This window comes from Gossypium hirsutum, chromosome A13 (genome assembly GCF_007990345.1).
Source record: "Gossypium hirsutum isolate 1008001.06 chromosome A13, Gossypium_hirsutum_v2.1, whole genome shotgun sequence".
NCBI lineage: Eukaryota > Viridiplantae > Streptophyta > Magnoliopsida > Malvales > Malvaceae > Gossypium > Gossypium hirsutum.
In genome coordinates, this window is record NC_053436.1 from 32,089,171 (window position 1) to 32,161,259 (window position 72,089).

The 72,089-nt window shown below is 32.1% G+C and overlaps 3 protein-coding genes and 1 long non-coding RNA gene across 6 annotated transcripts; 3 read left to right on the plus strand and 1 right to left on the minus strand.

Moving 5' to 3' along the window:
- The first annotated feature begins 11,106 nt into the window (after window positions 1-11,106).
- LOC107893663 (beta-glucosidase 40) lies at window positions 11,107-15,975 on the plus strand. The gene is made up of 13 exons (XM_016818716.2): window positions 11,107-11,561; window positions 13,038-13,104; window positions 13,246-13,304; window positions 13,425-13,500; window positions 13,631-13,702; window positions 13,847-13,934; window positions 14,020-14,275; window positions 14,386-14,501; window positions 14,677-14,900; window positions 15,018-15,049; window positions 15,209-15,311; window positions 15,413-15,521; window positions 15,639-15,975. The coding sequence occupies exons 1-13, from the start codon at window positions 11,424-11,426 to the stop codon at window positions 15,811-15,813; spliced, it is 1,515 nt and encodes a 504-aa protein (XP_016674205.1). The 5' UTR covers window positions 11,107-11,423; the 3' UTR covers window positions 15,814-15,975.
- A 70-nt stretch (window positions 15,976-16,045) lies between these two features.
- On the minus strand, window positions 16,046-16,953 carry LOC107893664 (expansin-A8). The gene is made up of 2 exons (XM_016818718.2): window positions 16,727-16,953; window positions 16,046-16,656 (listed from the first exon to the last, which is right to left on the minus strand). The coding sequence occupies exons 1-2, from the start codon at window positions 16,878-16,880 to the stop codon at window positions 16,046-16,048; spliced, it is 765 nt and encodes a 254-aa protein (XP_016674207.1). The 5' UTR covers window positions 16,881-16,953.
- Window positions 16,954-41,745: 24,792 nt separating this feature from the next.
- LOC121212719 (uncharacterized) lies at window positions 41,746-42,624 on the plus strand. Its single transcript, XR_005908044.1, has 2 exons — window positions 41,746-42,103; window positions 42,192-42,624. It is a non-coding gene; the product is annotated as an uncharacterized lncRNA (long non-coding RNA).
- A 23,057-nt stretch (window positions 42,625-65,681) lies between these two features.
- LOC107893665 (UDP-glucose 6-dehydrogenase 5) lies at window positions 65,682-67,843 on the plus strand. Of its 3 annotated transcripts, none has more exons than XM_016818719.2 (2): window positions 65,682-65,782; window positions 66,181-67,843. In XM_016818719.2, exons 1-2 carry the CDS (start codon window positions 65,705-65,707, stop codon window positions 67,642-67,644), a joined length of 1,542 nt encoding a protein of 513 aa, XP_016674208.1. In that variant the 5' UTR covers window positions 65,682-65,704; the 3' UTR covers window positions 67,645-67,843. The 3 variants fall into 3 exon arrangements, with proteins under 3 accessions (XP_016674208.1, XP_016674209.1, XP_040941100.1); XM_016818720.2 differs by lacking the exon at window positions 65,682-65,782 and adding an exon at window positions 65,789-65,924; XM_041085166.1 differs by lacking the exon at window positions 65,682-65,782 and adding an exon at window positions 65,950-66,095.
- The last annotated feature ends 4,246 nt before the right edge of the window (window positions 67,844-72,089 follow it).

Consider the following 72,089-nt stretch of genomic DNA (forward strand, 5'->3'; position numbering starts at 1 on the left):
ATGCTAGAATGTCCTCTATAATAATTTGTTACGTCACAACACAAAATTAGATAATCTCTTCTATCAATAACTCAATAATGTTTTTTTTTTGTTTTTTTTATGTGTATAGATTTTTAGAGCTTTGCATATATAACACAACGATGAGGTTTATTATCAGAAGCTTACTTCCATCGTTAATATTTTATTTATGATAAACAAATTCATCAATTCTTTTAGTTAAAGACAGAACTCAAAGTAGCATCAATCCAATTAAGCGTAGCTTAATATCTTTCATTAAAAACATAATTCAAATGAAGCAAAGCTTTTGTAAGTAGCATTAATGATGCTTTAAAGACAAAGAAGCATAATGTTTATTAAAAAAAAATTAAAGACAATTGAGCGTTATATGCAAACCATATTTAAGAAAGAAAACCTTATACATAACCCTTATTCCAATTATCAAATACTAATTAAAAAAAATAGTATCGGTATAAGTCCTCTTGTATCAGTATAACTCTTAGGGTTTCATTTGGTATCGGTAAAATCTATCAAAGTATTGATAGAAGTGTAGGGGATGGTAAACTTTGGCTACTGACTTGAATTGTTTCGGTAGAAGTCCTAAAGGTATCAGTAGCACTTTGGTTGTATCAGTAGATAGGACCAAGGTATCGATAAAAGTCCCAAGCCAAAACTACCTTGCTTACTGGACTGCATTCTACTGATAGAAGTCTGGATTGTATCGGTAGAACCCAGAGTTCTACTGGTAGAATTCTGTAGCTTTTTCAAGGTCTTTTCATCATGAGTTCTACCGATACTTGTCCATCTAAGTATCGGTAGAAGTCTTTCAGACTTCAAAAACTTGTTAAAAATGAAGTTAATTCAAGACTTTTTTAAAATTTTATTTTGTCTAACACTTTGAAAATAATTTTAAGGACTTATAAACAATTTTTGCAAATTTAAGTTGGGGATTTTTAATATACTTTGTGTTATATCAAAATACTTGAAAAACCAAAGCTAACAATCTCCCCGACCCCTTTTTGATACAACAAAAATATTTTTAAAAAAATTGCTAACTCAGTATTTTCAAAATAAAGCTCCCTTTTTGAAAAAAAAATTTAGATGCCATTCCATTTAAATTTTCAACTTAAAAAATTTGGCTTTAAAAAAAGATTTAGTTGAAAATTATATTATGTAAATTTTGTAATTTTCTCCATTTTTTTGTAATATCAAAAAGAATACATGCTTGAAAAACTAAGGGAGTAAGTGCACAATACTTGAACATTTGGAGACATAAGAATAAGAAATAGAAACAAAAGAAAAATGAAGCATGTAAATAAGTAGATAGAATAAAAAAGAAAAGAAAAGAAAAAGACATGAAAAAGGTACAAAAATAAATAGATAACATATGTAAAATCATATAATACCATGTTTAAACAAATATCTACGAGAAAATAAAGTAAAAACATGCTTGAAGACAATCAAAAGGTGGAAAATACGTTTACTAACATACTCAAATTTTGATCTATGATTTAAAATACTATCTAACTTAATTATATCACATATTAACAATATTTCAAGCATGCGAGAATAAAGAGAAATAAAGAATTTACAAGTTTAAAAGTATAATCAAGTAATGTACACAAAGCATGCATAAAACAACACAAGTGTCCAAGAATGTAAAAAAGGATTATACAAGAAGCTTATGAAGGCATGTTCATTAGTCCTAACTCTCCTCTAATTGTCCAAAATCTCTCTTTATCTAAAGGCTTTGTAAAAATATCGGCTAGTAGATGCAAAGTATCTACAAACTCTAGAACTATGTCACCTCTTTGTACATGATCTCTAATGAAATGGTGTCTTATCTCTATATGCTTTGTTCTAGAGTGTTGGATAGGATTTTTGGCTAAGCAAATAGCAGTAATGTCATCACACCTTATAGGAATGTGATCCATATCAATACCATAGTCAACTAATTGTTGCTTCATCCAAAGAATTTGAGCACAACTACATATGACAACATATTCCTCTTCGGTTGTGGACAAAGATATATTATTTTGTTTCTTAGAGAACCAAGAAACAAGCATGTTTCCTAAGAATTAACATGTTCTATAAGTTCTTTTTCTATCTAACTAGCATCCTCCAAATTCCACATCGGAGTAAGCATGTAAACTAAATGATGAATCTTTAGGATACCAAAGTCCTAGATTTGGAGTGTCCTTAAGGTACCTAAAGATTCTCTTAATTTCTTGTAAATGTGACTCTTTAGGGGATGATTGAAATCTAGAGCATAAACAAACACTAAACATTATATCTGATCTATTTGTGGTAAGATAAAACAATGACCCTATCATAAATCTATAAAGTTTAGTGTCAATACATTGACCTCATTAATCTTTATCAAGCTTTATTGAAGTGCTCATTATTGTTGATTTAGGCTTCAAGTCCTCCATTTTAAACTTCTTGAGCATTTCCTTGATGTATTTGACTTGATTAATGAATATGCCATTTTTAGTTAGCTTGATTTGGTGCCCTAAAAAGAAGTTGAGCTCACCCATCATGCTCATCTCAAATTCACATTGCATAATCTTAGAAAATTCTTGACAAAGAAGTTTATTAGTAGCACCAAATATAATATCATCAACATAAATTTGTACTACTAAAATGTCTTTGTCTTTAGTTTTTATGAACAAGGTGATGTCTACTTTGCCTCTTCTAAAACCATTTTCAATTAAAAATTTGGAAAGCCTTTCATACCAAGCTTTAAGAGCTTGCTTCAAACCATATAGAGCTTTGGACAATTTGAAAACATGATTTTGAAAATTCGGATTTTCAAAACCAAGAGGTTGTTCAACATAAATTTCTTCATTTATGAAACCATTTAAAATTGCACTTTTGACATCCATTTGAAAAAGTTTGAAATTGTTTAAACATGCAAAACCTAATAACGTCCTAATGGATTCTAACCTGGCTACCAGTGCATAAGTTTCATCATAGTCTATTCCTTCCTCTTGGCTATATCCTTTTGCAACTAATCCAACCTTGTTTCTAACAATGTTACCATTTTCTTCAAGTTTATTTCTAAAGACCCATTTAGTTCTTATAGCTGGATGATCACTAGGTCTATCAATTAATTTCCATACTTAATTTCTTTCAAATTGATTTAATTTTTTTTTTGCATACCCATTATTCAAAACTCATCATTTAAAGCATCATTAATGTTTTTAGGTTCTATACAAGAAATGGAAACAACATAATTACAAGTATTTCTAATTGAAGATCTAGTAATTACCACTTTAGATGGATCACCAATGATGTGTCCATCCTTAACATATGAAAGCTCTCTTGGGTGGCCAGATTCTCTTTCAACATGATTTGGTTCTTAGAGTTCATCAATTTTGAGTTCTTGAACCAACTTACTTACGCTTTGATCTTCATATGATGCTTGATTTTGGTTAACTTGATATATTTCTACATCATCAAAATTAATAGATTCCTTTCTAGAAAAATAGTTAGATTCATAAAAAATAACATGTATAAATTCTTCTACAATAAAGGTTCTCTTGTTAAAAGTTCTATAAGCTTTAGAATTTGTGGAATATCCAAGAAAAATAACTTCATCACTTTTGGCATCAAATTTTCCTAAATTTTCTTTTCCATTATTCAAACAAAACCTTTGCAACCAAAAGGATGAAAGTGACTTATGTTAGGTTTTCTTCCTTTAAAGAGTTCATAAAGAGTTTTTCTTCAAAATAGGCCTAACCATAGCTCTATTTATAATATATCAAGAAGTGTTTATGGCTTCCAACCAAAAATATCTTAGAAAATTATTTTCACATAACATGGTTCTAGCCATTTCCTCTAAGGTCCTATTTTTCCTCTCAACAACTCCATTTTGTTGAGGGGTTCTAAGTGCTGAAAAATTGTGACTAATACCATGTTCATTGCAAAAATTATCAAAGCCAAGGTTTTCAAATTCTTTTCCATGATCACTTCTTACATTTGAAATTGAATATCTCATTTGCTTTTGAATAATTTTACAAAAAGTAATAAAATTTTCTAAATCTCCATCTTTTGAAAACAAAAAGAAAATCCATGTATATCTAGAATAGTCATAAACAATAACAAATCCATATTATTTACCTCCTAAGCTCATAGTTCTAGTAGGTCCAAAAAGGTCAATATGAATAAGTTGGACTACTCTAGATGTAGAAACTATATTTTTAGATTTAAAAAATATTCTCCTATGTTTACCTTTAGCACATGTATCACATACTTTATCAAATTCAATAGGAAAGTTAGGCATGCCAACAACAAGTTCATTTTTAATAAGCTTTGAAATAATACTCATGCTTGCATGTCCTAATCTTCTATGCCATAGCTAACATACATTTTCATTACGAGTCATAAAGAAAATATTAGAGGAAGATATGTCATCAAGATTCACCATAAAAATATTAGCTACCCTATGTCTTATAAAAAAGAATCCTATTATTTACAATATCTACAACTTTGCATCCATTAAACTCAAATATTACTTTGAATCTCTTGTCACAAATTCGACTAATGCTAAGGAGGTTATGCTTAAGACCATTGACATAAATCACAATTTTAATGAGAGTGGAAGAATTTATACCTATAGAACCAATGCCTTCAATAAACCCATTGGAGTTATCACCAAATGTGGGTTCTCCTCCATTCTTGGGCATTAGTTCCATGAAATGGATTTTTTCACCAGTCATGTGTCTAGAGCATCCACTACCAAGGTACCATGAGTTCTTCTTAGAGTTGCTTGCCTTGAAGTAATGCTCTTCCTCTTACAAACATAAAGTTAAACTCTGGATTTTGGTACCCAAAATTTCTTCGGTTCATTAGCATTAGTCTTAACAATTTTTATCCCCTCAGGAATCCGCTTCTTTAAAGTAGCATCATTTTGAGATGTTTTTAATTCTTTTAGAACCTACACACTCTTAGTAAGTTTTCTCTTAGATGTGAGCTTCCTTAAAGAACATACTTGTCTATTATGCCCCTTTTTATGATAATATGTGTATGAGAGTGAAGCATCATAAATATAGCTTGGTTTTTCAAAAAAATATTTAAATTTTCTTTCTCTTTGTAAATTTACAAAACCTAAGCCACTCTTGCAAAGAAGGCTATTTGAGATCCAAGCATATCATTTGGTTTTTGTTTCCCTATGTGAAACATAGAAAGGAATTATGCAAGTTCTTATTCTTTAAAATCAAATCATCAATTTAAACTTGCATATCATTAATTTCTTTTCTATTTCCTCTTTAGCTATGATTAGACACTTATTTTCCTCATTTAGTTTTCAAATCATTTTCTTATATTTGGAGTTCATAGTCTCAAAATCTATACCTAATTCATCAAAGGCATCTTGTAATTCTTCAAATGTATATTCATTTAATTCACTAAAACTTAGGATTATCTTTGGTTCTTTAATAGCTATAAGACATAGGTTGACAACTTCATTGTCCTCATCACTATTAGATGAATCGCTATTGCTCCAAGTTGCCATAATGGCTTTCTTCTATGCCCTTTTCTTCTTCAATTGTGGGTAATCAAATTTAATGTGACCAAACTTTTTGCACTTATAATAAACGATGTCCTTTTCCTTCTTGTTTGGTTCATCATTGATGATGTCTCTTCTTGGGAATCTTTTGGCTTTGTTGAACTTCATGAATTTTTTGAATTTCTTTACAAACATAGTCATCTCCTCCTCATCATCATTATTACTAGAGTTTTCATCATTCTCACAAGTTGTTGATTTGAAGGCAACTCCCATTTTCTTTGGAGCTTCTTTGATTTTTTTTTACGTTATGGTTGATCTTCATTTTATATGTCAACAAGGAACCGATAAGCTCATCAAGGGAGAGTGAATTAAGATTTTTTAATTCTTCTATTGTCGTCACTTTAGCTTCCCAAGACGTTGGGAGACTATTCAAATCTTCTTCACCATCTCCTTGTTGGGATAAATCTTCCCAAGGGCTTTGAGACCATTGATGATGTGGGCGAAGCGATCGAACATCTAATTGATTCCTTCTTCTAGTTTTGCCTTAAACAACTCATAATCAATGGTGAGAAGGCTTATCTTGGAATCCTTAACTCTACTTGTCCCTTCATAGGTAACTTCAAGCTTGCCCCATATTTCTTTTGCATTGTTACACAAGAAAACTCTATTATACTCATTTGGACCAAGAGCACAAAATTGAGTATGCATAGCTTTTGCATTTAATTGTACCTTTTTGATATCATTATCATCTTATTCACTCTCTTCATTTGGGACAATAACATTTTTAACCCTATTTATTGGAAGGGATGACCTATTTGTAATTATCCTCTAAACTTCATAATCATTAACTTGGATGAATAGCTTTATTCTTGTTCTCCAATATGAGTAGTTGGTGCCATTGAATAAAGAAGGCTTCAAGGTGGAATGCCCTTCTCCAATGTCATGAAGCAAATTTCTTGACTTATGGTTTCCATCTTGATATCTCGAGGATCTTCTCTCTTGGTGGTAAAACTGTCTCTAGAGTTCTAGCTTTGATACCAATTATTAAGATCGAAATACACCAAGAGAGGGGTAAATTTTTGTTCTCCAATATGAGTAGTTGGTGTCATTGAATAAATGAGGCCTCATGATGGAATTTTGCTCCAATGCAATGAAACGAATTTCTTGAATTATGGCTTACATCTTGATATCTTGAATATCTTCTCTCTTGGTGGTAAAATCGTCTCTAGAGTTCTAGCTCCAATACCAATTGTTAAGATTAAAATACACCAAGAGGTGGCGAATTGGTGTGTTAAAATGTTTTCAAGAAAGGGAAAAAATAAAACGACTTATGTATTTATAGTGGTTCTGCCTCAATTGCCTACATTCACTACCTTAGCTTTTCTCAAATAAGGATTTCCAAAATCCAATAGATTTAAACCTTTAAGGACAATATTCAACTTTACAAATCCCTATCTTTTCAATGGTAAGATAAAACCACTTCCCCTTAAGGTTTTCTACCCAAAACCTTAAGTAACACTTCACAAATGAGAGAAAAATAATGATGAATAAGATGATACCTCTAAAAGGTAGATAATCAATAACTAATCACTCTCACACAAAGTTACAACACTTGAAAGAATGATAGTAAACTTAACCCACAAGTGTGTACAAGAAATATTTTGTAAAAGATTGAGAAAGGCTGAAAAATTGAGTTCTTGGAAGTTATGCACTTGTTTCTTGTCTTTGTTTACTTCAATGGGGAGCCTTGACCTTGTATTTAAGTCTTCTAACAACCTTGTGGACATTTGTAGCTGTTATAAACAAAATGGAGTCATTGCAGCGATAAAAATTAGCATTAAATATAGTCTACAGCTTCATTGTACCGGTAAAAGGAAACTTGTATCGGTAGAAGTCTTTCCAAAATATGATCGTGGGGCTCGTTCATCAGTATAAGTCCTCTTGTATCGGTATAGCTCTGAGGGTTTTATTTGGTATCGGTAGAATCCATCAAAGTTGATACGGGGTTACGCGCGGACCAAGATCGAGTTGCCAAGTCACGAGAAACTCCTACGAAAACCCTAAACAATTAAATCTGAAACGAAACAGAAAAATTAAAAGATTAGAACTTTGAATTTCCAGATCTGAAATAAAATCCCCAAATCAGCAAAGAATCAAATTGAGAATAGAAATAAGTGTTAGGGTTCTTGAAACCCTCAAGGAGATTGTGATTCTGCCCAATTGAACACCAAGATAGTTTTTCCCAAATTTCGACAATCTAATTTCACCCAAAAAGAGTATGGAAAAACCCTAGAAATTGGGGATTTTTGGGCTGATTCCTTAAGATAGAAAAAGGCTGAAAACACAATAAGAACAGAAAATAGATTAGATAATGATTCAGCACAAGTAGAAATAAAGAAAGAATTGACAGTAAGAAATTGAAAGATAAGTCCTAAGAAGCCTTGAAATCTCGAAAGATCTCACAACTCCCTTCAAACGGCTCTAATCTCCCCTCCAAAGAATATCAATGGCAAGAAGAAGGTTGAAGATGGCTCCCACAATCAAAAAGATTGTTAAAACAACTTCTAAAGAAAACTCAAGAGAAAATCCTTGAAGAACTCAAAGAAAATTCTGCTCTCAACAAATCTGAAATTTTAATAATAATGATAAGTGTTTAACAAGGTGGACAGCCATGCCTTTAAATAGGCCTTATAACTAGTCCTAATCTAATTAGAAAACTAAAATAAAAAAAAACTCCTAATCATTTTAATATGGAAATTCGGTCAAAGGTCATTTTATCTAGGACTCTTGGACTGAATATTGACATAAAAATTTAAACTAAGTAAATAAATAAATAAATAAATAAAAATAAAAATAAAACTTTACAACTTGGGCCACTTTGACAATTTGGCCTGATTTTCAACTAAGTATGGATGGATTTCTTGATTGGGCTGGGAATTTGCTTATTGGGCCTCGCCTTCAAGAATTTGGGCTTTTGTGACTCGTATCAAAAGTATCGATAGAAGTGTAAGGGATGCTGAACTTTGGCTATTAACTTGAATTGTTTTGGTAGAAGTCCTAAAGGTATTAGTAGCATTTTGGTTGTATCGGTAGATCAGACCAGGGTATCGATAGAAATCCCAGGCCAAAATTACCTTGCTTATTGGAGTGCATTTTACCGATAGAATCCTCAGTTGTATCAATAGAACTCCCAGTTTTACTGATAGAATTCTGTAACTTTTTCAAGGTCTTTTCATCTTGAGTTTTACCGATACTTGTCCACCTAAATATTGGTAGAAGTCCTTCAAACTTCAAAATCTTGTTATATCAAAAGACTTATTAACAATTTTTTCAAATTTAAGTAGGGGATTTTTAATATACTTTTTGTTATATCAAAATACTTGTAAAACTAGAGCTAACAACCATTTTACAAATTAAAAAGAATAAAATAAAATCGAAGAGAATATGATTCAGAGAAAAATTTAGAACGAAATTATTGAGAGAATTGAAATTTGAGAGAATAGGTTTGAATGGAAAAGAATGAAGTTTAGAAGGGTTTATATAGGAAAAAATATGGTTGTTGGGGGATGTAGCCATTGGAATTGTGACGACGGCGGGGAGGGGGGGGGAGGGGGAAAACACATCCAATAGGGCATGTTTTCATTGACCTATTCTCATAAATATAAAAAAAGCTTGAATAATTAATAAATGATAAAAAGGGCATATAGATAAATTAGTCCTAAATATGCTTTGGTATGATAAAAAATATCGTGATAATACTTCAACTTATTTTATAATAATAATTTTTTATTTATTTTTTAACTAAGTTGATGTTTGATCCAAAAGGTGAGTATTTGGTACAGTGACAATGTACTTGAACTCCAAAAATAATGTTATAAATTTATCATGTGTTTCATATTTTTTTATATATTTCTTTTTTTTTAAATATTTTTACTATATTTTATATGCATTTATCATCAATTCGATCTTTCTGGTGAAATTTTTAAATTCTACCAAATATTATCCATAATCCAAAAGTCAAATATAAATCGAATAAAAAAGTCAAAGACATGTTTTTTTCCTTTTGAAGTACAAAGACAAGGTTTTTTTTTTGGGTTGAAACGATGTTAAAAACATGTTAACTAAGCATCTTTTATATATATTTTTTTATTTAACGATAAGGTTCCAGGCATATCTAGCAAAGAATATGTGAAATCATTAAAATAAATAGTGGGTAACATCCATATGGTCTGTTGTTACTTTGCATGTTTTACGATTTAGTCCTTTTGTTAATTCTAGTTAATTAATTTAAATACTCTCAATTTCATGGCCTGTTGTACTATGTTATCTAGTGAGTAGTTCTTTAAACTCTTAACTTTCATGTTTGTAGTTAGAATTTGCTCAATCATTGACTCCTGTGGGTTCGATCCTTAGAGTACTCCTGTACCCCGTTGTACAAATTATATTACAACTAAATTGTCATACTTGCAGACACCACATGTAATTATTTGGATTTGATTGTTGTTTTAGTATTGATTCTCGCCCACCTGTGGCAGTCGAAGCGGTGACACATACAAGAATCTCGCATCTCGCATGTTTCCATGAATGTCAACTGGTGCACTCACACTTAGATTGTGTATGTATGTCTCCAAAATCCGATCTTTGACCTGAGTATATAAACATAAAAATAAAATAAAATTAATAATGTTAACAACATAATAATTTAACAATATTTTCTTACTATTTATAAATGGACGTTGGAGATGTGCTTGTTATCCAAATGAATAAGTTGATTTGCCATTTTACAAATTAAAAAGGAATAAAATAAAATGGAAGAGAATAGGATTGAGAGAAAGATTTAGAACGAAATTATTGAAAGAATAGGTTTGAATGGAAAAGAATGAAGTTTAGAAAGGTTTATATAAGAAAAAAATATGGTTGTTGGGTGATGTAGCCGTTAGAATTGTGAGCATTGGGAGATGTTACCGTTGCTAGAAAACACATCTTATAGGGCATGTTTTCACTGACCTATTCTTATAAATATAAAAAAAAAAAGACCTAAACTCATAATTAAAAAAAATGCATATATATAAATTAGTCCTAAACGAATGCATTGGTTTGATAAAAAAAATCTTAATAATACTTTAACTTATTCTATAAAAATAATAATTTTTACTTATTTTTTAACTAAGTTGACGTGTAATCCAAAAGATAAATATTTGGTATAATGACAATGTACTTAAATATAAAAAATAATATTATAAATTTATTATGTGTTTCATTTTTTTTATATATTTTTACTATATTTTATATATACTTATCATCAACTCAATATTTCTCGTAAAGTTTTTAAATTCTACTAAATATTATCCATAATCCAAATGTGAAATATAATTTGAATAAAAAAGTCGAAAGACATGTTTTTATTGGGTTTTTTTTTAAAAAAAAATTAAATTTAAAGATAAGGTTGCAGGCATATCTATCGAAAATGATGTAAAATCATTAAAATTAAAAGTGGGGGGACATGCATATATGGTCTGCCAAACTAGAAAAACCAAACAAACACCCAATTGCACGTATTTATAGACAAAACCAAAACTAAAGCAAAAACTGCCAAAAAAAAGAAACGAAAGTATAACCCTCTAAAAAAACTTGCCCACTAATCCCATTCGAACAAATAAAGTGTGAACTTTAAGACTTCGAACTTTGGCTCATTAGCTGCGTCCCGCCCACCACCACCACCATTACCATTACCATCATCTTCATTTTTCCATTTCTTGCTCTCTTTTTTACTTAACAACCCCTTTTCTTATTTTCTGTTCACATTTCCTTTTATCACTTATCTTTCCTTTATAAATAATCATTAACCCAAACCCAAATCTTTCTCCATATCTCTCTCTCTCTCATATCAATTTTCTGTAATAGTTGAATTAAAGGCATGGTGCTAAAGGGCATTGCTTTGCCCATTATTACATTGATACTAGCTTTGGGAATCCAGGCTGGGTTTTCTCAGAATATTAGCAAAGCCAGTTTTCCAAAGGGCTTCATTTTTGGGACTGCCTCTTCTGCTTTCCAGGTTGGTTTTTTTTTTCAGTTTTTTTTTACAGTAAACTATCCATGGAAGTTTCAGTCTTTCAATTTCTTTTCTTTTGTATATTATTATCATCTTTTTATTTTTTTTTTGGAATAAATAACAGCCTTCGATAATAAGGAATTGAAAATGATGAAACTTGAACATTAAACTTTGATGAAGATTCGATTTTTTTATTAATATTTTATATATTAAATGGAAAAAAGGTTTGTGAGGTTGATAATGGTTACTCGTGAATACTAAATTGAAGGATGAGACTGAAAGGATTTAACAGAGATCAGAATTACAATTTTTTTCATTTACCAGCTCCATCCCTGCATCCTTCTATGTTTATAATATTATTACTAGGCCCATGAATTTGTTATCAATTAATTAATAATATTATTATATAATTAGAAGGATAAAATTAAATTTCACATTTCATTCTAATCTAATAGACAGTTTTTAGTTTTTTTAAGAAACCACCTTTTTTTTATTACTATTGTTTTGGTCTACTTTATTTAATTTTGGATTCTAGCCATTCATTTTTTTTCTTTTTATTTAATTTAAATTTCCCTCAATATTTCTCTCTCTCTCTCTCTCTTGTCTTCTTTATAAATTATAATTAACTGTAGTGCAAACCCGAAAGAGAATGGCGTAGAAAAGACTTTTTAAAATTTTATAATGGAAGTATAATGACTTCGCCCTCTCACTTGATAGAAAAAGACATTTTAATCATTTATTTAAAATATATATAAAAATTCGGAAATTTCAAAATATATATAAATTATTAAAAGAGCATAAATTTTATTTAACAATAAAACTTATAATAATATTCTATACCATACATTTGAATATCACGCCAACAAAAAAATAAATTAAAATAATGGTTTTTTGCAAAGTTGGTCAAATTTATGTCAAATATATTTGTTTCTGACTCTCTCTCTTTTTTTTTTATATTTTATTTTGATATTTATATTTAGTACATATTTGAAATAGATATGAAATTATATGTATTTTTAAATATATGAATAAAATTAAGTGTAGACATATATGGAAAATATTCATATCCTAAACAGATACTGATTTAAATAATATAATTTAAAATTGCACTTTTTTCCCTAAAAAGTCAATCTCAAATAAGAAGAAGCTGGAAAAAGAAATTAAATACGTGGAGGTGGCAAATTCATGTGTCACTTTTAAAGTCATAATAAAGTCATGATTTTGAGTAAATTCTTTTCTTACATATAAGGAAAAAAAAATAGCAGCAAATCATTATCATTCTTTTGTAATTATAAACTTTAATGGAAAATGACAAACCAAATAGGAGAATTTTCCAGGAAAAGAGAAGACAAAACGACAAAGTATTTGCTGTTCTAAATTAATTTATGTCTCAACACGACAGTTTGTCATCCAAATCAAGGTTCTTCTGTTGTTCGTATGAAATGTCTTTACTTAGTGTTGAAAATATTTTTTTTCCAGTATGAAGGAGCAGTGAAGGAGGATGGAAGGGGACCAACTATTTGGGACACATTCTCGCATGCTTTTGGTAATGTCTTTTCTTAGTGTAATTTGCCATGCCATGATTCTTGTACAATTCAGTGTACGTACTTATGTATGTATGTATGTAAACAAGCATGTATTTATGTATATAGGATCATTAAGCATTTCACCTTATGTTATGTTACAGGGAAGATACTTGATGGTAGCAATGCGGATGTTGCTGTGGATCAGTACCACCGTTATCCTGTAAGTGATGATCTTCGTAACTGATCATATTCCGATATTCGTTTTCTTCATTGGATACTCCTTTTTCCGTGTTCCTAAAATACGAATGGCACAAGATTAATTTTGTTGTCTGGAAAACAGGAAGATATACAACTCATGAAAGACATGGGGATGGATGCTTATAGGTTTTCAATAGCTTGGTCTCGGATATTCCCTAGTAAGTTCTACATTGCTGACACCATCATTTACGATCATCATTTCTTCAAGCAAAATTTGTCTCCTCAATTTCACTTGTTTAATAAAATGAAAATGTGAGAAATATTTCTAACATTTTTGGCTTGAAACAGATGGTACGGGCGAAATAAACCAGGCCGGTGTTGATCATTACAACAATTTCATTAATGCTTTGCTCGCGGCAGGTATTCGGAGTTCTGGTTTACCATCACATGGTTCAACTGTAGATCAAAATGTTGTTTAAACATGAACTGCAGTGCATGATATCTATAGCTGCATTTCGTTATCATATATAGAGACAATTTGAAAAATGCATGTTTCATATGCAGGAATCCAACCATATGTGACCCTTTACCACTGGGATCTTCCTCAAGCATTGAAGGACAAATACAATGGATGGCTCGATCCTCAAATTATGTAAAATACAATTCTCATTGTCATATTGTTATCTAAATGGTTATGGAGTAGTGATGAATATCGTTGTGACTTTGTTCATTTGCAGAAAGGACTTTGCGATGTATGCTGAGACATGCTTCAAGTTATTTGGTGACAGGGTGAAATACTGGATTACTTTTAATGAACCTGATACATTTACGGTACAAGGTTATGATGTAGGTCTTCAAGCTCCGGGACGCTGCTCCATAGTTCTTCATCTGTTCTGCAAGGCCGGAAACTCTGGAACCGAGCCTTACATAGTTGCCCATAATGTTCTCCTTTCTCATGCAAGTGCTGTGGATATTTACAGGAAAAAGTACAAGGTAAAATTCAGGATACTATTGGATTACTTTTGTCAAAATCGGAAAGAAACTAGGCAGAGTTGATAAAATTTGGACTTTAGATTTGGTTCACATAAGACTGTGCTATGCAGGCAAAGCAACATGGATCTGTTGGGGTGTCGTTTAATGTTATTTGGTTTGAACCAGAGACTAATTCAACTGAAGACACTGAAGCAGCTCAAAGAGCCCAAGATTTTCAGCTTGGCTGGTAACTCAAGTCCGCAATCATCTTGAATTTCTTTCATCCTTTCACATAGAATTAGAACTGGGGTTCGATTTTGTTACACTCGTAAAATGAACTGATTGTGTATGCTGTCATACTATCTTCTCATAGCAATCAAGTTATCTTTTCCCAGGGTGATGCAATGCTTTGATTTCTGCAGGTTTTTGGACCCATTGATGTTCGGAGATTATCCAAGTTCGATGATAACCCGAGTAGGAAGCCGGTTGCCGAGGTTTACTAAAGCTGAGTCTGCTCTTCTTAAGGGATCTTTGGATTTTGTTGGCATTAATCACTACACTACCTTTTATGCAAGAGAAAACAAAACTAATCTGATTGGTAGTATACTAAATGACACTGTTTCGGACTCCGGTGCCTTTACATTACGTAAGTAAACATCTTCTTTGTAATCTTGTTTCTAGTTCGTCCTTAAGGATTAATCGTTTATTGTGTTGATACACTAGTGACTAACCGAGGATGCTCCTTTGTTCTAAATGCATGCAGCTTTCAAGCATGGGAAACCCATAGGAGACAAGGTACTGAAGCCGATCTCTGTCCATTGTTCCATTTTCCAGTTAGTGTAATCGTGCACATGCTAAGTAGATAGATAACCGGATGACGTATTTGCCAATCATTGTTCTTATTGTTCAACTTTCATGCCTAATTAACCATTTTTTTACTTGGTCAAATTGCAGGCAAATTCTATATGGTTATACATAGTACCCCGTGGTATGAGAAGCCTAATGAATTACGTCAAGGAAAAATACGGAAACCCTCCGGTCATTGTTACAGAAAATGGTTAAAGTTCTTCCATATCTGCTAAGCTATAGCAAGTTCCACTCTTGGATTGCCTTTAAAGAAGATCTAAACATTTCATTGTTGGTTTATTGTTATTACAGGTATGGATGACCCGAATAGCCAATTCATATCCATTAAAAATGCTCTCAAGGATGAGAAAAGAATCAAATACCTCAATGACTACTTAACTAACCTGCTCACTGCTATCAAGTATATAACATTACCTTATCACACATCTATGTTCTAGCGTTACATACATAAATATATATATGCTGTGATCATGTCATAAGGTGTAATGAATACCAAACTTTTGATGAATAATTGCAGGGAAGATGGTTGCAATGTTAAAGGGTACTTCGTGTGGTCGCTACTCGACAACTGGGAGTGGGGAGCCGGGTACTCCTCGAGATTCGGTCTATATTTCATCGACTATAAAGACAATCTCAAGAGATACCCCAAGGACTCTGTCAAATGGTTCAAGAACTTCCTAGGGTCTGCTTAAGAATGGTGTAAATGAATTGCAGATGTCGGTCTCTGAGACTGTTGCAAATTGCAACACTTAGAACAGTTGCATGGTAGTTATTCTTTAATAAAGAACATATTGATTGTTGTCAAAGATGTTATAAGAAAACCGAAAGATGAATCGGAGTGTTTAGGAAGGCTAGATTATATTCTTCATGGTTATTCTTTCTATTACACTTGTTAATGAACATGCAATTTTAATTGCTTTAACTTTAAAACTGTTTGCCTTCATAAACACCACCGAATTTCCAATCAGCCGGCGCAACATCATCAGACTGCACCATCTTACCGTCACTCGTAGTCACTTGAAAAGACAAGCTTTGGCCGATAAGATTAGCTGAAGTTTGCCAATTCTGGCCCCAATTCCGCGACATTTGAATCCAACTCGTACTCGAACCCTTGATCTTAAGGTCTACAACGTCACCAGCTCCTGCCACATTGTACACTAATATCAGTATCCAGTACTGGTTTCCGTTGATTTTGAACTTAACACCACCGGATTTTACACAAGGAACACGTCTATACAGGACAGGAACAATGCCAGCTCTATAAACAGCAATCTTGCGAAACATCGGTTGGGATAGATCAAAGTGTTGCAATGGTGGATTGCACCAGTTTCCTTCAGGTTTACTGTAGTTCGGAGGGCAAAAGTTCGTAGCAGTTACAATGATGGTGTCGTTTAGACACCATTGTACCGAGTCATAGCACCGGATTTCGAAACAGGCTCCACAGGTCAGACCGTTATTGAAGAGAGCTGTACTTAAGGCAGTCGTTTCAAGGCCATAACCTTGTTTTATAAGATCACCATAACCGCAAGCTCCCACTGTCAGACAATTCAAGAAATCAGAATACATGCATACATACATACATAAAAAAAATGGCTTGAAACTTACTCATTGTTTCAGTCCCATTCATGTCACCATAAAAAGTTGCATGGGCTGCATTCCAATATGCAGGTGGAGATTGGGAACCTGTGAGCCTAAAGATCAAACATAAACTCAAGAGCTTAACCATAAAAAAGAACCCCCAAGTCCTATTTTCAGCCATGTTATGTACCTCTCCAACTTTGTATTAGTGATATTTTGGCTAACAAAAGATGAAACGAAGTGCTAAATATGAGAGTAAAATAGAGGAAGGAAAGGGAATCTGAAGCTTTTGGTAAAAATAAATGATAATAATAACTACAACAATAAAAGTTATAAAAGTGTAAGCCATGCAAGTGCTTAAATCAGCATCTAATTAATTTTTAACTAGTATGAGTTAATGATTATTAAGGTTTTGGATTTGGTTTATGATTAATGTTGAAATGTCAAGAAATTAATTTTATATATTAGAAATTTTCTGGAATAGGTGAAAACTCTGTATTTAAAATATAGATGTTAGTTTAAAAATAATATTTAATAAATAATAAAATGTATGGTTTGAAATTAATTAATAATAATTCTTACTAAATGTACTATAATTGTTTATCATGATGTTATCATCAATCCGAGTTAAGTTCAAGTTAATTTGTGACATCAACTCAATCAACAACATTATCTATATGAGAAATCCTATTACATGCGTATTACATGTGGAAAATACAGATTTAGAACATAGATATGTATTTAAAAATAACATACAATAAATAATGAAATGTAAAGTTTGAAATTAATAATAATAGCAACACATATGCAATAGGTACGAAATTAAAATAAAAAATAGTTTAACTTGTGAGTAAAAGAAAATTGAAATAGATAACATATCACATTAAGAAGATTAAATGCTCCTCAATAACAATCATGGTATTGTTATTTTTCTTTTGCACGTCAAAAAGAGATCAAATTACTGAAACAAAAATTCAGTATTAAAATTTTGTTTTTAAAAATTAAATATCGAGTTGACTTGTGACACCATACATATCTATACTAGAAATCCTATTATACGCGTATATGTGTGGAAACCACATATTTGGAATATAGAGGTGCATTTGAAAATAACATACAATAAATAATAAAATGGATGAGTTGAAAATAATTAATAATAACACATGAAATATGTACGGTAATAAAAATATAAAAAAATAAATTAAATTGTGATCAAAACAAAATTTAAACTCATAAATGTAGTAGATTAAGAATACTAAATGAGCACAATTGTTTATCACGGATTGTCATTAATATTAAGTTGGTATCGAGTTAACTTGTGACACCAACTCAATCAACAATATTATTAATAAATACTATTAATTGAAGTAATAAATTGTGATTTTTTATATTTTTTTGTAAAAAATGTTAAAAAAGTTATCTACGATAGAGTTCACGATGCATGCTAATTTCTCAAGTTTCAATAGTGGTGTTAGTCGAGCAACTAAGAAGGTTCGTACAAGATCAGATCTGTCACTGGAATCGAAAGATTTGACAATGGATGGGAATGGGAAAAAGATTCAAGGCTCTGAATTACCCAAGGCGACGTACAAATTTACGCTAATGGGAGCCTTATCGAATCCTTCGCAAAATATGTTTGTGGAAGAAGACTTTCCATTTATAGATGGTAACATTACGGAAGTGATAGAGGGAGTCCCGTTGATAACATTTTCAGATCGTGTCCAAAAGTATATTGAGCATAAGATGGCTAAAACAATTATAGTAAAACTGTTAGGGAAGAAGATTAGATTTAATGCCTTATTGAATAAGGTTTCTCACTTGTGGAACCTAAAGAGTCCGATACAGTTGATGGATCTAGAGAATGACTTCTTCTTGGTTCGTTTCTATGATGAGGACGACTATAATAAGGTGCTGGTTGGGGGGAAGTGGGTAATCTTTGGTAGTTACCTATCCGTTCGACCATGGTCATCAAAATTTTCAACATCCTAGAATGAGATCGCCTTTCAGGTAGTGTGGATCCATCTATCAGGTTTGCCAGATGGGTTTTATTCGAGTTATCTGCTTAAAGAACAGTTGGGATGGTGGTGAAACTTGACATCCATACAGGCTATGCTCGTCGGGGACGATTTGCACGGCTTATAATTTGTGTCAATTTGAGGAAGCCTTTGGTGTCGAAGGTGAGGATTAATGAGCAGTTGCAACACGTGGAGTATGAGTCTCTACTAGATGTTTCTTTCAGGTGTGGGCACTATGACCATAGAGCAAATCTATGAACGGAGGTTGAGACATTATTGCTAGATGGAGAAACAGTAATGGTCAAATCTGTTCCTGAGAAATCTGGGATCTAACAGTAGGTGGAGGAATAACCCTTTGGTCCCTAGATGTTGGTGGAGCGGCGACAGAAAATAAAGGGTTGTTTTTTCGGAGCGGCTAGGAAGGGTAATTTCAATGATGGTTATGGTAGTTCTCGGTTTGCAACTCTTGGAGGAGATGAGGTCGATATTCACAGAATGATTAAGGGAAAGAAAGATGGTATGACATCTGTAAGGGATAAGGGCAAGAGTTTCGAAGTGATTAATAGGGTGAAACTGTTGAACATTTGGGAAAGGAGATGAACCAAGAGACGATGATAGGAGGAATTGGGAATTTGGAGGTTAACAAACCTAAAGGATTTTCTAAGGATTTTAATTTGAAAGGGAAATGAGCTATGATTTGATCTGGGCTGAAAAAATATTTTAAGGTTTTGAAGCCTACTAATGGGAAATTAAGTCTTAAGGCCACAAAAGATCATATGGCTTTTGATAATAGCCTTAAGATGAGACCAAATATAGATGTGTATCGAATATTAGACATGTTGGGAATGGACAACATAGTAAACCATTGGATATTGTTACGAGTAGGTATCCAAATGACACTGTGGATTTGAAGACGACAATGAAGGGCTTGGTTCGTGGTCTTGAACAGGTTTCCAATGGTGCTTATATGAAGGACGATGACCCGAGTGGGGAAGAAGTTATCGATGTTGATAATGATTATAGTGATAAGGTTAGTTGCTAAAATAGTTTATCGTTTCTGGGTTTTGTCTTTTATATTTATTTATTTATGGTCACAAAGATATTTTGTTGGAATTTTCAAGGGGTCGGGCATCCCAAGTTCCATAATAATGTGAATGAGTACATGAAGGATTTTTCTCTTTAGTTGATCTGTTTATTTGAAACCCAAGTTAATGGTGCTAAGGCAAACGGTATTATTAAAAAAATTGGTTATCCTAATTTCTTTCGGGTTGAGGCTAATGGATTTGCTAGTGGAATTTGGCTATGCTGGAATGAGGATATTTTAGTGGATATCTTGGAAATTTATTGTTAGATGATTCATTTGAGGATTTACAGTAAGTAAGATTCTAATAGCTTTATTTGTTCAACTGTTTATGGTAGTCCTCAGTCAGCAGCTAGAATGAAGTTATAAAAGTTGTTAGATTCTTTGGCAAATTCTTTAGTTGGTTTTTAGATTCTAGTTGGAGATTTTAATTCGATTATTGATAGCTCAAATAAGGCAGGTGGTGCTTCTGTTCTAAGAATTTGGTGCTAATGGTTTTGCGATTTTTGTTTAGAAATGAATTGCGAGACTTGGGAGCTAGTGGAGCCCAATTTACTTGGTGTCGAGGGGACTTATCTTAAATATTGGATAGACCTATTTTTAATTCATGTTGGGATTCCCTTGCACCTAACTATTTTGTTAGGGACCTTCATAGACTGAAATCGGATCATTGGCCAATTTTAAGTATGCTCTATCCAAAAGTGAGCAAGGGTGAAATACCATTTCGTTGTCTTGCGAATTGGATGCTTTATGTAGATTTTAGATACCTAGTTAGTGATAACTGGAACAATGAGATGACGGTTAATGAAAATTTGGAACATGTCCTGGATGTTGTTTAGAAGTGCAATAAACGTGTTTATGGTAACACTTTTGTGCGTAAAAAGAGGTTGATTTTAGAGTTGAAAAGGGCACAAAGAGTGTTGAAATGGCGAAATTCTCCAAAACTTTTCTCTCATGAACTTGAGTTTTAATGGGAAATAGAATAAGTGTTAAAACTTAAAGAGTTATTGTGGTTTCAAAAATCTAAAATAGTTTGGCTCAAGAATGGTGATAGGAATATGAGTTATTTTCATAGTCGTACATTGACTAGGCAGAAAAGAAATAAGGTAGAGCGTTTTATCATTAAGAGCGGTGATTGGTACTTTAATGATGAGGAGTTGAAGCAACATGTTGTAAATTTTTTCAAAAAGCTGTATATTTCCATGACGTGGTAAAATTTTTTTATTGCAGTCCGATGATAGGGGGAGTTTACTCTTAATGGTTTTTGACAATAAGGTTCGCAGGTGGTCTTTGGTATAGCTCCACTAAAAATGCTCGAGGTGGATAGTTTTCAGGCGAAGTTTTTTCAATCTCAATGGGATATTGTTGGGCCTTCGGAATGTTCTCTAGTCAAGCAGACGTTGGGGTCAGCTATTAGATCTTAATCTAAACAAAACCTTACCAGTACTACTGCTTAAGGTCTAAAGTCTGGGAAAAGATTCATTAGTTTAGATCGATAAGTTTATGTTTTACAAGATTATTACAAAGACTATAGTTAATAGGCTGAGACCACTGATGGTTAAGCTAACTTGTCAGAACAAAGTAAGTTTTATCTCAGGCAGGAATACCACTGATAATATAGTTGTGGCATAAAAAGTTGTGCATTCTTTGAAGAGTTTTAAAGGTATTAGATATAGGATGGTGCTAAAGATCAATTTAGAGAATGTTTACGATAGAATCAGATGATATTTTCTAAAGGACACATTAACTAAATTTGGGTTTCATCTACATTTAGTTAACATGATTTTAGACTGTGTCTCATCATCGACTCTTCAGGTTCTTTGGAATGGTGTTGTTACAGAATCATTTTAGCCTACGTGGGGAATTAGGTAGAGAGATTCTCTATCCCTTATGATTTTGTATTGTGTATGAAGAGATTAGAGCATCTTATTGGAGAGGTGGTTGAACAAGCTTTTGGAAGCCATTGCTTTTTTCATAGAGAGGTCTAGCATTATCTTACTTGTTCCTTGCTAATGACTTAAGGCTATTTTTTGAAGCTAGTAGCGGTAAAGTGAATATTGTGAATGGCATTTTAAACACTTTCTATCATTTTTTTGGTAAAAAAGTGAATAAAGGTAAATCACAGGTGTTTTTCTTTTCTCGTAATACACTAGATAACTTTGCAGATACTATTTGTATTGAGATGGGTTTTAACTAGGTGGAGGATCTTAGTATCTATCTTGGGTTACTGTTGTTGCACAATAGAGTTACAATGAGTACTTTTGATTTCGTTGTGAGCAACGTACGAAAAAAATTACAAAGCGAGGAAATTGTTCCTAGCTGGTTATATAACTCTAGCAAGGTTAATCTTTTAGCTATTCCAAATTATTTTATGTGTACGACATATCCCTTTTTCTATGTGTAAGGAGATTGAGAAGATTGCCCGTAACTTCATTTGAGGAGCTAGTTCAGGGTCAAGGAAACTTACATTGTTATCTTGGGGTAAGTGTTGTCATCTGCTGGATTCTGGAAGACTGGGTCTAGGAAATTTCGAATATCATATCAAAGTTTTCTTGTTAAAGCTTTACTTTCAATTGCTTTCAAATACAAATTCCTTGTAGGTTAGAGTGAGAAGGAGTAAATACAATGTACAGGGCTTACTTCCACGCTCTATTTCCAAGAGTAAATGTTCTTTCATTTGGAAGTCTTTAATGAAGTTCTTGCTAGAAGTCATTGCTAATTTCTACTGGTCTATTAGAGATGGTTGTTTAACGAACTTTTAGAATGATGTGTGGCTTAAACAAGTAGGTTCTCTCCGTGACTTCTATATAAATACTGGGTAATCGAATGACACTTTGTAAGTTTGTGACATGGTATCTGAGAATGGAAGTTAGGACATGATTCGTCTTAGTGATGTTATACCGAGACATATTATTTTGCAGATTTCAGTCACAATGCCTCCGTCACCTGAAGCAGGTTAGGATTACATAGCTTGGAAGTAGATGAAGAGAGATGTATTTTCTTCTACTGAAACTTATAGGAAGTTGGTTCATATTGAAGACATTATTTCTCCTGTTGTTTGGAGTTTAATTTGGAAAGTGAGGGCACCTCAGAGGGTGAGAGTGTTCTTATAGATTTTGTGGAAGAATATATTGTTGACAAATTTTCAAAGAGTGTAAAGACATATGACTAGCGATGGTGATTATCCTCGATGTAATAGTGTTTTGAAAACGAAGATCCATGCAGTTCAGGATCGCATTTTCTCTAGAATTGTTTAGCTTGTTGTAATTTCGAGGGGAGTCTCTGATTTTTTTCTCTCTATCATTTGATGAGTGGTTCTTATGGAATTTACAGAATAAATGGAGTTGTGGTAATGCTGATATTGATTGGCAAATTTTGTTCTCAATTTTATATTAGTTTCTTTGGAAAAACATAAGTTCTTTTGTTTTTTCTAGTAGTAATAGTTGTGTTAAAGCCATTGTGGATACATGTTATATGTGGGTGAGGAGTTGTGTAGAGAGAATGTGAATTGGATCATCCTAGATCCATGAGCTCTTTTATTGAATTGGTCTCGTCCAGGAAAGGATTGGATAAAGCTTAATACAGATGGGGCAATGTTAAATAATCGATTTCATGAGTCCATTGGAGATGTACTTAGAGACTCAAATGCATAATGGTTATGTGGTTACTCGATGTCAATGGGTAAGGAATTCGTTTTCAAAGTTGAAGCTAAAGCGACGGTAGAAGGCCTTTTTATAGCATGAGAAAAGGGGTTCAAGAGGATTGAGGTGGAATGTGGTGATGCTCTATTGGTTGGATAATTATTAGCAGTTGGTGGCGCTAATAGTAACTTGGTGGAGTTAAGGCTTTTGCATAAGCTCCTGCATAAGAATTGGGACGTAAAAGTGTACCACATCCCAAGGGAGCATAATGGGGTTATAGATGGCTAAGTGTGCTGCAGTTGGTTTTTAAATTTTACAGCTATTTGAAGAACCTCTGATTTTGATACAAGATTTATTGATTGCTGATTGTAATGTGTCATTTCCTAATTAATGTTAACAAGTTGATGTAATCGTTTTATGCCGTTTCTTTTTAATAAAAAAAGAAGAAGTTGTAGTTGGTGATAAATTAAAAGTTTTATTAATGTCTTTGATGTGGGTTTAAATCTCAACATGTACATATTTTTATTGGTTTTTTTTAAGTAAAAAAAATTAAAATACCCTCGAATAATATAACTCATTTTAAATATGAAATGATATTTCCCTAATTTTTGTAATTGAGTTTGTCTCTAATTGACTCGTGACACCAACTTGATCAGAAGCTTAAATTTTAGTATAGATACGCAAATTTGGTGAGAAAAACATTTTATGTTAAAAATTAATTTTTTTTAAGTTTACTTAAGAATTATTATTGGTGTTGTGGTAAAGAATTTGTTTATAGCTATATTAAATACAAGTTTAATCCTTAGATATGTTAATTCTTAGTTATTTTATTTAAAAACTAGGTCAAATTCTGCTATTAGACCATGTACTTTGTGTAAATTGTGGGTTTAATATATATACTTTAATTTGGTAATTTTAGTCCCTACACTTTTCAGAATTTGAAATTTAGTCTTGACCCAATGGTAACAATTAAATTTGTTTGGTTAAATTTTGTCATTAGTCTTGTATTATGCATAATGTTATAGATTTAGTCTATGTTCACCAATTGGATCATTTTTAATGGCTATTTTTTCAAATTTCAAAATTTTAGTATTAATGCAAATGATAGTCGTTAAATCTATTAACTGATTATTTAGTAATATATAAAAATAACAAATAGACATAGCATTGCACATGTGATACAAAACTTAATTTAATAAATTTTACAGTTGTAACACCCATAACCCGGTTTAGACGTTATAGTCGAATCTGAGTGTGTTACGATGAAAGGTTTTAAATTATATCTTTTAAGTTTAAAACATGTCATTTTATTAGTTTATAATCTTATTTGAAACCATTTTAAGTTATCAAGAATTTGCAGCGAAAGTTTGAAAATCATTTTATTCAAAACCAAGCTCGTGTTTCCAAAACCATTTGTTAAAATCATTTGTTTGCGTAAAGTGTTTTTGTTAATGTAGCGGAAAAGAAAGCAAAACAAAATCCAAATCCAAAAGTTAAAACCATACAGTTCAGAGAGTCTCAAAAATTACAAACTCTCAAGAAAAACCAGATTTTAAAATTAAACCGATAATACTAAAGAAAAACAGTTCTTTGTCGAGTGGTGACTGCTAAGCCTTCGTCGCACTGACTCGCCTAAGTCTGTGGATTATCTGAACAGTACAGACAAACAGATGTGAGTTTTTATAAACTCAGTGTGTAACCCAACAGATATAGTCATGCAACATTCATAAAATCTCAAATGTAGACAGAAATAGAATCGGACCTAAGTCCTTAACATATACAGAACAGATATACAGAATCCTACCCCAATCCTCTACACACCATCTTCGTCCATCACATCACACCATGTGGGGTTAAAAACACCTACCCAACCCTACGCTCCATATAGTGTTGATGCGACACATAACAGATAATATGCAGCCAAGCTACCAGATAGTAGGTGAAAGGTCACCGTACAGATCATTTCCTCCACATATGCAAATCTTACCCTAAACACAAATACATAATACAGGTACAGAAATAACAGATTTAACATGCTTAACATGCTCGTATACAGATGACATACATACTTAAACAATACGATCAGACATGCATATCCATTGACTGTAACACCCCAAACCCGGCCCAGACGTTATGACCGGATCCGACGTGCCACATCGAAGCGTTCAAAACATTTCCGGTCCAGAAAGAAAACTTATTGAGTGTTTTAAAAGATAATTTCATTATAGGTTAAAGTGAATGGAAGCTGTGCACCAGGTAGGAAACCGGAAAAGAGGTGGTGAGTCCATCGGACTGCTTAAGTACCAAGCTCCCTTCGGATCCAATCCTAGACATGCATACCGCCATTGTCACACCTTAACATCATGGATATTTCTAAGAAACCGATTTGATTAAGTCATTTTTAGGAAAAGTGATTAATTTTGGAAAATACTTTCATTGCGGAAGCTTTGCTTGTTGTCGTGTTATTTTGAAATCAATTGTTGTTTTTGAAAACGCGCCCTGAAGCTATCCAATTTCAACAGTTAAAATAAGTAATACCTATCTTAGTAATACATATTAAAACCATCAAAAATAATTAAGCGGCCTTATTAGATTTAAAAACCCAAAACTTCAAACGTAAATAAAAGGATGTCCAGTTCACCAGAAGAAAGTCAAACTTTCAGAACGGATGGCCACTCCGAATTCCCTCACAGCTCCAAGCCCACTATGGTCGGGGATTTCCTGCGTAGATGAAAATAAAAGGGGTGAGTTTGGGGAAACTCAGTGTGTAAGGAAAACCCATTCAAAGCCCAAGTCACCTCAAGCCTATTGGGCCTAAGCCCATTCAGGTAACAGTGGTATTGGACCAGAGCCCTTTTCAGATTACAATAAACTGGGCCTTAGCCCCTTATTCAGATAACAGTATGGCCCATAGGCCCATTTCAAAATACATGCAACATCAATAACATATGCAAGCCCATTTGGGGAGACTACTCAACCCACCAACCACTACACTCCACCCGTACCAGCCCTACACTCCATGTGGGGAATAGCTCAACCCACCCAGCCCAACACTCCACAGTTGCAGCCTTACTGCTCAGTTAACAGTAAATTGAGGCAAAGCCTCCAGTACGTAGACAAGCCACTTTCAGTACTTCCTCCGTCAATATCCTAATCCCATGCATCAGATAATAACAACATGGCATGCAGTAAATAACAACAGTCAAACATGCATTTAGGTCAATTTAACCCTAGGGGTATTTCGGTAATTTATCTACTAGAGGTAAAACTATAAATTTTCCACTTTTAAAGGTATTTCAGTAATTTATCTATTTTAGGGTTTTTCATACATATTCCTACTTTTCACGTACTAACAGAATCACGTACCGAGGGTTCTTACCGAATTGGGCCAACGTTCCAATTTTGGCCCATTAAGCCCAAAAATATCGAGGGCACAGAAACCATGCACTTTGCAGTCCAAATTTTGCAGCTTACCAAAAACGTTAATCGATTTACCTCACGAGCATTCGCACACTCGCAAATCTACAAAATACCGATTTTCGGCATTTCGGCTTGTAACGCCCCGTACCCGAGACCGTTGCCGGAATCGAACACGAGGTGTTAACGGACTTAATTCATTACTTAAACAGCTCATACAATTCATTTTAAAATTTTCCAGACAAGCTGGCTAACTGCATCACAGTTGCTTTAAAAATCATATCTCGAGTTCCAAAATTTAAAATCCAATTCCGTAAATTTTTCCTGAAACTAGACTCATACATCTATCTACTAATTGTTTTCTAGAATTTTTGGTCAGGCCAATTAGTACAGTTTATTAGTTAAAGTCTCCCCTATTTCAGGGTTCGACTACTCTGACCTCTGTGTATTACGAATCAGATATCTCCCTGTATAGAGCTTCAATGACTATGCCGTTTGTCTCTAATAAAACTAGACTCAATAATGAATCTATAAATATAAATTATGACTTTTAATTATCTTTGTAAAATTTATGGTGAATTTCCAAAGTCATAATAGGGGATCCAGAAATTGCTCTGGCCCTATTTCACAAAAATTTAAACATCTCATAAAATATAGCTCATATACCTGTTTTGTTTCTTCCATATGAAAATAGACTCATCAAGCTTCGATTCTATAACTTATTCATTATTTAATTCCATTTATACTATTTTTAGTGATTTTTCAAATTCACGTTACTACTGCTGTCTGAATCTATTTTTGTGATAAATTTTACCTATTTCATGGTTTCCATGGATTAGCTAGCAATTTGACATACATAGCACCAAATATGATCATGATTAGCCATTCCAATGGCTAATCATTACCAAGCATTTCCATACCACTCAATAACCATATCATAAGACCATATATACAAAATGATTATAATGCTATACTCAAAATATATAAGCCATTTTCGCATGGCTATACGAATATATACATTACCAAAAGATACTTAATTAACAACAAAGGTCAGTCCTATACATGCCATTATCAAAGTTCAACTAAAAGAGTACCAAAAAGGGGCTTAGATAGTGTGGATGACTTCGACTTTGACACTTCCGAGTCCGATAGCTGATGAACAAAATCTATAATACAGAGAATTTAAGCAACAGAGTAAGCGTTTCGATGCTTAGTAAGCTTATAAGTAAGGAAATAATTTGAAACAAAAACACAAAAGAAATAGCATTCATAAGGATAAATAAATGTCTATGCACAAGATCACATATTCATTTTAATTTACACTTCTATCAATATGTTTACACATTCGAACTCAATCTTAACTAAATTTCATTTGAATCAATTTCATGTAACTCGAGTGAGCTATAGACTTCATATAACCCTAAGGAATGGCCGGGAGAGCATTATTCGATTACGTAATCACAACTTATACTGTACCAAATTTTTCCAATGTATATACGATCCATACCTAGTCATATTAGGGATTATGAGCACATTAATCGGAATTATTACGACAGAATCGCACCTTTCCAAACATAAATACTTTCGGAATTTGGCTCGGATATAACAACCAGCACGAATGCCTTCGAGACTTAACCCGGTTATAATAACCTACACGAATGCCTTCGGGACTTAACCCGATTATAATAACCCGCACGAATGCCTTGCACATATATATATCATAACCCATTAGCATTACTAGCAAACAAGTTCAACATGCTTATCAACCCTTACTCTTACGGCTCAATAGCTACATACACGTAATACGATTTCATTTCGCTATTCCACATGAATTCTTTAACCATTCGGCTCCAAGTCATATAAAATAAAAATCATTTGTTTCACTTTGTAATTTATATAGAACCATAAGATCACAATTTATCTACTATGCTTTTATATGATACCTATAAAATCATAAGCTAAGTTCCGTTACTCAAAGACTTACCTCGGTATATTCGAACGGTTGTAGATTGGTTACTCTATTGCTTTCTCTTTTCCCCTATCCAACTTCGATCCTCCTTGCTCTTTAGCTTAATAAATGTAAATAAATTTGTTTAATATCTTAACTAATATTATTTACTTATTATTCACATTCGGCAGTCACATAACTTCAAAGTATAATATGTTTTATATAATATGCCAAGACTAAATTTTTATGCTTATTATACCGATATCTATTTCACATGAACAAGCAAAAATTCACATAACTTACCATGCTTCCATATACACGAATTTAACTATATATATATCTAAATGTCCCTATGTCTCAAGGTACATACATAAAGCGTTCATATATCTATACCTATGTGTGACTATCACAATTTAATCGATTACTTGTTTTATGCACTACCACGTATTCACATATATATATAGTATGCCATTTACTCATAAACCCCATTATGCCGAATATTCATTTAATATTTTGTTCACATACTCATACATAGACGATTTGAAAATTTCCCTTTGACCAATATACATTCGGCAATGATCATAACAACTTAGCAAGTCTTAGAATCCTTCTTTAACATTTTGACTTCATCTTGTTATCCCCCCCCAAAGACCGAATGCACACATATAAAAAATATAATGCCGAATGTCATTAACCAATAGTCACACTCACTACTTATGTACAAAAATTTATCCACCCTAGCCTATTTCATTCGGCCATTCATCACTCAACCAAACAAAATTTCATAGCAAACTCCTATGACCAAGCACACACATATACTTACATCCCAATACTCATAATATTCAAAATCACATTTTAAATAAATTATCTTAAACAATGTCGAATCCTTAAGTGATTAAACATCAATTTTTTCTCAATTCCAAACATATAAACAACATTTATTCATGCCATCAAGCATCTTTATTTCGGATATTACTAGTATAAGCATTAACCATTCATATTTTTTAGAAAGACCAATTTCTTTCCTCAACACATTCATCATCAAAATTCAAATAAAACAATCAAAATTCCTTCCTTTATAACCATAGCCGAATGCTCCATTCACCCATCATTATTGAAAATTTTAGCATGGGCTAAGCAAGAACCATGATAATTTACCTAAAACAAGTAAACATTTCACAAATTTAACACAATATACTAACCTCCCTAAGGATTCAAGTGACCGAAATTCTTCCCCTCCTTTCTTTCTTCTATTCAGCCAAGTTGAACAAAGAGAGAACTTTGTTTTCATCACAAAATTTCTTTATTTTTATTTAAAGTATAAAACCATTTAACTAAAATTAATACATTTTTTTAATATAAATTCATCATCATGGCCGGCCACTACTAGCAAAAGGAGATATTTGACATGCAAGTCCAAGCATTTTTATAACATGCATTAATAAGTCACTTCAACATTTGCCTAACACATTTCTAAATTTTCTCACATAAGTCCTATTTAATAATTTCGCATACAAATGATAAAATTAAAGCATGAAACTTTCACACATGCCTTTTCACATACAATAAACACAAAATTTAATGGTTAATTATTTTTACGACTCGGTTTTGTGGTCCCGAAACCACTTTCCGACTAAGGTCAAATTAGGGCTGTCACACGGCTTTTCGACTTTTTTCGATCCAGACTAAGAAAGAGGGTGTTAGTTACACACCTGTTTGCGACGATATGCTGACGAGATCCACACACGAACTGCCTACAATTGGATTACTAACACATTAATCTAACTATTCAAATACAAACTACGCATTAACCCCTTACAATATTCGGCCAACCACACCTACAGATCATAGTAAGCTTATAAGAAATCAATAAGTAACTCATTAACAACTTTTTGTCAGTGTTTACCACATAATCATAATTTCACTGCAAGCTGTCTTCCTAAGCAACAGTCACTAAATCATTTATAACTGGAGCTACAAAACTCCAAATCAAGTTCCGTTAATTTTTCCTGAAAATAAACTCATATATCTTCTATCCATAAAATTTTCAGAATTTTTGGTTTAGCCAATCAATACCATATTTTTCTCAAAGTTTCCCATGTTTCACTGTTTGACTAATCTGACCACTCTTCATTACGAATCAAATTTCTTATTGTACAGAATTAAAAATATGTTTTTGTTTATTTCATTTGAAACTAGACTCAATAAGCTTTAATTACATAATTTATTCAGCTTCTAATTCATCTCCCACAATTTATGGTGATTTTCCAAAGTCACATTACTGCTGCTGTCCCAAGCAGATTTATTACCAAATCACTCTTTCACACATACCTTGCATGCATGTTATTTAAACATGTATATCACCAATCAATCATCACATATCTATGATTTTACTTAAGTATAATCTCCATTTCATCATTTTAAAGCACAACATGTTAGCCGATTTTTCCCCTTAGCATCTAAGGCACATGCATGCTCATTTGTTTGGCTCAACTTCACCTATCTTCCATTTTTCATCAAAAGAACATGAAACAACAACCATTTCCTTCATTTTAATTCATGACTAAATGCTCACAACACAACTAAAAAACCAAAATATGCTTCAAGAGTTAAGGTAGAATCAAGAAGAACTCATGAACATCAAGATAGAAGCAAACTACCATGAACTTACCTTCAATTTTCTTCCCCAAGTGACCGAACATTCAAGAGCTTTCTCCTCTCCTTTCTCTTCTCTAACTTTCGGATATGATGAACAAAGATGGACAAAACTTTGTTCTTTTCACCCCTTTTTCTTTTAATAAAATTTCATATTTCATCCATTTAATTCTTTAATACAAAAGACATGAAATGCCCATCATGGAACATTTACCTAAACCATTATCATGGAACATTTACCTAACCCATTATCATGGAATATTTACCTAATCCATTATCATGGAACATTTACCTAACCCATTATCAATTTGTACCATGAATTATGGATATCAAGTGCCCATATTGTCTACAACAACATTATGGCTGGCCACCTCATGTAAAATGGGAGGTTTGTCATGCAAATCCTCCTATTTTGCATTCCTATTTATTTGGCCACTTCAATTTAGCCTATAGCATTTTCAAACATTTTCACATAGGTTCTATTTCATAATTTCACCCCCTTTTTCTTATGGAACAAAAATTAACTAAAATTGTCGGGTTCTATCTTAAGCTTGGGCCTTCTAGAGGCCCACTAACATAATTAAACCTATGCCAACATTCACAGAATTCTCGAAAATTGGGGCGTTACATTGACGCTGCCCAAGATTCAACTCTTTTTAAGTGATGAGGTACTTGAGGCTTTTGTGATCAGTATAGATGATACACCTCTCACCATACAGATAATGCCTCCAGATCTTTAAAGCAAAACCATGGTAACTAACTCGAGATCGTGCGTCAGATAATTCTCCTCGTGTGACTTAAGTTGACGGGATGTGTAAGCTACAACCTTACCATCTTGCATTAGTACATAGACCAAACCAACCTGTGATGCATCACTATACACCACAAACTTCTTACTGGATTTAGGCTGTATCAGAATAAGAGCCAGATTTGAGCTTCTCGAAACTCGATTGTTGCGCATCAGTCTAGACAAAAGGAATATTCTTATGTAGAAGCTTAGTCAAAAGAGCTACAATAAGCGAGAACCCCTCAACAAACCTCTGATAATAACCGATAAGACCTAGAAAACTACAAATCTTCAAGATGTTCCTAGGCTGTTTCTAATCAAGCACAGCCTCAATCTTTCTAGGATCAACTCGTATCGTCTCAGCAGAAACCATGTGCCTCAAAAAAGTTACCTCTAGCAACCAGAACTCACACTTGCTCAACTTAATGTAGAGCTGTTTCTCTCGAAGTATGTGAAGCGCTACTTTAATATGCTCATCATGCTCATCCTCAGTCTTAGAGTACACTAGAATATCATTGATGAAGGCTATGATAAACTGATCCAGATATTGCTAAAAAATCTGTTCTTCAGATCCATGAATGCAGTCGGAGTATTTATTAAACCAAAACGCATAACAAGGAACCCATAATGCCCATAACAAGTCCTAAATGCTGTCTTATGAATATCAGCTTCCTTAACCCTGAGCTGATGGTACCCAGAACGGAGTTCTATTTTCGAGAACATTGAAGTCCCACTGAACTGATCAAACAGGTCGTTGATCCTCGGAAGTAGGTACTTATTCTTCTTATTCAACTTATTCAACTATCGGTAATCTATGCACATCCTCATGGTACCATCTTTTTTTCTTTACAAATAGAACCGATGCCCCCACGGAGACATACTAAGGCGAATGAAACCACGATCCAGAAGCTCTTGAAGTTGAACCTTAAGCTCTGTAAACTCTTTTAGTACCATACAGTATGGAGTGATGGACATCAGAGCTGTACCCTACAAAAGCTCAATACCAAACTCAACTTCCCTATTCAGAGGTAAACAAGTTAACTCCTCAGGAAAAAAATCTAAAAATTCCCTCATTGTTCTAATATCCCCTACAAAAGAGTCCTCAAAAACTGAAATACTAACATAGGCCAAATACGTCTCACACCCTTTCCGGACCAATTTCTCAGCCACGAGAGCGGAGATTACATTAGCCAAATAATCTCAACGCTCACCAATCACAAAAACCTCCTTATCATTCTCAGTCCTCAAAACGACCCTATTAATCGCGCAGTCCAAACTAACTCAGTGCTCAATTAACCAGTCCATACCCAAAATTAAGTCAAACTCCCTAAATGGTAGCTCCATCAAATTTACCGGAGACACATCCCCTTGTACTTCTAATGGAGTATTTCTATATAATCTACTAACCTGAACAGATTGCCCCAACAGACATAGTAAAATAATCTCACCAGAAGTACACTCAACAGAAATCCCCAAGTTCTCAGAAACAGAACTAGCTATAAAGGAATGGAGCATCAAAAGTAAAGAATGTACCCATGATCACTCAAGGGTGTCTCTGTCCTCTCGACGTCGAGCAGATAAACCAGTGCAGGCTACTTTGCCTCAGCCTGATTAACACATCTGCCATGTGCTCTCTGTCCTCGACCTATACCATTACCACCCCTAACCGATCCACAGCTCCTAGGTGGCTGCTATACTGCCCTCTAAAGCTGAACAAAATCCGATCCCAAAGTTTGCATCTGAGTATAATGATGTGGACACTCTCTAACCCAGTGTTCTAATGACCCACACCACAGACAAGCTCATAATCTCCTCCAACACTCGTTTGGATGGCGTCTAGCGCAATTACCACAAGGCTAAATCTCAATAGGAGCAATAGGAACTCCCATTCTAACATGCCCATTAGGTTTGGCCCCTTTTTTAGGCTTCTGAATAGAACTAGAGGGGTCCAAATCCCTCTTATTCTCCCCTCTCTCTTGGTCTCTATTTTGGCGCTCCACGCGCTTAACCTTCTCGGTGATCTTCGCCTTATCCACATGAATAGCGAATTCTCGCTCCCTCTACAAAGTAATCAGAACCCTCAGACTATCTCTCAAACCGTCCTCAAAATAGACACATTTCTCATACTCGGATGCCACCATGCCTCGAGCGTAGCGGCTTAATCTCAGAAACTCGGCCTCATACTCGACCATAGATTTATCACCTTACGTGAGATTCATGAACTCACACCTATGAGCATCCACATAAATCACCCCTATGTACTTCCCTTGTAAGGAGTTTTAAAGTAATCCCAGTTCAGATGATCCAGTTGAGTACCCTTCTCAACCGACAACCACAACTGATATGCTTCATCATGAAACAAAGAAACCGTACCCTTCAATTTCTATTCAGGAGTGCAGTCGATGTCCTTCATTATCCTTTAGGTGGCCTCTAACCAATACTCGGAAACAGTAGGGGCGACTCTAGTGACGCCCCTAAACAGCTCTGCTCCATTGGACCAGAGTCATTTAGTTATCGACCCACGGCCCCCCAAATCCAGAATGGGGTCCAACGACCCTTTCCAACACTCTCAACATGGTTTGGGACAGTGCGTCTTCCCCAGCCGATCAGTTTTGAGACCCATTCTCAATAGTAGGTGAAACCAGTGTCTCAATCGTATTCAAATTCAGCATACTGCCCAAAGAGGAAGACTCAACTCAAGCCCCCTTACGGCGCCCGCTGCGCTTACGAATACCACGACCGTGAGTTCCACGAGCGCTCATCATATTTTCAGGTTTATCTACATTAAAAAATTTTATGCATTAGTTTCAGTGTTTATTAGCGTATATTTTATACTTAAATTAACAGAAGTTCAGAAGTATTTCAAAGGTTTTAGTCTCTAACTAACTAAGTACAGTTTTAGAAAGTACTAACTATAGTATTTTTAGAAAGTTCTATCTAAGTTCAGAAATAGTTACAGGATCCACGCCGGAGACTCGATATACCACATACCTATTCAAAATTATCCAAATTATTTAAAAACCAGTTCTTTTTCAAAATACAATTTTGGAACCCAAAATTCACAGTCCGAGTTTTGCAACATGACTCTGATACCACTAAATGTAACATCCTTAACCCGGCCTAGACGCTATGGCCTACTCTAGGTGTATTATGATGAAGGGTTTTAAATTATATCTTTTAAGTTTAAAACGTATAATTTTATTAGTTTACAAATCGGAGTCTTAACATCCGGAAAAAAAACTTGTTTATAATATTATTTGAAACCATTTTAAGTTATAAAAATTTTACAGTAGAAGTTTGAAAATCGTTTTATTTGAAACCAAGCTAGTGTTTCCAAAACCATTTGTTTACGTAAAGTGTTTTTGTCAATATAGCAAAAAAGAAAGAAAAACAAAATCGAAATCCAAAAGTTAAAACCATACAGTCCAGAGAGCCCCAAAAATTACAAACTATCAAGAAAAACTAGATTTTAAAATTAAACCAATAATACTAAATAAAAATAGTTCCCTGTCGAGTGGTTACCGCTGAGCCTCCGTCACACCGACCCGCCTAAGTCTGTGGATTACTTAAACAGTACAGACAAACAAATGTAAGTTTTAGTAAACTCAGTGTGTAACCCAACAGATATAGTCATACAACATTTACAGAATCTATGCAGACAAAAATAGAATCGGACCTAATTCCTTAACAAATACAGATATCAGAATCAGGTGTACAGAATAGATATACAGAATCTTACCCCTACCTCTACACACCATCTCCGTTCATCCCATCACACCATGTGGGGTTAAAAACACCCACCCAACCCTACACACCATATAGTGTCGATGCGATATATAACAAATAATATGCAGCCAAGCTATTAGAAATAGCTGAAAGGTCGTCGTACAGATCACTTCCTCCACATATGCAAGTCTCACCCTAAACACAGATACAGAATACAGATACAGAATACGGAAATAGAAATAACAGAGTTAACATGCTTAACATACTCGTATACAAATAACATATATATTTAAACAGTACGGTCAGACATGCATATCAATTTTCTACTCAGGTTAGACTATCAGAATATCAGATCATATGAAAAAGGTTTTGATTAGCCCTTACCGACCCTACGGTAGGCCCACAGTCGATCGGAACAACCCGTGCGAGGGCTCACATGCTTGTGTGGGTCCACACGCCTAAATTGGTCTTACTCGTATGGCCCACACAGCCTAGCCTAAAACCCACACGCCCGTCTGGCATGCCTGTGTGGACCCCCATGCCTAATCTGCCCTATCCCGTATGGCCCACATAACCACACCAACACCGTCATACGGCCGTGTCTCGTGCACGTCACACCTACGACATTCACACGGCCAGCCACACAGCAGGGCACACACCCGTGTGGCGTCAATAGTTTCCTTTTTTTAGCTTTCGTCGAACCTCGATTTTATGTGTTTAGGGTACACACCTGGTTCTATTTTGATGTGAAACCACTCCCGAGACCACCAGAACCTAAAAATTGACATTACAAGCTTCAAAAAATTAGTCTTACTCCTCAATTAAACCAAACTAATTAACCAAAAATAGTGAAGTTCAAGTGTTCCACATTTACCCAATTCCTCAAACGATTCCGACTACGATTTCGCAAAATGCGATTTTCGTTCCTCAAGATTAACTGCCGACAACATCAACGAAAAGAACAGCAAGTTAAGAACACTTGAAAATTATCCTAATGATAACCCCTACACTTACCAAGCCTCACGCCAACACCGAAGAACCAGAATACCAAAATTGAATAACAAAATTGCGACAGAAAATAGAGAGCGAGGAAATAGGAAATTTTCAATTGACAAGAAATATGCAGAGAAAGGGAAAACTAGCGTTAGAATTTTCTTGAGAAGAGAAAAAAAAAAGAGAAAAACATAAAAAATTGAAATTGAAAAAATTCATATCCTACTAAATCTCAACCCCCATTATCCTACTAACTGACCCACTAACTCTCAACCACCTCAAAATTCTAACTCCACCCAGAATTTCTCTACCAACCGGAGCAAAAATTTATCACCCATACTGCAAGGATTCGAACACAAAACCTCCAACAAGCTAACTTCTTACCACTCAAACCAACAAGCTCATTTTAATATGAGTTTACAAACAATATAATATAAGCCCACCCAATAGGGATTAGGCTTGGATAAAAAATAACAAAATTTGCCAAGAGTGAGACTTGAACCCAAGACCTCGTACACACATCCAAAACATTTAACCACTAAAGCAGATACATATTTATGTCAAGTTCCATAAAAACAAACTTAAATTATTCAACGTGTTACAACAGTTATCATTTGGTTATTAGGACTAAAAATTTTAAAATTCTAAAAGTACAAGGACTAAAAATGACAAAATTAGAGTACAAGTACTAAATCCACAACTTAAGCAAAGTACAAGATCAAATAGCAAAATTTGACTTAAAAACTATATAGAAGTATGAAAAGGCAAAAATGTTATAAAAAATAATATAAGTCATTTAATAAAAGGATACAATAGTCATTTTCAACCGAGTTGACACTTGGTTAACCTATCTCACCAACTCAATCAGTAGGTTTATTAATAGTATAGATAGATACACAAATTTAATGTGAGAAAATATTTTATGTTAAAAGTTATTTTTTTTAAGTTTACTAAAAAATTATTGTTAGTGTAATGGTAAAAAATTTGTTTATAGCTCTATTATATATGGATTCAATTCTTAAACATGTAAATATTTTATTCTTTTATTTAAAATTTACATAAAAGTACAAAAAGATAAAAATATCATCAAAATAATAATAGTAGTTATTTAATAAAATGATATATTAATTATTTTTTTAAACCGTGTTAAACACCTCGTTAACCCATTACGCCAATTCAATTAACAATTTTATTAATAATATAAATACTATGGCAAATGGCATAAGAATTTGGTTTTCTATTTAGTTTTAGATTACTCCAATGCTTAACAAGTTGCATCAGTATTTGATTCACACTTCAATTTAATGTATAACTAGTTTTTGCACATATTTATTGTATGTATTAAATAAAAATTAAATATTTTATTTTATTTTTACATAAATTTATTAATAAAATTATAAATAAATTTCAACAGAATATTTTAGAACTAAAAAAATTAAACTTAATAAATGATATATAAGTTTAAAACCCTAATTTTTTTTATAATTTAAAATATTATCTTTTATATGTGTAGGTCGATTTTATGAATCAATTAAATTACATTAAAGTATTGCTTATAATTTTTGTAAAAAAGAAATTGTCACTAATAATATTATTACAAAATTAAAACATAATAATATATAAGTTTAATTTTAAAAAAATATTTAACATATTTTTAATTGATACACATGATTAATTCTTGAAAATTAATTATTTTTTAATTTTTAGAATAATCAATATTCCTTATTGATATTGACATATTTAATAATATTATTTAATAAAATTAATACATTTTTAATTAATTTAGAAAATTAATAAAATTAATAAATGATATTATTAAACTAAATGAAAAACATGCACTCGAATGTGATATATAAGAGATATTGATAATTTATATTATATTAAACAAGGATAATCTTATGCCAAGACTTGCCTGAAATAGTGAATAGAATTCATGTCTATCACTTAGATCTCTTAATTCCTCTCCCAATATTGTAAAGCATAATGACTTATGGTTCTCCACCTTAAAAAAAAAAAATTATTTTCACCATCTATTTAATTTTTTTTGTTTTTTTTAGTTATTGAATTTACATTTTTTGTTAAATCATTCCAAAATAGATGGAAAAATGAATACTTATTCACTTTGCTGATGTGGCAGCCCATGTATGGCATATCAGTAATTAATTAAATATATTTTTTATTATTTTTAATAATTTTAATTTTTTTAAAAATAGTTTTTATATTTTATAGAATTTTTTTAAATTTAAAAAATTAATTAATTGTTAATGTGGCATACATATGGCTTGCCACGTAGATGCCATGTTAATAAAGTGAACAAATGTTAACCTTTTTTTTATTTTGGGGTGATTTGACAAACAACACAAGTTTAAGAACTAAAAGAGAAAAAAAAATTTGGATGAATGGCTAAAATAATTTGGTTTTGTAAAATTAGAGAGTTAAATAAGTCATTATACAATACTATAATAATAAAAAAAAAGAGATGATCAATAAAGAATTTTTTTAAGGGACTAAATATTAAGTTATATTTTTTCTTAGCCGAAGCACGAGCCCTTGTTTACCCCCCTCTCTTCGCACCTAGAGATAATCTTATTTTATTATATTTTGTTATATAAATCTTACATAATGATAACATATTAAGTAGTAATTAGTTTTTTTAGTAATAATTAGTTAAATAAATTATATTAATGATCACTTAATTATTTTTTTTCATTTTAAACACCAAAAAATAAAAATTATAATTTAGACACCCAGACATGCCATTAAAATTATAAATGGTTGGAATTTTTTCTTAAATAATAAAATTATTTTAAAAATTACATCTAATACCTTTGGTTTTTTTGTTTTATCATCACCATCTTTCATCATCTCTTCAACGTTAGTTGAAACCAGATCTTTTACAACCGCTTTTATATATGCTTCGCCAATCACTTATCCACTTTCAACCGCCACTCTTCCATCTTCACCTTGAATCTTCTCTATCTTCCTCTCTTCCTACTTCTCTCATGCTCGTGTTGGAACTGTACAATGAAAAGGAAAGGAGAAAAAGGACAACTCTACTGCCTAGAACCAGACGAGATCCTCCTATATGACAACCATAATTTTTTTTTTTGTATCTAACCTTTTATATGACACAACTCATCCTTCATCGTAACGGACACATGACAGACGCAAGAAAAGTAGATGATGGGTGACGGATGGCGGCTGAAATTTTGGCTTTCAAAAATTGCAGATGAAGAGTCAACGGCAAGAAGAAGTTGATGTAAAGAAGAAATGTGAAGTTTGGGATTTCTATTAACGAAACGTTGGATTTTCATCGAAGCTGGGGAAAAAAGAAGAGGTGTTGCTAGGTTTTTTGGTGTGTGGTTCTGTTTACTTTATTGCTCTGACTGTTGGTTTACTATTTTCGCCATTTTGATTTACCGTCTTTATTTTATTTTTGTTTGTCTCTTGGCTTTAGTGTTGATTAATGGGTTGTGGGGCCGAAAACTTGGGGGCTTTGAAACAATAATGACATTCTTTTATTCTTATTCTTTGAATGAAAATCTTAATCAATTTTTAAAAAAATAATTTATTTGAGAAGATTTCGAGCTTTGTACTTGCTTTGATGTCTTTGACGAAGTATTTTAACATAAAAATATATATATAAATATTTAAAATGTTTTTTTATTATCATATCTATATTTTTATTTTTTTAAAATTATTGTGTCACGATATTTATATTGTATTGCGTGTCGGTTTACATACTTCATACTTTCTCAGTAATCAGCAAATAGCATCGTGAGCTTATCAACCAAATAATTGCCAAGATGTATATGTTGTTATCAGCTTTACGGATCGCATCAATCAGTTAGCAACACTTAAAAATATATAATAAAAAAAATGTATGTTAGATCACTTCCAAATACCAACAATGGGCAAAGCAGCCATAAATGAATCATATGAAGATTCCAAATCATAAAGCTACCTCCATGTTCGACAACCTTGAAACCCATTCCTTCATCTTTGTCTTCCCTTCGCAATCAGGTGGCAAAATACCAAGCTTATCAAGTGATGTTACGAGGTCAGGCAACAGAGGGTGCACTTGATCAACTGTCGCCATATTGAGTTTCATTTAGGAAGCACCGATACGGGAAAATCCCCTCGTACCAGTGTCGTACTGGTGTCCGACACGGACACGCCGCCGACACGGCCGGATACATGCCGGACACACCCTGAAGCGTGTCAAAAAAGGACACTCCCGAACTTTACTTTGGCCTGAATCAGAAACGGAAAAAAAACCCATATACAATAATAGAACTTTAGTAAACTTTAACATTTAATCGTGACAATTTATGGGATTTTTAACATACCTGATTTGCTTATATGAAGATGATGATGCTGGGGTTTTTTTGCAGAAAATGAAATACAGAGCAAAGGTAAGGACGGTAAATGAGAAGGGAAAAAAAGGGGTAAATGGGGAAGAAAATAAAGGGTCTGCTAAGAAAGAAAGAAAAAATTAATCTATTGTATTATAAAATTATAAATTTATAATTGGGTAAGAAAGTAAAAACAAATTATAGTAATATAAAAATAACTAAGGTAAGTATATTAAAAATATGTGAGTCCCATATAAATTAGATTTAAAATATTTAAAAAAATTATTTTTAATTATAAATTAAAAATATCAATATTTTCATTTATATTGAGTATTTTAACATAAAAAATATATAAAAATAATAAAAATATTTTTTACTACTATATTCGTATATTCATTTTTTAAAAATTATCATGTCGTCGTATTTGTATTGTGTTGTACTCGTATTGCGTGTCCGTGTCCATAGAGTTTCAATGAATCAATGATAGCAGTAACGAAATTCTGCACACATTTAGCCACAATGACAGCAGAGGAAGTAGAAGATGCAGCAATGGCACGTGCCCCATAGGTCCCCAGACGATTTATAGATGAAGGTTCGTCCATTTTATATGTAACTGCAGAACATTTAATACTAGGGACATGGGCAATAAGCTTTTGACACTCAGTTTCAAATTCGGATGATGAGAAAATAGTATCCCTCACATAAGCCTTCTTGTCAAGTTTCTCATTTGCTTTGATTATCCACGAAAGTTTCGTACATTTCTCCCTCGCGCTTGTCGTGCCAGAGGTTAACAATTATTTTCCTTTTCTTATTTTTTTGTCCTATTTTTTTTCCTTTTCTTTGTACAGTTTGATGATTGATGGTTGTAATATAGGAGGATCTCGTCTAGTTCTAGGCAACAGAGTTGTCCTTTTTTTCCTTTTCTTTGTACAGTTCCAACAGGAGCATGAGAGAAGCAGAAAGAGAGGAAGACGGAGAAGAGTCGATGGGTAAAGATAGACTAGTGGCGCATGACGGCGGAGAAGCGATTGGAGAAGCATATATAGGGGCGGTTGTCAGAGTTATGGTGTTGGAGAAGAAGATGGCGGTGAGGGCGATGTCGTGGCTTCAATTGACGTTGCAGAGATAGTGAACATGAACAGGATGATGATGACACCAAAGCCATGAGGTGTAATTTTTAAAATAATTTCCATTTCCCATTTTAACAAAAGTAATTAAAATGATTGAGTTATGTAATGTTGGTATTTTAATTGTAAATTTTTTATTTTAACTTACTTAAAATAAAAAATTTGATAATTGAGTGATCATTTGTGTACTTTATCTAATTTGTAATATTTGTGTTTTAATTTGGAGTTAAGTACAGTAATAGATCGGGTTAAAAATTATTACAGAATTTTTAAAATGGAGCAAATAGGATTTTGAGTATCAAAGAAAATATTTGGACTTGATAGGAAATTAGAAAATACTCTTTAGAAAATACTCTTTAGATAGAAAAAATTTTAAATAGAAGTATTGATTAAATTGAAAGTGTATAAAAATTATTGTGGCCAAAGTAGGGAAAATAAAAAGTTAGGAGACATATAGTAGTGGTGAAAAGGAAGAAAGGATTAAGAATGAATTTTACCAAATGATAAGTATGAGTCATCCTAGAAATTATAAAAGATGAAGAAGGATAAAATGGTAATTAGCCAAGTAGATAATTTTAAACATAGTGATTAAGGTTCAATGTATAAAGATGGGATGGCTAGGGAATTCATTAGGAATTTAACCACTTTAATTAAAAATGGTGAGATATTTTAAAGGAAATGTGTAGAAAGATGGAGGAAAGCATTCATCTTTCTTTCTAAAACCATCACTCTCATCTCATCTTCTCCAAACTTTTGCTCTTACCCCAAGCATGTCCTTCTACCATTGTTGAGCAAAATCAAGCTCAAAACCTTCCATTTCTTTGATGTTTCTTCAATAAATACACTAAATAAACTAGTAAATACTTTAGTTTTGTGAAGAGAGCTTCCATAAAGGAGTTGAAAGAGAGGGAAAGCTAGGGTTTAGTTGTAATCTCAAGTATTTAAGGAAAAAAGAAGAAAATTAAGGACCCAATTGAAGGAAAAAGGAAAAGAGAAGGACAAAGAGTGAGAAGAGAAGAAAATATTTCATCTCAATACCTAGTTAAGGTATCGATACTTACACAATTTTTTTGATATTTTGGAGTTCCAGAGGACGATTTTGGCATCAATACTATACAGTGGTATAGATACCCTTCATAAGGTATCAATACCTTATGTTTATGTATTGTTACTTAACCCCTATTTTGAGTAAAAATCATACTTAAATCATTTTCGAACATAATTGAACATCCAATAATGATCCAAAACATTCATGGCAATAATTAATGAGTAGAATAAGTCAAAATACTATGGATAAAAGTTCAAATTTCATAGTGTCTAGCCAAGATCACTTTGGCACCAAATGTAACAGTTTTATACCGTGTCCCTATGATTAGGATACCAATAAATGTAACATCCCTATACCCTATTTGACTGTAGAGACCTGATATAAGACTATTACATTTGGTGCCAAAGCGATCTTGGCTAGACACTATGTAATTTGAACATTTACCCATAATATTTTAACTTATTTAACCCTATAATTATTACTATAATCGTCCAGGGTCATTAGTGGTTAATCGATTACATTTAGAAATGGTTTAAATATGATTTTTACTCAAAACAGGGGGAAAGTATCAATACTTAATCACAAGGTATTAATACCTTATGAAAGGTTCCTATACCCCTAAACAGTATCGATATCAAATTAGCATTTTGGAACTCTAAAATTTTAATTTTTTGATGAATGTATTGATACCCGGGCCTTAAAACTCAAGTTTTTCAAAATAGAATGTGATTTCGGTACTAATATCACATTTGGTATCGATTTTAAAGGCAAGGTTCAGCACCACCATAGTTTTCAAAGAGAGTTAAGATTCTAGAGATTCCATATATACCTCTCCTACGGTTGGGAAAAGATCCTGAGGTCAAACAAGAGAAACATAACAGACAACCTCTATGGCTAGTACTAGGGGTTCTAGAAGAAAACCAACACTGCCATCATGTGAACATTGTAGAAGATTTCATTGGAGAGAATGTTGATTGAATTCTCGAGCCTATTTTCGATGGAGATAAAAAGATCATTGGACCAGAGATTGCCCAAAGGTGTTATAAAATGTTACAGAACAATCTGCAAAAGGTAGCTCGGTTCCACAAAGAGGTAGACGACTTGGAATTTCTAAAGGTACTAGTAATGGTATGAGATCAACAAGAGAAATAGTTAGTAGATCTGAAGTTTGAACATTTCAAACTTATGCTATCAAAACATTGGAAGAAGGAGATGCTCCTGATGTGATTATTGGTAAATTTTATCTATTTGATTCTTCTGTAATTGCATTAATTGATCTTGACTCTATGCATTCATACATAAGCATTACATTAGTAAAATAGAGAGAATTATCAGTAGAACTTACAAAACATGAAATGGTAGTTAGTAACCCTTTTGGGCAGAGTGAGAGAGTTAATAAAGTGTGTAGAAGATGCCCCTTAAAAAATTCAAGGTTGTGAATTTCTAGAAGATCTCATGGCACTCACATTTCATGAGTTTGATGTGATTTTGGACATGAATTGTAATGACCCAAAATTTACAGGCACCGGAAAAGTGAGTTATAGGGCCTCCGTCTTAGTAAACCGAGTTCGTAAATAATTATTAGGAATATTTGTGAGTCTAGTAGTATGTTTAATTAGGCTTTAATTAAGTGAAATTAGCTTAATTTAGAGTAATTAGTGAAAAGGGCTAAATTGAATAAGGGTAAAAGTTGAATTATAGATTAAAAGAAAATATAAAGGACCGAAATAGAAATTATGCCATAAGTAAAAGGTGAGGCGGCAAAGATTAAACAAAAATCTAAGATTTTTTTTTGTTGGAATATAATTATGTAAATAAATTATTTTAGTTATAAAATTATATTAATTAATTTAAGATAATTATATCATAAGATTTTTATATGTTAAATAGAGTATGATTATGACAAGTGTAAGATGATAAAAATATACATATGTAATGATAATATTTATGCAATTGTAATATTTTATTTAAATTAGTAGATATTTATTATTTATTATTAATAAAATTAAGAAATATTTATTAATTAAATAATTATAAAATAAGATTTTTATGTGATAATTAAATAAAATTATGACAAATGTAGGGTGATGATATTGGAAAAATGTAAAACATGTGTGTGTACAATTGTTATATATATATGCTGTTAAATATAATATAAATTAAATAAAGTAAAAAGAAATAAAGCATAAAATAAATAGAAACAAAAGAAAAAGGAAAGAAAGCATAGAAGCATTCAAAAGCTATAGGAAGAAAGAAGAAAAGAAAAATTAAAGGAAAAACTAGGGTTTGGAAGCTTAAAAATTTTAATTTGCTAATAAAGAATTCGAGGTATCGGCACAAAAAAAGGAAGGAGAAGGTCGTCGAGGAGTAACTGAAATTTGGGTTTGTATTACTATAATTCAAATTATTTATTTATTCATTAAATGTTAAATTAATTTATGTATATGGTAAGTAAATTATAAGGTAAGTATTAGCATTGAATTGCATGAAATTAAATTGAATTGTGATTATATGTGAATAATTGAAATGCATATTGAATTGAGAAAGTGTATTGAATTATGAATATATGAATTGAAAATTGATTGAAAAGTGAAAAATGATTGAATTGAAAATGTGACAAATTGTGACTGAATTAAGATTTATATGTGATCCGGAAACCTTATTAACTAATCGGGCTGAGTCAGATATAATTGGCATGCCATAGGATTTGGAAGAGTACGAGATTTATCGGCTTTGCCGATCAAACACTTTATGTGTCGTATATCAGGCACTTTATGTGTCGTATTTTAGGCACTTATGTGTCGTATATTGATCAGGTACTATGTACCGTTTTAGGCACAATGTGCTGTACTGGTGTGTTTGGGTTGAAATCCGTGTACCGTCAAAGTTCGGGTTTGTTAATAGGGTGAACAACTGAAATGATAATTTTAAAATAAATTGATTAATCATATTATTGAAAATATTGAAAGAAATGAGAAAAGTTGAATTATGTATTGAAATTTAGTTTGAAAATGAAAAGCATGAGCTTAATGTTCATGAAGTGATTGAAATTGTACATGTGATACGTGATGGAAATTGAAGAATAGCTAAAAATTGTATTGTTATTGTTAATTAATGAAAGTTTGAGAATGAATTGATATTTGAGAAATTGGATAGTTACGTACATGATAATTATAATTCTTTATTGCTATTATAATTTGAATTATGGTAATACCACTGAGTAAGAAATATTCAACATACGGTTGTTTCCGTGCACAGGTTGATAGGAGTCCGGTGTCCCGGTCCAGCATCCGAACGATCCCGACTCCAGCATCAAGATTTTGGTGATGTTTTCTTCCTTTAAGTGAAAGTGGCATGTACATAAGGATTACAATAGTTATTTTGGTATGTTATATAAATTTTGTTGTAAAGAAAGGTTTTTGGTGTTTTGATAATTAAATTAGTGAAATGGTAAAATTTGTTTATGGCATTGGTACTGTATTGAAATTGTTTGAATATTTTTATAGCTAATTAGAAATGATAATAGGGTTTTCATTAATTAAGTTGTTAAATCAATATGTCAAGTATGATTTAAGTATATTTGAGTATATAAATGTATTGGTTGAAATACTAGAAATGGTTTGGTTGTTATTTGAAATTTGCAGGGAAGGTTAAATATTTATAAAGGGGTTATATTGAATTTTCATTAATTAAAAAATTATATGAATTTATGATTATATTATAATGTGTTTGTTATTTATTTAAGAATTATTTGTAGATTGTTTGATATGTCCGGCAATGCCTCGTAACCCTGTTCCAATGATGTTTTAGAGTTAAGGGGTGTTACATTTTGTTAGTATCAGAGCTGTCAGGTTTAGCCGATTCTTGGCCTAAATCGAGCTTGATAGTGAGTCTAGAAGTATATGCCACTGTTGAGTCAAAATTAAGTCGGGATTTTGGATGCTGACCTATTCATTTGTTTCTGTTTTATAGATTAAAGATGTCAGATGAAAGAATAAAAGATACTGATCAGGAAATGTATACTGGTGATGAAGAGTCTTATGGACTAAATGAAACCGAGTCAGTAACACCTAGCATAAATCTTGTAAGAAATGAACCACCTAGAGTTGATATAAGAAATGATAGAGATGGTTCTGATATATTAAGAGCGACAGCCGATGCTTTACAAAGAGTAGCGGGAACTATTCCTGCTATGACCCCTGCACCTGTTCAAAGACAGGCCCCGATAAAAGAATTAAGGAAATATGATGCCACAGAATTTATGGGTCTAAAAAGAGTCGATCCATGAACTGCTGAAAATTGGATGGAATCTATTAAGAGAATTTTACAGCAGTTAGAATGTACCCCCCAGAAGTGCTTGATTTATGTCGTTTCTCTACTACAAGGGAAAGCTTATCTTTTGTGGGAATCAGTGGTTAGACATCTACAGGAAGATCAGATAACGTGGGATTTATTTTAGAAGGAATTCCAAAAGAAATATGTAGGGGAGATGTATATCGAAGACAAGAAACAAGAATTTTTAATGCTGCGACAAGGTGACATGTTAGTTATAGATTATGAGAGGGAATTCTCGAGACTCAACAGATATGCCTCCGAGTTTATTCAAACTGAAGCAGATAGTTGTAAAATATTCTTACGGGGATTGCGAGATGAAATTAAAGTATAGTTAGTATCTCACTGTATCATTGAGTTTGTGGATTTGATTGAGTGAGCCAAAATGGTAGAGCAAGTGTTAGGCCTCGATAAAAAGATTGAAAATGTTAGACTAACTGGGAAACGTGCGGGAACTACCAGCTCAAATCCGTAGCCAAAAAGATTAAAAGAATCTTAAGATGGATAGAGATCCAATTTTAGATCGGATAGAGGTGGTAGAAGCTGGGGAAAACAGACGATGGTATCTACTAGTAGTGTAAGAGGTCCACCCCGGGATATGGAAATTCTAGAATGTAATATTACAGGAAGAAACATTTAAGTCAATGTTAGAAAGTGACTAGAGGCTGCTTCCGTTGCGGGTCGACAGAGCACTTTGTTAAAGATTGTCCGAAGAATAAAAATGTTACTCCTGCCACATCACAAATATCAGTGTCTACTGCTCGAGGCAGATGTTCGGGCAGAGGTGGTTCAGTATCTAGAGGAGGAGGTGTTTGAAGGAACAGTGACATCGTTACCCAACAGTCTGAGGCCAGAGTTCCAGCTAGAGCCTATGTGGTTAGAACTCGTGAAGAAGGCGATGCCCACGACATAGTAACAGGTATATTTTTGTTGTATTCTGAGCCTATTTATGCTTTGATTGATCCCGAATCTTCACACTCTTATATAAATTCAAAACTAGTTGAATTGGGGAAATTAAAATTTGAAATGTCTAGAGTGTCTATAGAGGTGTCAAGTCCATTGGGGCAAACAGTTTTAGTAAATCAAGTATGTTCGAGATGCCCGTTGACTATACAGAATAAAACTTTCCCTGTTGACTTATTAATTATGTCGTTTGGAGATTTTGATATAATATTGTTGATAGATTGGTTATCTGAATATGGAGTAATTTTAGACTGTTACAAAAAGAAATTCAGTATTCAGATGAAAGGTAAAGATCGGATTGAAGTAAATGGTATCTGTACTAGTGGGCCGACACGTATTATTTCAACAATAAACGCTAGTAAATTACTTTAACAGGGTTGTTCAACATATTTGGCATATGCTATTAATTCCGATTCATTTGGAAGCCAGTGTGGTAAAATTCAGACAGTTTGTAAGTTTAGTGATGTATTTCTTAAAGAACTACCAGGCTTACCGCCAGATAGGGAAGTCGAGTTCGCTATTGAGGTTTATCCGGGCACAAGTCCAATATCTATACCTCCATATTGAATGTCACCTACAAAGTTGAAAGAGCTGAAGATACAGTTGCAAGACTTATTAGACCGTAGTTTTATTCGACCGAGTATATCACCGTGGGGAGCTCCACTGCTATTTGTTAAGAAGAAAGATGGATCAATGCGGCTTTGCATCGATTATCGAAAATTGAACAAGGTAACCATCAAGAATAAATATCAATTACCTTGCATTAACGATCTGTTTGATCAGTTGAGAGGAGCTTTTGTATTTTCGAAGATTGATTTAAGGTCAAGTTACTATTTGTTGAAGGTAAAATAAAGTGATGTACCGAAGATAACTTTCCGTATGAGGTATGGCCATTATGAGTTTTTAGTAATGCCATTCGGGTTGACAAATGCTCCAGCTGCTTTTATGGATCTCATGAATCGTATCTTTCAACCGTATTTAGACCAGTTTGTAGTAGTTTTTATTGATGATATACTGGTTTATTCAAAGTCAGAATCAGAGCATGATCAGCATCTCAGGATTGTACTACAGATATTACGGGAAAAACAGTTGTATGGAAAGCTCAGCAAATGTGAATTTTGGTTGTCAGAGGTTGTATTTCTGGGACATGTAGTATTTGTAGATGGAATCTAAGTTGATCCAAAGAAGATTGAAGCAATTGTACAGTGGAAACCACCAAGAAACGTATCAGAGGTACGTAGTTTTCTTGGTTTAGCTGGGTATTATAGAAGATTTGTAAATGAATTTTTCGAAGATAGCTTTGCCGATGACCAAGCTACTATAAAAGAATGTACCATTTGCGTGGGATGATCAGTACCAAGAAAGTTTTGAAAAGTTGAAGCAAATGTTAACAGAGGCACCAGTTCTGACATTATCAGAGTCGGGAAAGATTTTGTAGTGTATAGTGATGCTTCTTTGAGAGGTCTGGGTTGTGTACTGATGCAGGGCGGAAAGGTAATATGCATCTCGCCAATTGAAACCACATGAGAGGAATTATCCGACTCATGATCTTGAACTAGCAGCTGTGATTTTTGCTTTAAAAATTTAGAGACATTATCTTTATGGTGAAAATTGCTACATCTATATTGGTCATAAAAGTTTGAAATATCCCCTCTCCCAAAAATAATTGAACTTGAGACAAAGATGGTGGATAGAGCTCCTAAAACATTATGACTGTGTTATAGATTCCTATCCGGGAAAAGCTAATGTTGTAGCTGATACACTAAGTAGAAAAACTGCAATTGAATTAAGAGAAATGTTTGCACAGCTCAGTATCAATGATGATGGGAGTCTTTTGGCCGAGTTGAGAGTAAAGTCGGTAATGTTTAATCTATCAGATCAACACAGTTGAAAGATGATAAGTTGTTGAAAAAGAGAGAGATGGTACAGAATGGCATAGCAGAAAACTTTAATGTTGATGATCATGGTTGTTTGAGATTCCAAAATCGGATTTGTATTCCAGCTACTTCTGAGCTTAAAGAGTTAATTCTTCGAGAAGCTCACAATAGTCCATTTGCCTTACACCCTGAAGGTACAAAAATGTATCGTGTTTTACGAGAATTATATTGATGACCTGGAATTAAAAGGGACATAATTAAGTATGTTAGTAAATGTTTGACATGTCAGTGGGTAAAAGCGAAGCATCAGGTTCCTACTGGACTACCTTAGCCTATTAGTATTCCTGAGTGGAAATAGAATTGTATCACGATAGATTTTGTTACGGGATTACCATTGTCGGCGAGCAAAAAGAATGCTATTTGGGTGATAAGTGATCGACTTACCAAGCCCGCTCACTTTATAGCTGTCAGAACAGATTGGTCATTACAGAAGCTTGCTGAGATATATATCCGGGAAATTGTAAGATTACATGGTATTTTGGTATCTATAATCTCAGATCGAGATCCTCGATTCACATCAAGATTTTGGAGGCAGCTACATGAATCATTGGGTACTCGACTTAGTTTCAGTACAGCCTTTCATCCACAAATAGATGGACAGTCTGAACGAGTAATTCAAATACTAGAAGATATGCTTCGGGCTTGTATCATTGATTTTGAATCAGGTTGGGAACGTTATTTGCCATTAGTTGAATTTGTCTACAATAATATTTTTTAATCTAGTATACAAATGGCCCCGTATGAAGCACTGTATGGTCGAAGGTGTAACTCACCAGTATATTGGACAGAATTGAATGAAAGAAAAGTGATTGGGCTGGAATTGATTCAAGAAATAGAAGAAACAGTTAAAAAGATTAAAGATAGATTGAAGGCAGCTTTCGATAGACAAAAATCTTATGCTGATTTAAAATGATGAGACATTGAATATTCAGTTGGGAATAAGGTATTTCTTAAAGTTTCTTCATGGATGAAAGTCTTGAGATTTGGTCGGAAAGATAAATTGAGTCCACGTTTTATTAGGCCATATGAAATAGTTTAAAGAATTAGACCGGTTACCTACCGATTAGTTTTGCCTTCAGAATTACAGAAGATTTACGATGTTTTCCTTATTTCTATGCTTCGGAGATATAGGTCGGATCCTTCACATATTATTTCCACTAAAGACATTGAAATTCGACCAGATCTGTCTTATGAAGAAGAGCCAGTGCAAATATTAGCTAGAGAAGTGAAGGAGTTGAGAAACAAATGGGTTCCTCTAGTAAAAGTGTTATGGAGAAATCATAAGGTGGAAGAAGCAACTTGGGAACCGGAAGAAACAATGAGAGCTCAATATCCTTATCTCTTCTTAGGTAAATTTTGAGGACGAAATTTATTAAAGGGGGAAGAAATGTAATGACCCAAAATTCACGGGCACCGGAAAAGTGAGTTATAGGGCCTCCGTCTTAGTAAACTGATGATCGCTAAAACTAACTAAAAATTTTACTAAGGCAAGCGCACCTATCGAATAGTATTATAGTTATGGTGAGACCGGAAATATCGTATCCACGAGGACTAAAAGTACTAGTAATTACTATCTTTTTATTATCTAGCCTAACAATTAAGGGAATGTTTTAAACTAACACTAATTATCTAATTAACTAATATTGCAACAGAGATCAAAGTTGAAAAATACTTTTAGAAAACAGATGGAGAAGATAATACCGAAGGAATAATTCATCTAGACTTCACTTATTACCTCTGAATTAGACTATTTATTCACTTGACTTAATCCGTAGGAATTCTTGATTTATGTTAATATCTCTTTCGAGACTAAAAATAACTAACTCTAGGTTGATTAATCAAAATCTCTTTCTAATTAAAACCCCTATTGTCGCATTAACTCGATCTATGGATTCCCTTATTAGATTTGACTCTAATTCGGCAGATTTATGTTGTCCTATCTCTAGGATTGCATCCAACTCCGCTTAATTATGAATGATATACACTTAAATAGGGACTTTTGCTCCACTGAATAAGCACATCAAAAACCTAAATTAATATCCTGAAATATTAAAACAAGGGTTAAATCTCACAATTAAGAATAAGAATAAGTACTTATCATATAATTCAAAGAGTAATAAGATTCTTCTTAGGTTTCATCTCCCTTAGGTATTTAGGGAGTTTAGTTCATAATAATGGAAAACATCTCAAAAATTAGAAAACAACAAAACATAAAGAAACCCAAAGAACTTTTAGGAAATTTGTAACAGCCTAATTTTCAGTGGTGTCGGAATAGTGATTCGAGATCACAAAATCCGACAAATGAGTAGGAAATATTATTATTTTAGTGAGTATAAGTTAAATGTGAAGTTAGGAAAAATTTTGAAATAGTGAAATATACAAAAAATATATATATTAAAATAATTAGAATTGAAAACGAGGTATCGAGACCTCGGGAATTTTAAATCGAGCCATAAATATTTTTATAAATATTTATGGAGTGTTAATAAGTTAGTATTAAAGTTTCGTCAAGATATTTTAAAGTACTGATAGCTAATTGAACAAAAAGGACTAAATTGTATCAAATGCAAAATTGTGGGAAATGATTAAATAGCTTAAATGATAAAAGAAAGAGGGTTTAAAAGGAAAATAGACCCAAGGTCTATTTGGGCTGGACGGCAAGAGCATGAAATCACCAAGAAAATAAGGACAAAATTGGAAAATTGCAAAATTTACTTAATAAAGCTAGGACTAAAGTGGAATTATCTAGATTTCTCTTTATTTTTATGTATTCTCATCAGCAAAAACACCATGGAAGAGTTCCCTTAAGCTGGTTTTTCATATTTTTACTGCAAGTAAGTTCAATTCTTGATTATTTCTTGAAATTTTTGTGTGTTTTGTGACTTTTACAACTAGGTCCATTTGTTGAATTCATTAGTTCTTGATTCTATGAAAGAAATTGAAAGTTTCTATGAATATGTGCTGGAAGTATATGATTATTTGATATAGAATTAGAGCTTTAAATTGTTTATATGCTGATTTTATTGAAAGAATTGAATAGAAAGTGAATGTTTGGGACCTAAATTGTAAAAGAGTTTGAAGTTAGAGTTTTATGTGGAAATTCTGAATTTCAATAGTTATGAAATAACTTATAATGTATAGGAAAAGTATTAATTTAGAAAATTATTTTAATTAATAGGTTAATTAAGTAAGGACTGAATTGTATGAACTGTGAAATTTGGGGCAAAATGAAAATCAACATTTTGCACTAAAACAGTTTTAGACAGCAGCAATAGTCTAAATTTGAAAAATCTACAAAAATTGTATAAATCTAATTAGAGGATGAATAAAATATGAAATTAAAGATTATTGAGTCTAGTTTCTTATAGAAGAAACATTGTAAGCAATGGACTTGTAAATCATGAGATATAATAAGTTTTGTGAGACAATGTCAGAATGATTTCGGGTTCCCCTGTTCTGACTTTGGAAAATCATAAAAAATTGGATAAAAATAATTAAGGGATTAAATTTATATGTTTAAAATCCTTAAAGAGTCTATTTTCAACAGAAATAAGCAAGAACATCATCCGAATCTCGTACGATGAGATAATTAATTCTTAGTGAAGAAGGGTTGGAACTGTCAGACAGCAGAACAGGAGAAACTTTAAAGAATAAACTGTACTTATTGGATAAACCAAAAATTTTAAAAATTTTATGGTAATAAGATAAGTAAATCTAGTTTCAGAGAAAATTAGCAGATCTTAATTTCGAGTTTTGTAGCTTAAGATATAAATAATTTAGTGACTATGACGCAAATAGACAGTTTTGAATATACATAAGTAAATAGTGAAATTATTGATAATATTACTCGTTGCATGTTAAATAAATTAAGGATGTGGAATGGAGAGGAGGAGGAGGAAAATATGTATGAATATTCAGCTAGCATGGCTAATTTGTATGTTTTAGGCTCATGGACTAAATTGAATAAAAGTAAAATTTTATGGGTAATTTTGTAAAAAATGTTAGAAATGACCAATTTGCATGAAATGAATTATTTTATTATTTAAATTACAAAATTTAATGAAATTATTAATTTAGCTCAAGATCAGGGAAAAACATGTTTTAAGGATTAAATTGAAAAGTGTTGAAATTATGGAAAATTCTGACATTTTATAGAATTCATAGGTTGTTATCAATTTGTGTGAGAATAACGGCTGGAAATAAGGATTAAATTGCAATAATTTTATTTTATTTTAACCTAAGGATGAAATCGTCATTAATTAAAAGTTTAGGGGTAAAATGATAATTTTGTTTAGAGCATTAGTTGAATGCATTATAACACGAAATAAATGAAAACGACGATCAAATTTCTTTATAAAGATCCTGATGACTTGAATACGAGACCTGAACGTGGAAAAGAAAAGATATCGGATTAATGAAATATCTGATAAATGAATCGGTAACTCCGGTAATGCTCCGTAACTCTATTCTAGTGACGGATTCGGGTTAGGGGCGTTACATTTATTGGAATCAGAGGTAAGGTTTAGTCGATTCTCGGACCGAACGTAGCATATGTGAAGTCTAGAAATACATGCCATTATATAACTTGTGATAAGATAATTTAATATCTTCCAGCTCTGATGAGATTTGTTTTACTTAAAGATAGAGATACTTTCCCAACCGAGCTAATTACGATAATGTTGAAAGCGATACTCAAATATATGAGCAAAAGTAAATTATGATGAGTCGGAACTCATAAAGGTATGAATAAATGTTATATTTAAATTTATGTGTATAGTAAGTAAAATTTTAAGGTAAGTATCAATATTGAATTAAATTTGTATGGATATATGTGATTGATGTGGAAATAGAATTTTGGATATATGTTATATTTTAAAATTTTATTGATTGGGAATGTGATGAAATTGATATGAATATGTGATTAATTGAAATGTGTATTGATTGGAAACTGGAAAGTGAATTGAATACCTTATTAACCGTATCGGACTGATTCGGATATAGTTGGCATGCCATAGGATTTTGAGAAGGGATTTGGAGATGAGATTTGGATATGCTGATGTTTATATCCTTCGGATTTATCCGAAGAGGCACTTTGTGCTATTCTGGTGTGTTTTGGATGGATTATATTATTCTGGTGTGTTTGGGAGGATTATATGATACTGGTGTGTTTTGGAAGATTATACTGGTGTGTTTTGGAGGATTATACTGGTGTGTTTTGGTTGGACATTTTGGTGTGTTTGGATGGAATCCGTGTATCCGCCAAAGTCCGAGTCTTGTTAATAGGGGTAAATATGAATATTAAGTGAAATTGAAATGAGAATTGAATTCCCTATTAACTTGTCGGACTAGTCGGATATAATTGGCATGCCATAGGAACTGGAAGTGTACGGGATTTGTCGGCTTTACTGATCAGGCACTTTATGTGTCGTATTTCAGGCACTTATGTGTCGTATTCTGATCAGGTACTATGTACCGTTTTAGGCACAATGTGCCTTACTGGTGTGTTTGGTTGGATCCATGTATCCGTCTGAGTCCGAGTTATGTTAATAGGGTTGAGTAAATGAAATGAGAAAATCAAATGAATTTGATCGATTAAACTATAGAAAGTGTGAAAAAGTGGAATTATGAAAAGAAATGTGAATTGTGAATTGAAATAGAGATATGAGATTGAAAGCTTGAACCAAAGGTTCATGAATTGATTAAAGATAATATAGATGATATATGATGCCATTTGATGAAAGACTATTGCCGAGATATGAAATTAAAGCATAATTAACACATATGACTTATATTGTTACATGTTTGATGTCTATTATTTATTATAGTATTTATAATTTGAATTATGGTAATACCACTGAGTACAAACATACTCAACGTACGATTATATTACTATAATTCAAATTATTTATTATTAAATGTTAAATTTAAATTATGTATATGGTAAGAGAAGTATGAGTTAGTGATATTGAGATATTTGAAATGTGTTTATGATGAGAAGGAACTTAGAAATGTAAGAATAGAAGTTCATGATATGTATGTGACAATGTACGAAATGAGATAATCAAAAGTTGAGAAATGATGAAACGTGAATGAAATGAAAGTTTATATTGTGATAAACTTATCTATGTTTGTGTGGCATTCATATGATATTATGTGTCTGACTTTTTTGGTTAAGTAAATGCTATGAGTAAATTTACTCAAAATTCATGGAATGTATGTTTAAGTACACTAGTTTGAAATGGATAATTGAAAAGTTTGTGTAACATAATCATGTATGTTAATTTGTTTGAAGTGAATTATGTAATTGTGATGATATGATGTTGATGATAAACGCTAAGTTATATGTGTGTATTTATGAGAACTCAGTTAGAGGCCTTACGACCTCACCCTCTTACCAATGTAGTATTTTATAATGAAAATTTACAAAAAAAAATGTTGAATAAGTTCACAAATGTGAAACTAATGAGTACAGTAATGGAATAATTAATAATGCAGACGGAGTTGAAAATAGTTTGACAAGTGAATACAGTTTAAAAAAAAAGATATCAGATTATTCTAAAGATCATTCAGATTACGTAATATCACGGTTAAAGAAAAAGTTAACCTTGGCTAGTCGACTTATTCAGATACAATGTCTGAAGTATGTGTTTGCTGAAATTTTTCCCGAATACGTTTTCGTTAGTGAATGGAATGATGCGGGGTTCATGATGACAGAATTAGTAAAAAAAATGATAATTGAGTAGTAAAGATGTCTGTGTGTGATGGTTACAGTTGAAACGAATATGATCATCTTTTCTGGGTATTCTATATATTCTTTTATCCTCAGAGATATGTGTGTGTGGTTGTTCAGTCTCTGGTGGAGTTCTGATGTTTTGAGAATGCTAGTTAATTATGATGTTAGACGAAATCCCTATTGGTCTGGTCGATTTATGATCGTCATTTCTTCATCTTCTTGGAATTCTATTTTAATATGTTGGAAATGAAGTTAATGGTAAAAATTTATGTGAGACTATTCTTATGTTTCTACTGATTATGATTTTGTTTTATATATGCGGGAAATATATTATCTCTGTTATGATGGAAGTCTAGAGTCGGTAAGCAGTGTTTTTCTTCTGGCTTTCTTTGAGAAATTATCAAGATCTTTATTATCTTCTTGTGAGTTAGATGTATTAGTGATTGCACGAGCGTTACATAATATCTTTGAGTTCATGTTCAGATGTCTATTTGTTAGCAAGTAAGCCGAACATTAAGAACATTTAGGATTATTGCAGTTAATGATAATACTAGTGTGTAATGAGATAGAATGACTATAGATTTCGAATTGGGATTGTCATTAACATCGGAAAGGAAAATGTTATTTAGTTTATGGTTGTTCATTTGACAAAGAAAGATCTGTATGATCATTTCAGTAGGTACAGAGTTTTCATTTGACAGATCAGCTGAGTACATGTATCCCTGAGAGGGTAATTTAGAATTTTGACAGTGTGTTCCAACATTGTGTTCTAGAGTTCAAAGGTGAATGGAAAAAGATATTCGAGGTTAAATCAAATTGTGATTCTGAGAAGTTAGTAAAGGTGTTTTATGAGTGTTGAAAGCAACTTCTTCTGGTAAGATTTTCGGGGACGAAAATCCCTAAAGGGGGGAAAAGTTGTAACAGCCTAATTTTTAGTGGTGTCGGAACAGTGATTCGAGATCACTAAATCCGACAAATGAGTAGGAAATATTATTAATTTAGTGAGTATAAGTTAAATGTGAAGTTACGACAAATTTTGAAATAGTGAAATGTACAAAATATATATATATTAAAATAATTAGAATTGAAAACGAGATATCGAGACCTCGAGAATTTTAAATCGAGGCATAAATATTTTTATAAATATTTATGGAATTTTAATAAGTTAGTATTAAAGTTTCGTCAAGAAATTTTAAAGTACTGATAGCTAATTGAACAAAAAAGACTAAATTGTATCAAACGCAAAATAGTGAGAAATGATTAAATAGCTTAAATGATAAAAGAAAGAGGGTTTAAAAGGCAAATAGACCCAAGGTCTATTTGGGCTGGACGGCAAGAGCATGAAATCACCAAGAAAATAAGGGCAAAATTAGAAAATTGCAAAATTTACTTAATAAAGCTAGGACTAAAGTGGAATTATCTAGATTTCTCTTTATTTTTCTGCATTCTCATCAACAAAAACACCATGGAAGAGTTCTCTTAAGCTGGTTTTTCATATTTTTACTGCAAGTAAGTTCAATTCTTGATTATTTCTTGAAATTTTTGTGTTTTTGTGACTTTTACAACTAGGTCCATTTGTTGAATTCATTAGTTCTTGATTCTATGAAAGAAATTGAAAGTTTCTATGAATATGTGCTGGAAGTATATGATTATTTGATATAGAATTAGAGCTTTAAATTGTTTATATGCTGATTTTATTGAAAGAATTGAATAGAAAGTGAATGTTTGGGACCTAAATTGTAAAAGAGTTTGAAGTTAGAGTTTTATGTGGAAATTCTGAATTTCAATAGTTATTAAATAACTTATAATGTCTAGGAAAAGTATTAATTGAGAAAATTAGTTTAATTGAGGGGTTAATTAAGTAAGGACTGAATTGTATGAACTGTGAAATTTGAGGCAAAATGAAAATCAACATTTTGCACTAAAACAGTTTTAGACAGCAGCAATAGTCTAACTTTGAAAAATCTCCAAAAATTGTATAAATCTAATTAGAGGATGAATAAAATATTAAATTAAATCTTATTGAGTCTAGTTTCTTATAGAAGAAACGGAGTAAGTAATAGAATTGTAAATCATGAGATATAATAAGTTTTGTGAGACAATGTCAGAATGATTTCGGGTTCCCCTGTTCTGACTTTGGAAAATCATAAAAAATTGGATAAAAATAATTAAGGGATTAAATTTATATGTTTAAAATCCTTAAAGAGTCTATTTTCAATAAAAATAAGCGGGAACATCATCCGAATCTCGTACGATGAGATAATTAATTCTTAGTGAAGAAGGGTCGGAACTGTCAGACAGCAGAACAAGGGAAACTTTAAAGAATAAACTGTACTTATTGGATAAACCAAAAATTTTGAAAATTTTATGGTAATAAGATAAGTAAGTCTAGTTTCATGGAAAATTAGCGAATCTTAATTTCGAGTTCTTTAGCTTAAGATATAAATAATTTAGTGACTATGACGCAAATGGACAGTTTTGAATATACATAAGTAAATAGTGAAATTATTGATAATGTTACTTGTTGCATGTTATATAAATTAAGGATGTGGAATGGAGAGGAGGAGGAGGAAAATATGTATGAATATTCAGCTAGCATGGCTAATTTGTATGTTTTAGGCTCATGGACTAAATTGAATAAAAGTAAAATTTTATGGGCAATTTTGTAAAAAAATGTTAGAAATGACCAATTTGCATGAAATGAATTATTTTATTATTTAAATTACAAAATTTAATGAAATTATTAATTTAGCTCAAGATCAGGGAAAAACATGTTTTAAGGATTAAATTGAAAAGTGTTGAAATTATGGAAAATTCTGACATTTTACAGAATTCATAGGTTGTTATCAATTTGTGTGAGAATAACGGCTGGAAATAAGGATTAAATTGCAATAATTTTATTTTATTTTAACCTAGGATGAAATCGTTATTAATTAAAAGTTTAGGGGTAAAATGATAATTTTGTTTAGAGCATTAGTTGAATGTATTATAACACGAAATAAATGAAAACGACGATCAAATTTTTTTATAAAGATCCTGATGACTTGAATACGAGACTTGAACGTGGAAAAGAAAAGATATCGGATTAATGAAATATCTGATAAATGAATCGGTAACTCCGGTAATGCTCCGTAACTCTATTCCGGTGACGGATTCGGGTTAGGGGCGTTACAAAATTGGATGGAAATCTTCAGTCTTGATGTAGATCCTCCTTCTGAGCTGGTCCCGATGGCTGTTCTTGAGTGTTTTCTACCTTCTATTCTCTGTGTCCCCTTCAATCCTCTTCAGGGTGTTTATATAAACCTTAAAATGCCTCAAAACCCTCAAAATTAGCCTTTTCTGAGTAGAATTAGACTTGGGCTCGACAGGGACACGGCCGTGTGCCACGCCCGTGCTAAGGTCCTTAGGCCGTGTACAATTCTAACTTGGTTTTTAGTCGACACGCCAGGACACACGAGGGTGTGGCCTGCCCGTGTGCCTCACACGGGCGTGTGGTTTACCCGTGTGGAAGTGCCTGAGCCGTGGGAAACACTGAATTAGGTCCATTTTGTCTGTTTTTTGCCTATTTCTTGCTCTTTTTGCCTTCCTATGCTCGCCTAAGTATAAAACATGAATTTAAAGGATTAGGAGCATCGAATTCAATGAAACTAAGGAAAAATCGTCCTTAAATATGTTAAACATAGGGTAAAAAAATATGTATATATTATGGTTTATCATAAACTGAGTTCGTAAAAAATTATTAGGAATATTTGTGAGTCTAGTAGTGTGTTTAATTAGGCTTTAATTAAGTGAAATTAGCTTAATTTAGAGGAATTAGTGAAAAAGGCTAAATTGAATAAGGGGTAAAAGTTGAATTATAGATTAAAAGAAAATATAAAGGATCAAAATGAAAATTATGCCATAAGTAAAAGGTGAGGCGGCAAAGATTAAACAAAAATCTAAGATTTTTTTTGTTGGAATATAATTATGTAAATAAATTATTTTAGTTATAAAATTATATTAATTAATTTAAGATAATTATATCATAAGATTTTTATATGTTAGATAGAGTATGATTATGACAAGCGTAAGGTGATAAAAATATACATATGTAATGGTAATATTTATACAATTGTAATATTTTATTTAAATTAGTAGATATTTATTATTTATTATTATTAAAATTAAGAGATATTTATTAATTAAATAATTATAAAATAAGATTTTTATGTGATAATTAAATAAAATTGTGACAAATGTAGGGTGATGATATTGGACAAATGTAAAACATGTGTGTGTACAATTGTTATATATATATTTGCTATTAAATATAATATAAATTAAATAAAGTAAAAAAAATAAAGCATAAAATAAATAGAAACAAAACAAAAGAAAAAGGAAAGAAAGCATAGAAGCATTCAAAGGCTATAGGAAGAAAGAAGAAAAGAAAAATTAATGGAAAAACTAGGGTTTGGAAACTTAAAATTTTAATTTGCTAATAAAGAATTTGAGGTATCAGCACAAAAAAGGAAGGAGAAGGTCGTCGAGGAGTAACTGCGAAATTCGGGTTTGTATTACTATAATTCAAATTATTTATTTATTCATTAAATGTTAAATTAATTTATGTATATGGTAAGTAAATTATAAGGTAAGTATTAGCATTGAATTGCATGAAATTAAATTGAATTGTGATTATATGTGAATAATTGAAATGCATATTGAATTGAGAAAGTGCATTGAATTATGAATATGTGAATTGAAAATTGATTGAAAAGTGAAAAATGATTGAATTGAAAATGTGAGAAATTGTGACTGAATTGAGATTTATATGTGATCCGGAAACCTTATTAACTAGTCGGGCTGAGTCGGATATAATTGGCCTGCCATAGGATTTGGAAGAGTATGGGATTTATCGGCTTTGCCGATCAGGCACTTTATGTGTCGTATATCAGGCACTTTATGTGTCGTATTTCAGGCACCTCGTGTGTCGTTTCAAGCACTTATGTGTCGTATACTGATTAGATATTATGTATCGTTTTAGGAACAATGTACTGTACTGGTGTGTTTGGGTTGGAATCCGTGAATCCGTCAAAGTCCGGGTTTGTTAATAGGATGAACAATTGAAATGAGAAATTTAAAATAAATTGATTGATTATATTATTGAAAATATTGAAAGAAATGAGAAAGTTGAATTATGTATTGAAATTGAGTTTGAAAATGAAAAGCATGAACTTAATGTTCATGAAGTGATTGAAATTGTACATGTGATACGTGATGGAAATTGAAGAATAGCTAAAAATTGTATTGTTATTGTTAATTAATGAAAGTTTAAGAATGAATTGATATTTGAGAAATTGGATAGTTACATGCATGATAATTATAATTCTTTATTGCTATTATAATTTGAATTATGGTAATACCACTGAGTAAGGAATACTCAGCGTACGGTTGTTTCCGTGCGCAGGTTGATAGGAGTCCAGTGTCCCGGTCCAGCATCCGAACAATCCCGACTCCAGCATCAAGATTTTGGTGATGTTTTCTTCCTTTAAGTGAAAGTGGCATGTACATAGGGATTACAATAGTTATTTTGGTATGTTATATAAATTTTGTTGTAAGGAAAGGTTTTTGGTGTTTTGATAATTAAATTAGTGAAATGGTAAAAATTGTTTATGGCATTGGTACTGTATTGAAATTGTTTGAATAGTTTTATAAGCTAATTAGAAATGATAATAGGGTTTTCATTAATTAAGTTGTTAAGTCAATATGTCAAGTATGATTTAAGTATATTTGAGTATATAAATGTATTGGTTGAAATACTAGAAATGGTTTGGTTGCTATTTGAAATTTACAGGGAAGATTAAATATTTATAAAGAGGTTATATTGAATTTTCATTAATTAAAAAAAATTATATGAACTTATGATTATATTATAGTATGTTTGTTATTTACTTAAGAATTATTTGTAGGTTGTCCGATATGTCCGATAATGCCTCGTAACCCTATTCCAATGATGATTTAGGGTTAAATGGTGTTATATGAATTGATTGTTAGAGTACAGGGTTATGGTTGATTGCAGAAGAAAGAGAACTTTTTTTTAGAACTATAGATGGAAAGCAAGTGATTGTGACAGATGAAAAGTATAATGCACTGTCGAATGTGGTGTCTGTGATGAAGGCTTTTAAGATGGTAAAAAAAGGGATATGCTGCATTTCTTGTCTACATTTTAGATACCCGTGCGAAGAGTTCTGGAATTGAGAAGATACCAATAGTTTGACCACTACTATATATCTCCTAACCTACTTTGGCCGCAACAATTTCTATACACTTTCAATTTAATCAATACTTTTATTTAAAAAATTTCCTATCTAAAAAGTATTTTCTAATTTCCAAATACTTTCTAATCTGATACTCAAAATTTCTATTTGTTCCATTTCAAAAATTCTGCACTAATTCCTAATCCATCACTGTACCTAACTTCGAAATAAAATATGAATGTTATAATTTAATTTTTAATAGTTTATTATTAAAATGAGTTTTTAAAACTCATGTTAATTTATCGTTAAAAATAATAAATTAAATATTATGGATTACTTTACATATATATTTGAATATTTTTCAATTATTGGAATATAAAATTTAAATTTTATAATTTTAAATGTTATTTTATACCATAATTTCAATTTTAAATTCTTTCTAAATAACAACTTTAAAAATGTTTAGAAAATAATTTTTATTAAAACAATATTTTGTAATTTTTAAATATATTAATTACTTTTTTAGTTTATGAAACTTGATTTACTTATTTACAAAAGAGAAGAGAATTTAGGAGAAAAAAATTTGATTCAATTAGATAAGAAATATAAATGAAATATGTTTACTCTAATGTTTTTGTTTTTATTTTTATGATATTGTCATGTATAATGGTAATTTTATGTATAATATGAAAATTATAACAACTACAATTTTAAATCTATAAAAATAATATTTAAAACAAATAAAATTTATTATTATCAATTACACATATTTATAATGTTTACAAAATTCTTTATTGAGTTGATATCACTCGTCAAAGTAGGTCTTAGTTCAGTTAAGAAATTACCTAAAAAAAAATATTTTTTATAAAACAAATTATATAATTATAAGAGTATTTTTATTTTTTAATATATTTTATAAATAAAAAAGTTTGTCCATAAATAAACCAAGGACATGCATTTATTATTTGATTCAAAACAATTTTTAGTTACTATGCGAAATATATTTGTTACATCTTTTTTATTTATTTTTAGTAATGGTTAACTGCACCAATCATCTTAAATTATTACTTAAATTTTAATTCCATCCCTAACCTTCAAAAAAATTTAATTGAATTATTAAAGTATTAGTATTGTATATATGAACTCCTTTGTTAGCCTAGCCTTCAATATAGAAATTAATTGTTAATTTAAATCTAATGTGGAACTTATTTAAAACATATGAATCAAGCTGTAAATATGTAAGTACCTTTTGTATATACAATCAATCAAATGGTAAATTTAGGCATTACATGTTGGTTTTTTATATAATGTGAAGCATATTTAAAATAAATTAGTCAAATTGTAAACATGCATGTACATATTGAATATATAGTTTGAATTTGACGTGTTAAAAGGAATAGAAGTGTTAATATAGTTTAGTGATAAATCTCAAAATTATACACGGACTTTGATTTAATGTGCAATTGAATACATGAACTATAATTTGGGGCAATTATACACGTGAAACTCTAATTGTGGTTCAAATGTATAATTGAAACTTTAATTTTGATTTAATCATACACATTTAAATAAATACATCAATTTATTTTTATATTGGATAAATATAATTATTTATATACGCAATATATGAACATAAAATGATGTCATATCAATAATTTATAAAAATTGGATCAAACTAAAATTTCATGTATAAAATTACACAAAATTAAAATTTATATTCACAATTGCACATTAAACCATAGTTCACGTATAATTTTGGGATTTATCCCTATAATTTAAGAAGACAATTTCTGTTTTTTATCATGTTAGGTACACACATGTTTATAATTTTAATTAATGATTTTGAGCGGACTGGATTGCTAAAATAATAAAACTTTGAGGATTGAGATAACATATTTGAATTTCAGAACCACTTTTGATGATGAAACGGGAAGAGGTGATATGACTAAGTAAATACCAAAAGAATTTTAGTATAAAAAGAAAATGTAATATTATTGGCCATGGAAATGATGAGATGCAAAATCACTTGAACGATGAGTTTGTTTTTCGGTACAAACTTGTAGGATCAGTTGAGTATATAAAGAGCGGAAAGGTTTGTTGAATCTCCTAATTCTTCGCCTGAAGAACTTTTCCTATTACTCTCCCTTCCTTATCTCTCTCCTTCTTCACCCCTCATTTCTTTCTTTTCTTCTTCATCTTCATGCTTTTATCTTAATATCTCAAACCCCAGAAAGGTAATCTATTCTCCCACTTTCATTTTCCTTTTTGATTAATTGGTGGATACATTGTCGTTTTTCATTGTTTTACTGAAATTCTGGTTTCCTCTTAATTGGTTGCACTCTTTTAGCCTGTTACATGGTCTTTGTAGACGATAGATGTGATCTTTTTCTCACTATTTCATCAATGTTTGTCTTGTTTTTTCTTTTTGCTTTGAATTAAGCTAAAAAACCCAGATTTAGTTTAAATTCAACTTTTCTTTTTTCCTTTTAGGATCAATTAATTTTGTCCAAAATGGTGAAAATTTGTTGCATCGGAGCTGGATACGTCGGCGGTCCGACCATGGCCGTCATTGCCCTGAAATGTCCCAACATTCAAGTAGCTGTCGTGGACATATCCACCGCTAGAATCAATGCCTGGAACAGTGATACACTCCCCATCTACGAGCCAGGTCTCGACGAGGTGGTCAAAAAATGCCGAGGCAAGAACCTGTCATTCAGTACCGATGTCGAGAAACATGTCGCCGAGTCCGACATAGTGTTTGTCTCCGTCAACACCCCGACGAAAACCCAAGGTCTCGGAGCTGGGAAAGCCGCCGATTTGACCTACTGGGAGAGCGCCGCTCGTATGATCGCTGATGTAGCGAAATCGAACAAGATCGTGGTCGAGAAATCGACGGTGCCCGTTAAAACAGCCGAGGCGATTGAGAAGATTTTGACCCACAATAGCAAAGGGATCAACTTTTCGATACTTTCGAACCCTGAATTCCTCGCTGAAGGCACTGCGATTAGTGATTTACTTAACCCTGATCGTGTTCTTATCGGTGGCAGGGAAACCCCAGAAGGTAAAAAGGCTATTGAAGCATTGAGGGATGTGTATGCACATTGGGTCCCGGTGGATCGTATCTTATGCACCAACCTGTGGTCTGCTGAACTTTCCAAGCTGGCTGCTAATGCGTTTTTGGCCCAGAGGATCTCGTCGGTTAACGCCATGTCGGCGTTATGCGAGGCGACCGGCGCCGATGTGAGCCAAGTGGCTCATGCTGTTGGGAAAGATACAAGGATAGGACCCAAGTTCTTGAATGCTAGTGTTGGTTTTGGTGGATCTTGCTTCCAAAAGGATATCCTCAACTTAGTTTACATATGTGAGTGCAATGGGCTCCCTGAGGTGGCCACTTACTGGAAACAAGTGATTAAGGTGAATGACTACCAGAAAACCCGGTTCGTAAACCGGATTGTGTCGTCGATGTTCAATACGGTGTCGGGGAAAAAGATCGCGGTGCTGGGATTCGCATTCAAGAAGGACACTGGGGACACGAGGGAAACCCCGGCGATCGATGTGTGCAAAGGGCTGATAGGGGACAAGGCCAAACTGAGCATATACGACCCACAAGTGAACCAAGACCAGATTCAGAGGGATCTTTCGATGAAGAAATTCGACTGGGACCATCCGGTCCATCTTCAGCCGATGAGCCCTACTTCGGTGAAGGACGTAAGTGTGGTTTGGGATGCATATACTGCAACCAAGGATGCTCATGGGATTTGCATTCTCACCGAGTGGGACGAGTTTAAAAACCTGGATTACCAGAAGATTTTCAATGACATGCAGAAGCCGGCCTTCGTGTTCGATGGCCGGAACGTCGTCGACGCAGAGAAGCTGCGGAAAATTGGATTCATCGTCTATTCCATTGGGAAGCCATTGGATGATTGGCTTAAGGACATGCCAGCTGTGGCTTAGAGATATTCTGAACCAAACTTGTTTCAAGGTTGGGCTACTCTAAATATATGTTTTTCCTATTGCATTTATTTGCATCTAGTTTTAAGATTCTGTTACCTGAGACTGTGTTGTCTCTGGGATTGTCTTTTTAGCCGGTAGAATCTCTGATTTGTATTGGCTTTAATGTAATAAAATATTTACCACTCAGCAGTTTTTCAAATTTAGCCTAACTTAAAAAGGAGTTTAAAAAATTGTATAACAATGAATCAAATGAAACTTTACATAAACAGTGAAGAGTATTTCTTCTCAACTGCTGTAAAGAGATGTCCAAGACTTGCACGGAGATCATTATTGATATCCATGTGTTCATTTTAGATTTATTTATAGCCTAAATCTATCCATGGATACTGAAAATGAAGTAGCCTTCCCACTCGTAGGTAACCGGTTATGAATACTACCTTTTACCTAATTTAGGCAAAAAGTTTGATTTTAGTAACTTCAAAGTATTCTATTATTGAGTATTTTTTAAAATTTTATTACATTTTTTTATTAATTCTAATTCATATATTACAAAATATTTCACTTGAGTATAAATAATTTTGACAATCGAATTTTTTTTATTAAATAAATAGTTTCAATTGAGAAATTTTGAGTGGTTTTAATCATGCTTTAAGTTAAAAGTTGGTTTTTATTTCTATAAAAAATAATCATATTATTAGCAATTAAAATATAATGTGTTAACAATAAATTATTTTATCAACCTTCCTTATCACATTATTCATGGTCTCTACCAATTAAAAATAAACATATCATTTATGGATAATGTGAAAAGTAGGGTTCATAAAATAATTGTTGTTGTGCTAATAGAAAGTCTACTATATGTACTTGTATTGAACGATGTTTAAAAATTCTTGTCAAATACTAGTTTGATACGGATTCGAATCATGTGATCAGGGGCAAAGTCTGAACAACTAATGCGACTAGTTCGACTCAAATCCAGACCACACTTGGGACGGTGAACATCCTTAATCATCAGATCATCACATGAGATTCTAGCACGATAGTGTTTTAAAATCTATATAAGAGTAGAAATTTATGTAAATTATTTCAGTTTTACGCACTTCAAATATTTTTATTTTTATAATTTAATTATTAAATTTATTAATATAATTTATATTTATCATGCATTTAAAATTTTAAATTAATCTATTATTTATATACTATTTATATCTCACATATATTTAATATAACAAAGTATATATTTTAAATTTATGACAAATGGCACAATATTTACTTTTTCAAGTTTAAATTAATTTTTCAGATATTGTACTTATGAGTTAATTTATTTAAATTAACATTTCAAATTTAAATTAAATAAATTTAACGGATAATATATTCTATATTAAAAAATAATTAGAAAAATATAAAATTAAAAAAGTAATTTACCCATTCAATTTAAATTTAATTTTTCAAATATTTTTATCAGTTAAGTTATATATATAATTTATTTATCGTGACTTTTTCAAAAATTAAATAAAATCTTTATATAAGTTAAACTAACTTTTTTTTTTCAAATTTAAATTAAATAAATTCAATGGATAAAATATTTATATTAAAAAATTATTTAGATAAATATAAAAGTAGAAAAGTTAATTTATCCATTCAATTTAGATTGACTTTTTCAAATATTTTTATAAGTTAATTTATTTACCGTAATTTTTCTAAATATTAGTAAAATATTTATAGGCTAATTTATTTAATTTTGCTGAAAAAAATCAATTGAGAACTATGTTGTTTTTTTAAAAATTTATCAATCTACGTTGTTTTTGGAAATAGAGAAGAAAATGCGTTCTACGTGGCACGTTTTCATTGATCTTGCAAAAAAAAACATGCTGATACGGAATGATTGTAGAAGAATGCGAAAACAGATCGTAAAGTTTGTTCAAGTCGCGAATTTGACTTAGGGCTCTAGATGTTTAAAAAGAAACTTGGATTCTGACATAACTTGAAACGCAAACAATTCCAAGTTAAATAAAAATAAAAAAAATTAAAAATAAATAATTAAGATGAATAAAATAGAATAATAAAATCTAAGATAGAATTAATAAAGAAGATAGATGAAAAGATAGAATGTGGTATATAGAAGTCCTAATAAGCCTTATAAACACGAAGAATCCACAACCTCCTTCAAGCGGCTCTGATTTCCCCTCCAAGAAAGAAAACTTGGCAAGAAAAAGTTTGAAGATGATTCCCACAATCTGAAAAAATTGTTAAAACTCTTCTAAAAGAAACTCAATAGAAATTCTTCAACAAAAAAAAAACTCAAAGAGAATTTATTAACTCAAAAGAGAAATTGAATAATAATGAATTGTTTGATTTGTGTACAATGCAAAACTCTATATATAGGCTAGCGAAATAAATTTAAATAAATATTTTAAGTATACTAAAAGTAATTTTAAATTAAACTTTCTTGTTGATATAAAACTCCTAAAGAACTTAAACTACTTAATAATTATTAAAAGTTCGGAATAATAAAATAATAAAAGCTGAAAAATACTGGACTCATATATCATAAAACTTAAGCCAAAAACCCGAACAAAATATGATTTAAACATGAATTAAAAGCCTGAAACTCATAATTTCCGTCCTGTCCAGAAATTCTGCTCGCGCAATCTTCTCTAAAACGATCATAACTTGAGCTCTCAAACTCAAAATCGAGTGATTCAAAATGCATTTCGAAGTCAAGAGATAAATATTCGAACTCCATGAGACATCTCAACCTAGAAATTCCAGGATCCTATCCAAAAAGTCGTCACAAGTCTGTTGATTTCCTAAGCTTAAAAATTGGCAGCTTATGTTAATGAAATTTAATAAATTTCACCCCATCCGTGCATGTATCATACGCCCTCCAAGATTCGTTTTATTCTATTTCCTAAAAACGCTTCCTACTTGGAGCATTCTTTCTGCCATATCAGTGAAAACGAGCCCTATAGGACGTATTTTCTGCCAACGGTAACATTTCGTAACAAGCAAAAATTCCAACAGCTATGGAACTCCAACAACCATAATTTTTCCTATATAAAGCCCTCCAACTCTTATTCTTTTCAACTCAACTCTCAACTCTCAACTCTCTATTTCCACAATTTGATTCTCAATTTCTTGTTCTCGATTTTTATTCTCAATTGCTTGTTCTCAATTTTTTATTCTCAATTGTTAATTCTCGATTTTTTATTCTAAATTCCCAATTTTTTTAAAATTTTTTTCTAAATCCTTTGATTTTATTTTATTCATTCTTCGATGGCAAATCAACTTATCCATTTGGATGACAAGCACAACTCCGGCGTTGAATTAAAATGGTAAGAAAATATTATTAAATTATAATTAGTTAATTATTATGATGAATAAAATTTATTAAATTATTTAAATTTACATATTAAATTATTATACAGTATAGATTATTAATTTTTTATGTTTATACACTCAACCTGAAGATTGAATTTTGGAGGCGTACATAAACAACTTAAGCGAAGGTGCACTGGAGGTCATTCACGGACTCTTGCAAGATGCAGGCTTTTTATACACGACTCGCATGCTCGGGGGGACTAAATTGGATCCTCCACTCATTAGTGCTTTGGTTGAGAGATGGAGACCGGATACGCACACGTTCCATCTTCCCAGCGATGAGTGTACAATTACACTTAAGGACATCAATTTACAGCTCGATCTACTGGTCGATGGGGATGTTGTTACGAGGCCAGTTGTTGGTGTCGATTGGAATGCAACATGCGAGCAACTTCTATGTAACACCCCCTAACCCCAAATCGTCGCCGAAACAGGGTTACGAGGCATTACCGGATATATCAGACAACTTATGGATATTTTACAATTATTATAACATTCATAGTATAATTGGAGAATTATGTCCCTATAATGGACTTTCGAAGCCCAACACAAGTATTAAAGTGGAATGGAACGGGACTTGTTCGAGTATTCAGAGATTTTTTATTTTTTTTTATTTTTACAAAAATTTCGACAACATTTCTTCTTAATTTTTACATAAAACCCCCTTCAAATTCAAACCAAAAACCAAACTAATCCAAAACCAATGGCACAATAAAAAACAATTTAAACCTAAATATATCTAAATCATAACCAATTCATTAACATAGTCATTTAATAACTAAACATTCATAATATTAATCCAAATTAACTAATAACTTCATTCATTTTTCATTCCAACTTAATACCAAATTATATAATATAATATTTACCATTTTATCAAACTAATAACAAAATGTGGTATACCATTCTTATAACCAACATTACAAGTATATCTATATAACTTATACAACACCTAGTACATGCCACTTTCAATTAAGAAAGAAAACGTCACCCAAAATTTGCTGGAGTCGGGATCGTTCAGATGCTGGACCGGGGTACTAGACTCCTATTAACCTGCGTACGGA

Excerpts from the sequence above, each read along its gene's own strand:
- LOC107893663 (XM_016818716.2), top strand. The coding sequence starts at position 11,424 with ATGGTGCTAAAGGGCATTGCTTTGCCCATTATTACATTGATACTAGCT. Across the intron at positions 14,276-14,385 it reads TTTACAGGAAAAAGTACAAG|GCAAAGCAACATGGATCTGT; the intron begins GTAAAATTCAGG and ends TGTGCTATGCAG. Across the intron at positions 14,901-15,017 it reads CTCCGGTGCCTTTACATTAC|CTTTCAAGCATGGGAAACCC; the intron begins GTAAGTAAACAT and ends AAATGCATGCAG.
- LOC107893664 (XM_016818718.2), bottom strand. The coding sequence starts at position 16,880 with ATGGCTGAAAATAGGACTTGGGGGTTCTTTTTTATGGTTAAGCTCTTG. Across the intron at positions 16,657-16,726 it reads GAATGGGACTGAAACAATGA|TGGGAGCTTGCGGTTATGGT; the intron begins GTAAGTTTCAAG and ends ATTGTCTGACAG.
- LOC107893665 (XM_016818719.2), top strand. The coding sequence starts at position 65,705 with ATGCAAAATCACTTGAACGATGAGTTTGTTTTTCGGTACAAACTTGTA. Across the intron at positions 65,783-66,180 it reads AGTATATAAAGAGCGGAAAG|GATCAATTAATTTTGTCCAA; the intron begins GTTTGTTGAATC and ends TTTTCCTTTTAG.